At 38.7% G+C, this 72,089-nt stretch overlaps 2 protein-coding genes across 2 annotated transcripts; both read right to left on the bottom strand.

Annotated features, from left to right (window-relative positions):
• Positions 1-22,259: 22,259 nt before the first annotated feature.
• LOC307190234 (high affinity immunoglobulin epsilon receptor subunit beta-like) lies at positions 22,260-30,680 on the bottom strand. Its single transcript, XM_079929295.1, has 7 exons — positions 29,827-30,680; positions 28,351-28,474; positions 27,679-27,813; positions 25,821-25,877; positions 25,139-25,294; positions 24,680-24,778; positions 22,260-23,804 (listed from the first exon to the last, which is right to left on the bottom strand). The coding sequence occupies exons 1-7, from the start codon at positions 29,886-29,888 to the stop codon at positions 23,706-23,708; spliced, it is 732 nt and encodes a 243-aa protein (XP_079785421.1). The 5' UTR covers positions 29,889-30,680; the 3' UTR covers positions 22,260-23,705.
• A 27,473-nt stretch (positions 30,681-58,153) lies between these two features.
• LOC307189869 (oocyte-secreted protein 2-like) lies at positions 58,154-67,435 on the bottom strand (the record flags this gene model as incomplete). The annotated part of the gene is made up of 4 exons (XM_079928359.1): positions 66,760-67,435; positions 61,193-61,371; positions 60,055-60,158; positions 58,154-58,358 (listed from the first exon to the last, which is right to left on the bottom strand). The coding sequence occupies exons 1-4, from the start codon at positions 66,869-66,871 to the stop codon at positions 58,154-58,156; spliced, it is 600 nt and encodes a 199-aa protein (XP_079784485.1). The 5' UTR covers positions 66,872-67,435.
• Between the last annotated feature and the right edge of the window lie 4,654 nt (positions 67,436-72,089).

Below are 72,089 nucleotides of genomic sequence, written 5' to 3' on the forward strand. Positions count from 1 at the left end.
GTGACTTACCCTCTCTGTGCTTCAGCTTCATCGCCTGTAAAATGAGTATAATAATCAAATTTGCCCCTTAGATTTTTGTGAGATTAAATGAGCGCTTAGCGTGGCACCTGGAACCTTGTAGTGGCTTCCACCAGTATTTGCCCTAATTATTGTTAACGATTCTAGTTGTTATAAGTGGCTAACATTGATCCCTGTAGAACCTGTGGGCCAAGCCATTCTTCCAGCCGACTCATCTTTCCACACAGCAGTGGAGCAGGAACCCCTAGGTAGAGTCTCTTGGAGAAAGCAGCAGGAGACATCTTGGACCTGGTCTCGCCACACCCTGGGTTCCGGTTCATTTCTCTGTTTAAACCGTGACAACCAACCCTACGTTGCTGTCCTTTTGTTCAGTGAATGCATGACTAACAAAGGAGGTGACAGCAAGGCGACCATGTGATTTGGGGAGAGGAGGAGATGGCCTTACAAAGAGGCAGGATGTGTTTTATCAGCCAAAATGTTCCCAGACCCCACTCCGTTGAGTCATTCCCCTTTGCTTCAAGGAGTCGCCGGCCTTAAGATTCTATGTTCCTCCTGGCTTTTCCTCACAAGCATAATTCATCTCTCAGTAATATTATATCACGTGTTTATTCTCACAGCGCTAGTCAACAGCATTCCTCACAATCACCACGGTCAGCGGGTCCCCTCAAAATTGAGAAAGACAGGGAAATGAATAATTCAATCATGCTGAAGGCCATCAACTTAATCAAAATTCCCTGTAACAGAAGAAGAAGAGAAAAGAGTCATGGTATTAGTACAGTAATACTAATATAACAGTAATTTCTGATGATGATGAGGTAGGAGTCAGTGCCCAGGTAAGAAAAGCTCTTCCACGTGTCTCAAGTGTACCTGATGCTTAGGAATCAAATGACTGGAGGATCCTGAGAGCATGCAGCTGTTTTAGCACAGTGTGGCGCAGCGTGGCACAGCAGAGCACAGTACAGAACAGCATGCTATTTTCTAGAGAACGTTATACAAAATCATCTACTTTCTAAATTACGTGTAGGAAATACTCCATTTCACAAATATATGCAATACAAAGAAATAATATTAAAGAAGTGGCCTGGGCTTCCCTGGTGGCGCAGTGGTTGAGAGTCCGCCTGCCGATGCAGGGGACACGGGTTCGTGCCCCGGTCCAGGAAGATCCCACATGCCGCGGAGCGTCTGGGTCCATGAGCCATGGCCGTTGAGCCGCGCGTCCGGAGCCTGTGCTCCGCAACAGGAGAGGCCACAACAGTGAGAGGCCCGCGTACCGCAAAAAAAAAAAAAAAAAAAAAAAAAAGTGGTCTGTTGAAGGAGAAAGAAAGAAGATTAAGAAACACGAAAAAGGAGCAAAAATAGAAAAGGAAAGAAAAAGGGGAGAAGAGAAAACTACAGGCTCAGAAAAAGAGGAAAATACAGAAGAAGACACATCAAAAGACGCTAATAGTAACTTCTTGTGTTCTTTTTGTTACCACTAAAGACCTTTAAAATATTTTGTATTTTGATAACTAAGAGCGCCTACAGGGACGCACACCTCCTTAGTAGCCCAGAGGCTGGACACACTTGTATTTTGCTGGCAAAGGTTTGTAAAGGTGAATATGGTTAACATTCTGTTCTGCAGTCATATTTGCATGTTTTGACTCTAGGTTGAAGAATTGTTTATTTTAGAGTCACATAGTATCTCTTGGTGTAGTTACCATAATTCATTTGTTCTTTAGTGACAGGAAAGAATTTATTTCCTCTTTCTCCTCTTCTTTTCTGCTTTTTGTTTGTTTGGGTGTTTTTGCCTGTTTTTTGTTTTTGCTACTCTGAACAATGCTGCAATAAGCATTCTTGCACCATATCCTTATATTATAGGTGATGTAATTGCTGTGGGGATGGCTACCTGGGTTAAAGTTATGTGTATCTTTCATATAAGTGAATGTCTCCTTGCTTTTCAAAAAGGTAGTAACAGTTCACATTTCTACCACTGATATACAATACAGGAGCATCCTTTTCACCATTTCCCTGCCAGTGGTAATTTTTTATATCTCTTTAGTTTTTGCCAATCAAGTGTATGTAAATCCTAGTCCATTGTTAATTTACTTGACACCTCCTACTATTGAATTTGAGCATCACTCTGTCTTTGGCTGTTACATTTGCATTTCTGTTCCTTCCTCATAATCTTCGCCTATTTTTTCATTGTGTTCTTGACTTTTTGTCACTTCTGTTTTCTCTTTGTATATAAAAACATTAAAACGTTGCTGTTGTCTGCTTTAAAAATAGTTTACCAATTCTTTTATCATGCCAGACTTTTAATGTAAATGTATATATTTTTTACCCTTTTTTGCTTTGTAGATCAGATATATCATACATTTCCATCACCTCAGTAAGTCCTCTAGTGTCTCTTCCTAGTCAATCTCCCTACCCCCTCTAGAGGGAACCACTATTCTGATTTCAAACACCATTTGTTAAATTTGCCTGTCAATTTTTGTATCTGAATTTGCTTGTTCAGTATAATGGATTGAATTTCATCCATGTTGCCGCATGCATCAGTATCCTATTGTTTGAATAGTCACAGTTTGTTCAGCCACTGTGTTGCTGATAGACATTTGAATTGTTTCAAGTTTTTAATTGCTATGAATAGATTTCCCAAGAACATTCTTGTGTGTATTTCTGAGACATAAAATAGGTCTATGCTTAATTTTGTTAAAAGCTACCAAATAATTTTCCAAGGTGGTTGAACCATTTTACACTCCCGCCAAAAATGGATAAGAATTTCATTTGCTTCACATTCCTGCCAGCACTTGGTTTTGCCAGTTCTTTTAATTAAAGTCATTCTGGTGTGTGTGCAGTGGTATCTTAATTGTGATTTTAATTTGCATTTCTTTGGTAATTAATAATGTTGAGCACATACTTACATGCCCACTAGCTATTGGTATGTCTTTCTTTGTGAACTGCTTCTTCAGGTCTTACTCATTTATTTTTTGGTCTTTTTATTATTTATTTTCTGGAGTGCTTAATATATTCTGCATATGGGTCCTCTGTCAGATACATGTATTGAGGAGATTATCTCCCATTCTGTGCCTTGCATTTTCACTTACTTTTTTTAAAAAATGGAGATATAGTTGACATATAACATTGTGTAAGTTGAAGGTATACAACATGTTGATTTGATACATTTATATATTACACCTTAGTGTTTGTCAGCCACCACTTGTCACATCACATAATTATCATTTCTTTTTTGTGATGAGAACATTTACAATCTAATCTCTTAACAACATTGGAGTATGTAATACGGTAGTGTTAACAGTAATCACTATGCTGTGATTAGATCTCCAGCACTTATTCATCTCGTAAATGGAAGTTTATACCCTTTGACCAATGTCCCCCCAAATCTCCCACCCACCAGCCCGTGGTAAACACCATTCTACTCTGTTTCTATAAATTTGACTTCTTTGGATTCCATGTATAAGCGATATCATACAGTATTTGTCTTTCAATGTCTGACATATCTCACTCAGCATAATGTTCTCAAGGTCCATCCATGTTGTTGCAAATGGTAGGATTTCTTTCTTTTTCATGGCTGAATAATATTCGTGTGTGTGTGTGTGTATCATATTTTCTTTATGCATTCATCCATCAATGGACAGTTAGGTTGTTTCTATGTCTTGGCTATTGTAAATAATGCTGCAGTGAACATGGGGGTACACTTCTTGAGTTACTGTTTTAGTTAACTTTGGATAAATACCAGAGTGGAATTGCTAGATCATACAGTAGTTCTATTTTTAATTTTTTTTTAGCAACCTCCATACTGTTTTCTATAGTGGTGGCACTAATTTACTTTCCTACTAACAGTGCACAAGGGTTCCCCTTTCTTCACATTCTGGCTAACACTTGTTATTTCTTGTCTTTTTGATAAATAGCCATTCTGCCAGGTGTGAGATGATATCTCATTGTGGTTTTGATTTGCATTTTCCTGATGATTCATGATGCTGAGCATCTTTTCATGTACCTATTGGCCTTTTGTATGTCCTCTGGAAAAAAATATCTATTCAGACCCTCTTCCCATTTTTTAATTGGATTTATTTTTTGCTGTTGAGTTGATTGGCTTTTCAAATATATTTTCTATATTAGATCTGTGTCAGATATATTATTTGCAAATATTTTCTCCTATTCCATAGGTTGACTTTTTATCTTATTGATGGTTTCCTTTTCTGTGCAGAAGCTTTTTAGTTTGATTTTGTTCCACTTGTTTATTTTTGCTTTTGTTGCTTTTGCTTTGGTGTCAAATCCAAAACATCATTACCGAGACCAATGTCAAGGAGATTACCACCGATGTTTTCCTCTAGGAGTTTTATGGTTTTAGACTTAAAGACTTTCATTCAAGTCTTTAATCCATTTTGAGTTTATTTCTGTGTATGGTGTAAGATAGTGGTCCAGTTTTATTCTTTTGCAAGTGACTGTCTGGTTTTTCCCAACACCATTTATTGGAGAGATTGTCCTTTCCTCATTGTATATTCTTGGCTCCTTTGTCATACATTAATTGACCATATACGTGTGGGTTTATTTCTGGGCTCTCTATTCTGTTCCACTGATCCATCTCTCTGATTTTATGCCGATACTGTACTGTTTTGATGACTATAGCTTTGTAATATGGTTTGAAATCAGGAAGTGTAATGCCTTCAGCTTTCTCTTTCTCAAGATTGCTTTGGCTATTTGTAGTCTTTTGTGGTTCCATACAAATTTTAGGATTTTTTTTCTATATTTGTAAAAAATGCCATTGGAATTTTGGTAGGGATTGCATTGACTCTGTTGATTGCTTTGGGTAGTATGGACATTTTAATGATATTAATTCTTCTAATCCATGAGCAGGGGATATCTTTCCATTTCTTCATGTCTTCTTTAATTTCTTTAATCAATGTCATAGTTTTCAGTGTGCCAACCTTTCACCTCCTTGGTTAAATTTATTTCTGTACATTTTATCTTTTTTTGATGCAATTTTAAATGGGATTGTTTCCTTAATTTTTCTTTCTGATAGTTTGTTATTAGTGTATAGAAACACAACTGACTTTTGTTTATTGATTCTATATCCTACAACTTTAGTGAATTTGTTTCTTAGTTTTAACAATTTTTTTTGTGGCGTATTCAGCATTTTCTGTATATAATATCATGTCATCTATAAACATGCAGTTTTATTTCTTCCTTTCTGATTTGGATGCCTCTCTCCTCCCCTCCCCTCCCCTCCCCTCCTCCCCTCTCCTCCCCTCCTCTCCCCCCTTTCCCTCCCCTCCCCTCCCCTTCCCTCCCCTCTCCTCTCCTCTCTTTTCCTTCTTTACTTCTACTTGCTCTGGTTTTTTGGCATAAAACATACACTGTATGACTTCAACCTTCAGTATTAATCTGTAGTTGTTTTATTTACCAATATATAGTCATTTTTATTGGTATGTGCTATAAAATGTGTATTCTGTCATTGTTGGGTAAATATATCTATTAGCTCTAGTTTCTTACTTTTGATGATATCTTAAGCATTAAAGCATACCAAAGTCTAAAGTTCCTCAAACCTTTACCCTCTTCTCAGGTAAAATAAAAGCCCTTAGCAAACACAAATAGCAAAAACATCATTTGCTCCCATTTCTAGTTGTATGTTAATGTTGCCTGGTATTTTATATACTTTATTTTTAATCCTAGTGTATATGATTATTACTGCATTACACAAGCAGTATTTGTTTGTGAGTGTCCACGTATTTATCCCATCCTTTGTTCTTTATTACTTGTTGCATCTCATTGTGCTATCATTTTCCTTCTATTTGGAGTTCATTCTCTATTATTCCTTTAATGTGGGTCTGCAGGAGGCAGACTCAGTTTTTGTATCTCTGAAAATTCTTCATATCACCTTCATTCTTGTAAGATATTTTAATGGGTAACAATCGATTACTGGTTGGCAGTTATTTTATTCAGCATATTGGAGATCTTGTTCTGCTGTCTTCTGGCTTCATTGATGCTTTTGGGAAGTTAGCTGTTGGCTTTTGGTCCATCCAGGTGCTTCAGCTTTCTCCTTTTTGTAATTTTCATATTCTTTGAATTTTTTTTTTAGTTTTAGTTATGATTACTGAGAATTAAGAAATGAAAAGAAACCATGATTTGAAAAATAACTCAGCAAATTGATAAAGTGCACCAAAGCATGGTGTGCAAGACTATTATCTAAGTTCAAGGTTTTAACATAAGGTTTTTCAGAGCCTTATTATTATTCAAGATAAGACCACAGAGAACTGTTTTAATGGCAATTTTATCTTAATTCATGTTTTCCAAAAACAAGACCATTGACTGTCCCTGCAACCCTTGTAGTTTGCAAATCTAGCCAGTTCCTTCCTAGACTACTGTTACTGCCCCCTAAAACCACCTTATGACTAACTCCAGCTGATGAAACCCTATTTATACCCTTCCCTACTTTCCCCTGTTGAGTCTGAGACTCTTTACTCTCCTCTGTTAGCAAATTTAATAAGCTTTTAATTGTCATAGATTTTCCTAGTGGTCTCTGAAGGTGCCAGACAGTCATGGAGGCCCCAGAGAGGTCTAGCCAGACCCCTCACCATTATGGTCCTGGTCCTTTGACTCGTCTAGTGCCTATTTCACTGGATCCCAGTGCGCCTCCCTGTCTGGGGTTTGCACATCCATGCTGGTGAGGTGAGTGTAGCACTTGTCACTGATCAGGGTTTATTGGTCCTAGAACTCTGGTCTCCCAGGACTTTTTCATTGTCTCTTCAGATTTGTTCTTGTTTTCTTTTTCACCTAGTGAAGTTCTGCCAGAACTTTGCCACTAGCCATCCTGTCCACCCATCTGCGTTTTATCTATACTCTTGTACATCTATAAGAATAAGTCATAGGGCAGGAGTCATGATAGATTTTATAATTCTGTCTTCTTAGGCAGCTACAGGGACTAACGAGTGAAAGGTCTCTTTGACCAGTATCGGTTCTAGCACCAACTATCTTTAATTACTCATTAAAATCTTAGAAGACTTTTTTAGTCTTGTCTATGTATGAGAAATTGGCTGTCAGAGAGATTCTTTTTCACAAATTCCACCTGTCAGAGCCAGCTGATTCCTCATGTCGGCAGGCAGGGGTGGATTTCCAGGACTCTCACTATTCCTAATATCTTCTTACTTCCTGGTTAATCATTGACTGCGTCCTTAGAAATTAATTCTGTGTTATATTTCATTGCATGATTTGACTCCCATTCTGAGAATATGGGTTATGTAATAAATTTGTCAGTTTGTTCCACTAACAGATCTGGACTATTTTGCCTTGACAGCTAGTTATCATTCTTTGTCACCTTAGGCAGGAGATTGGTTATTTCGGATACTTCATCAGAGAAAGAGTACACTTGAGCCTTGTTAGATAAGATCTTACTAACACCACCACCATCACTACCACCACATACCTTTACTGACCTAAAGCTGTAGTCCTCGAGAGTTTCTCCAGAAGTAAATGGTCCAAAAGATAGGACAGCTAAAAGACAGGTGGCCCAAGCACCTCAGAATTACCAAGTAAATTGCTTTCACTCAAGACCATTGGAACAAAACTGCCCCCCACCCCACGAACAAATGACAGATGCCATTGATGGTGATGTGCTTACCCTCTTGGCTATTTTCTCCTCTCTGTGTTAGTTCAAGGTTCTAGAATATTGATAAACAACCCTACAAACATGGTACTACCAAGATGGTCTTCTTTGAAAATTAGTATTGGCATATTTCTTCATTCATGCATGCTGACAATAAGGGACAAACTCCTAGAAGACACAAACCACTGAAACTAACTCAAGAAGAAATAGAAAATCTGAATATACCTATAACAAGTAATTTTATAAATTCCCACAAAGAAAAGCCCAAGCCCAGATGACTTCAGTGGTGAATTCTTACGAGCATTTATAGAAAATTTAATACCATTACTTCACAAAATCTCCCAAAAAGTATAAGAAGGAAAGAATATTTCCCAGCTAATTCTGTAAGGTCAGTTTTAACCAGACACAAAAAATCAAAGACATCACAAAAAAGGACAACTATAGACCAATACCCCTTATAAATATAGAGGCAAAAGTCTTTAACAAAATACTAGAAAACTGAATCCAACAACATTTAAAAAGGGTCATGCACCATGACCAAGTGGGATTTATCCCAGGAATGTAAGGTCTATTTAAGATAAAAAAAATAAATCAATGCAATACACCATACCAATAGAATAAAGGACAAAACCCACAAGATCATCTCAATAGGCAGAGAAAAGCATTTGACTAAATTCAACACTCATTATAAAAATGTGCGATACACTAGAAAGAGAGGAGAATGTCCTCAACATGATAAAGTCCATCTGAAAAAAGTCCTCAGCCAACATCCATCATACTTAACGGTGAAAGACTAGATGCTTTCTCCCTAACTACAGGAAAAAGATAAGGATGTCTGCTCTTGCAACTTCAGTTCAACATTGTGCTGGATGTTCTAGCCAGGGCAATAAAGCAGAAAAAGAAATAAAAGCATCCCGAGAGACCTTCAAGATGGCGGAGGAGTAAGACGCGGAGATCACCTTGCTCCCCACAAATACATCAGAAATACATCTACATGTGGAACAACTCCTACAGAACACCTACTGAACGCTGGCAGAAGACCTCAGACCTCCCAAAAGACAAGAAACTCCCCACGGTAGGGCAAAGGAAAAAAAAAAAAACAGAGACAAAAGAATAGGAATGTGACCTGCACCTCTGGGAGGGAGCTGTGAAGGACAAAAAGTTTCCATACACTAGGAAGCCCCTTCACTGGCGGAGACGGGGTGGGGGGGTGGGGGGGTGGGTAGTGGGGGAAGCTTCGGAGCCACAGAGGAGAGCTCAGCAACAGGGGTGCAGAGGGCAAAGCGGGGAGATTCCCGCACAGCGGATCGGTGCCAACCAGCACTCATCAGCCTCAGAGGCTTGTCTGCTCACCTGCTGGGGTGGGCGGGGGCTGGGAGCTGAGGCTCGGGCTTCAGAGGTCAGATCCCAGGGAGAGGACGGGGGTTGGCTGCGTGAACACAGCCTGAAGGGGGCTAGTGCAACACAGCTAGCCGAGAGGTAGTCCGGGAAAAAGTGTGGACCTGCCTAAGAGGCAAGAGACCATTGTTTCGGGGTGCACGGGGAGAGGGGATTCAGAGCACCGCCTAAACAAGCTCCAGAGACAGGCACGAGCCACGGCTATCAGTGTGGACACCACAGACGGGCATGAAACGCTAAGGCTGCTGCTGCAGCCAAGAAGAAGGCTGTGTGCAAGCATAGATCACAATCTACACCTCCCCTACCAGGAGCCTGTGCAGCCCGCCACTTCCAGGGTCCCGTGATCCAGGGACACCTTCCCCGGGAGAATACGGCGTGCCTCAGGCTGTTGCAATGTCACGCCAGCTTCTGCGGCTGCAGGCTCACCCTGCATCCATACCCCTCCCTCCCCCCACCGTGAGTGAGCCAGCTGCTCACGCCTTTAACCCAGTAATCAGCTGCTCCTTTAACCCCGTCCTGTCTGTGGGCGGGGGTGGGGTGGGGGTGGGGGTGGGGAACAGACGCCCTCAGGCAACCTACAGGCAGAGGCAGGGACAAATCCAAAGCTGAACCCCAGGAGCTGTGCAAACAAAGAAGGGAAATTTCTCCCAGCAACCTCAGGAGCAGTGGATTGAATCTCCACAATCAACTTGATGTACCCTGCATCTCTGGAATACCTGAACAGACAACGAGTCATCCCAAAATCGAGGCAGTGGACTTTGGGAGCAACTGTGGACTGCAGTGGACTTGGGGTTTGCATTCTGCATCTAACTGGTTTCTGGTTTCGTGTTTATCTTACTTTAGTATTTAGAGTTTATTATCATTGGTAGATTTCTTTATTGCTTTGGTTGCTCTCTTCCTTTTTATATATATATATATATAGATTTTTTTTCCTTTTTCTCTTTTTGTGAATGTGTATGTGTATGCTTCATTGTGTGATTTTGTCTGTATAGCTTTGCTTTTACCCTTTGTCCTAGGGTTCTGTCCGTCTTTTTTTTTTTTTTAGTATACTTTTTAGCACTTATCATTGGTGGATTTGTTTTTTGGTTTGGTTGCTCTCTTCTTTCTTTTTTTATTACTTATTTTTTAATTTTTAATATTTTTAAATTTTAATTATTTTCTTTCTTTCTTTCTTTTTTCCTTCCTTTTCTTCTGAGCCATGTGGCTGACAGGGTCTTGGTGTTCCGCCCAGGTGTCAGGCCTGTGCCTCTAAGGTGGGTGAGCCGAGTTCAGGACATTGGTCCACCAGAGACCTCCCAGGTCTACATAATATTAAAAGGTGAACGCTCTCCCAGAGATATCCATCTTAACGCTAAGACCCAACTCCACTCAATAACCAGCAGGCTACAGTGCTGGACACCCTATGCCAAACAACTAGCAAGAAGACACACAACCACACCCATTAGCAGACAGGCTGCCTAAAATCATAATAAAGTCACAGACACCCCAAAACATACCACAGGATGTGGTCCTGCCCACTAGAAAGACAAGATCCAGCCTCATCCACCAGAACACAGGCACTAGTCCCCTCCACCAGGAAGCGTACACAACCCACTGAACCAACCTTAGACACTGGGGGCAGACGCCAAAAGAACAGGAACTGCAAAGATGCAGCTTGCAAAAAGGAGACCCCAAACACAGTAAGTCAAGCAAAATGAGAAGACAGAGAAACACACAGCAGATGAAGGAGCAAGGTAAAAACCCACCAGACAAAACAAATGAAGAGGAAACAGGCAGTCTACCTGAAAGAGAATTCAGAGTAATGATCGTAAAGATGATCCAAAATCTTGGAAATAGAATGGAGAAAATACAAGAAACGTTTAACAAGGACCTAGAAGAACTAAAGAGAAAAGAAACAATGATGAACAACACAATAAATGAAATTAAAAATTCTCTAGAAGGGATCAATAGCAGAATAACTGAGGCAGAAGAACGAATAAGTAACCTGGAAGATAAAATAGTGGAAATAACTACCGCAGAGCAGAATAAAGAAAACAGAATGAAAAGAATTGAGGACAGTCTTAGACATCTCTGGGACAACAATTAAATGCACCAACGTTCAAATTATAGGGGTCCCAGAAGGAGAAGAGTAAAAGGGACTGAGAAAATATTTGAGAGATTATAGTTGAAAACTTCCCTAATATGGGAAAAGAAAGAGTTAATCAAGTCCAGGAAGCACAGAGAGTCCCATACAGGATAAATCCAAGGAGAAACACGCCTAGACACATACTAATCAAACTATCAAAAATTAAATCAAAGAAAAAATATTAAAAGCCGCAAGAGAAAAACAACAAATAACATACAAGGGAATCCCCATAAGGTTAGCAGCTGATCTTTCAGCAGAAACTCTGCAAGCCAGAAAGGAGTGGCAGGACATATTGAAACTGATGAAAGGGAAAAACTCCAACCCAGATTACTCTACCCAGCAAGGATCTAATTCGGATTCGATGGAGAAATTAAAACCTTTACAGACAAGCAAAAGCTGAGAGAATTCAGCACCACCAAACAAACTTTACAACAAATGCTAAAGCAACTTCTCTAGGCAGGAAACACAAGGAAATGAAAAGACCTACAATAACAAACCCAAAACAATTAAGAAAATGGTAATAGGAACATACATATCGATAATTACCTTAAATGTAAATGCATTAAATGCTCCAACCAAAAGACACAGACTGGCTGAATGGATACAAAACAAGACCCATATATATGCTGTCTACAAGACACCCACTTCAGACCTAGGGACACATACAGACTGAAAGTGAGGGGATAGAAAAAGATATTCCATGCAAATGGAAACCAAAAGAAAGCTGGAGTAGCAATTCTCATATCAGAAAAAATAGACTTTGAAACAAACACTATTACAAAAGACAAAGAAGGACACTACATAATGATCAAGGGATCAATCCAAGAAGAAGATGTAACAATTGTAAATATTTATGCAGCCAACATAGGAGCACCTCAATACATAGGCAAATGCTAACAGCCATAAAAGGGGAAACTGACAGTAACACAATCATAGTAGGGGACTTTAACACCCCAGTTTCACCAATGGACAGATCATCCAAAATGAAAATAAATAAGGAAACACAAGCTTTAAATGATACATTAAACAAGATGGACTTAATTGATATTTATAGGACATTCCATCCAAAAACAACAGAATGCACTTTCTACTCAAGTGCTCGTGGAACATTCTCCAGTATAGTTCATATCTTGGGTCACAAATCAAGCCTTGGTAAATTTAAGAAAGTTGATCATATCAAGTATCTTTTCTGACTGCAACACTATGAGACCAGATATCAATGACAGGAAAAAATCTGTAAAAAATACAAACATATGGAGGCTAAACAATATGTTACTAAATAACCACGAGATCACTGAAGAAATCAAAGAGGAAATTAAAAAATACCTAGAAACAAATGACAATGAAAACACGATGACCCAAAACCTATAGGATGCAGCAGAAGCAGTTCTAAGAGGGAAATTTATAGCAATACAATCCTACCTCAAGAAACAAGAAGCATCTCAAGTAAACGACCTAACCTTACACCTAAAGCAATTAGAGAAAGAGGAACAAAAAAACCCCAAAGTTAGCAGAAGGAAATGAATCATAAAGGTCAGATCAGAAATAAATGAAAAAGAAATGGAGAAAACAATAACAAAGATCAATAAAACTAAAAGCTGGTTCTTTGAGAAGATAAACAAAATTGATAAACCATTAGCCAAACTCATCAAGAAAAGAGGGAGAAGACTCAAATCAACAGAATTAGAAATGAAAAAGAAGTAACAACTGACACTGCAGAAATAAAAGGATCATGAGAGATTACTACAAGCAGCTCTATGCCAATAAAATGGACAACCTCGAAGAAATGGACAAATTCTTAAAAAAGCACAACCTTCCAAGACTGAACCAGGAAGAAGTAGAAAATATAAACAGACCAATCACAAGCACTGAAATTGAGACTGTGATTAAAAATCTTCCAAAAAACAAAAGCCCAGGACCAGATGGCTTCACAGGAGAACTCTATCAAACATTTAGAGAAGAGCTAACACCTATCCTTCTCAAACTCTTCCAAAATATAACAGAGGGAGGAATACTCCAAAACTCACTCTACGAGGCTACCATCACCCTGATATCAAAACCAGGCAAAGAGGTCACAAAGAAAGAAAACTATAGGACAAAGTCACTGATGAACATAGATGCAAAAATCCTCAACAAATACTAGCAAACAGAATCCAGCAGCACATTAAAAGGATCATAAACCCCGATTAAGTGGGGTTTATCCCAGGAATGCAGGGATTCTTCAATATAGACAAATCAATCAAGGTGATAAACCATATTAACAAACTGAAGGAGAAAAACCATATGATCATCTCAATAGATGCAGAAAAAGCTTTTGACAAAATTCAACACCCATTTATGATAAAAACCCTCCAGAAAGTAGGCATAGAGGGAACTTACTTCAACATTATAAAGACCATATATGACAGACCCACAGCCAACATCACTCTCAATGGTAAAAAATGAAACCATTTCCTCTAAGATCAGGAACAAGACAAGTTTGTCCACCTTCACCACTATTATTCAACATAGTTTTGGAAGTTTTAGCCACAGCAATCAGAGAAGAAAAAGAAATAAAAGGAATTCAAATCAGAAAAGAAGAAGTAAAGCTGTCACTGTTTGCAAATGACATGATACTGTCCATAGACAATCCTAAAGATGCTACCAGAAAACTACTAGAGCTAATCAATGAATTTGGTAAAGTACCAGGATACAAAATTAATGCACAGAAATCTCTTGCATTCCTATGCACTAATGATGAAAAATCTTAAAGAGAAATTAAGGAAACACACCCATTTAGCATTGTAGGAAAAAGAATAAAATACCTAGGAATAAACCTACCTAGGGAGACAAAAGACCTGTATGCAGAAAACTATAAGACACTGATGAAAGAAATTAAAGATGATTCAAACAGATGGAGAGAGATTCCATGGTCTTGGATTGGAAGAATCACCATTGTGAAAATGACTCTACTACCCAAAGCAATCTACACATTCAATGCAATCCCTGTCAAACTACCACTGGCATTTTTCACAGAAGCAGAACAAAGAATTTCACAATTTGTATGGAAACACAAAAGCCCCCGAGTAGTCAAAGCAATCTTGAGAAAGAAAAATGGAGCTGGAAGAGTCAGGCTCCCTGACCTCAGACTATACTACAAAGCTACAGTAATCAAGACAGTATGGTACTGGCACAAAAACAGAAATATAGATCAATGGAACAGGATAGAAATCCCAGAGATGAACCCACACACATATGGTCACCTTACTTTTGATAAAGGAGGCAAGAATATACAATGGAGAAAAGCCACCGTCTTCAATAAGTGTTGCTGGGAAAACTGGACAGCTACATGTAAAAGAATGAAATTAGAGCACTCCCTAACACCATACACAAAAATGAACTCAAAATGGATTAGAAACCTAAAGGTAAGGCCAGACACTGTAAAATTCTTAGAGGAAAATATAGGCAGAACACTCTATGACATAAATAATAGCAAGATCCTTTTTGACCCACCTCCTAGAGAAATGGAAATAAAAACAAAAATAAACAAATGGCACCTAATGAAACTTCAAAGCTTTTGCACAGAAAAGAAACCATAAACAAGATGAAAAGACAACCCTCAGAATGGGAGAAAATATTTGCAAAGAAGCAACTCATAAAGGATTAATCTCCAAAATATACAAGCAGCTCATGCAGCTCAATATCAAAAAAACAACCCAATCCAAAAATGGGCAGAGAAATAGACATTTCTTCAAGGAAGATGTACAGACTGCCAACAAACACATGAAAGGATGCTCAACATCACTAATCATTAGAGAAATGCAAATCAAAGCTACAATGAGATACCACCTCATACCAGTCAGAATGGCCATCATCAAAAAATCTAGAAACAATACTGGAGAGCGTGTGGAGAAAAGGGAACCCTCTTGCACTCTTGGTGGGGAATGTAGATTGATACAGCCACCATGAAGAACAGTATGGAGGTTCCTTTAAAAACTAAAAGTAGAACTATCATATAACCCAGCAATCCCACTACAGGGCATATACCCTGAGAAAACCATAATTCAAGAGTCATGTACCACAATGTTCGTTGCAGCTCTGTTTGCAACAGCCAGGACATGGAAGCAACCTGAGTGTCCATTGCTCTAGAATAGAAAGATGCAAAAGGCTGGGAGTAAAAAGTGTCAAATCACATTTAAGATAAAGGACTTGTATGCGAGTATATAAAGACCTCTCAAAGCGCCATAATCAGAAAGCAAACAATTCAGTCTAAAAGAAGTCAAAAGATTTGAACAGATACGTCACCAAATGATGACATGAAAAGAAGCTCAAAATCATTAGTCACTGGGTAAATACAAATTAAAATCACAGTGTGGTAATACTTCACATCTATTAGCATGGTAAAATTTTAAAGACTGGCCATACCAGGTGCTGGCATTGATGTTGGGAAATGGGATCTTTCATACACTGCTGGTGGAAATGTAAAATGGTACAATCACTTTGGAAACCATCTGGCAGGTTCTTAAATGTCAAACATCTTCCATATGACTCAGCCTTTTCACTGTAAGTGGAAAGGAATTTACCTAAGAGAAATTAAAGCTTGTATCCCTATAAAGACTAGAACATGAATGTTCATAATAGTTTAATTTGTCAGAGCCCAAACTTGGAGGCAGTCCAAATGCCCATCAATAGGCAAACTGATAAACGAATTGTGGGACATCCATACAATGGAATACTACTACCCTGTACACACAAAAACATGGATGAGCACCAAAATAAGTTTGCTGGGTGAAATCCAAATAAAAAAGCCAAAAAAAAAAGCCAAATAAAAAGGGTACGTAATTATTATAAGAGACTGCATATCTTACTACATTATGACTGGAAAAGGAAGAAAGGCAAGAAAGAGAAGGTTGTTTTGCAGAGAAGTTCTCCTTTCTGCAATAATCTATGAGGTCACCTTCTCCTACACTGGAAATGGAATCATCTTCAACACCATCGGTGGTAACATACAGAACCAATATTTAACAATAACCAAGAATAAAAATTTGATATTTAGTGACTAATCTCTGAGATGTAAAAGTTGGGCCCGACATTAGGTATAGCACTATAGATCCACAAATATAGTTGAACACTTTCACAAAGACATGGAAGAAAGACAATATTGAACCTATAGCTTGTAGTTGTACTTCCACACATACTAAACCCCTCAATTTTAGTTTTGGAGAGTCATCTCTGGTGACAGACATCTGCTTCCACCCTAGCACCCTGTTCCATTCTAAATTTCCTTCTTCCTGATAAAAGGGAACATAAATTAATCAGTAGAAAGAAAAGATGAAGGTAGTCAAAAGGTATAAACTTCCAGTTATAAATAAATACCAGGGATGTAATCACAACATGATAAATGCAATGAACACTGCTGAATGTTACATACGAAAGTTGTTACCAGAGCAAATCCTCAGAGTTCTCATCACAAGGAAAAGCTTTTTTTATTTCTTTAATTTTTTATCTATACAAGATGATGGATACTCACTAAACTTATTATGGTACTCATCTCTTGATGTATGTAAGTTGAACTATTACTGTATGTTGTACACTTTAATCTTATACAGGGCTGTATGTCAATTATATCTTAATAAAACTGGAAGAAAAAGAAATCTTCAACTCCAGAGTTTCTGTTAGGATCTTTTTTTATGATTTCTATCTTTGTTCAATAACTCTTTTTGTTCATGAATTGTTTCCCGATTTCTTTAAATTATTTTTCTGTTTTCTAGTACCTCCTTGAATTTCCTCAAAACAGCTATTTTGAATTCTTTATCAGCTAAATCACAAACTTTCATGCCTTTGAATTCAGCTATTAGAGGATTCTTGCCATCTTCTGGTGGTAGCGTATTTCCTTGATTCTTCATGTACCTTGGAGTCTGTGTTGCTGTTTTCTCATTTGAATCAGCAGACACCTCCTCAAATCTCTCCTTGTCTTCTAGAGAGAGATACTGTTTTCTTGGTTCTGCTTATAGCTGGTATTTCCTCCAACCTTGTATGGATACCTGCTCCACACTTCTTACTCCTTGTGGCAAAATTCTGAAACTTGTTTGTCTTCTCTGGTTGTTACAACTCACCAAACTGGCTACTGGAAACCTCCCTTGTGTTTTTTCAGATGGTGGCGCTGCAGCTCAAGGATCAGGGTCTCCCTTGTCCACAGACCCTGACCTGTTTGAGAAGACTGTTTACTGGGGCTCTCTTGCTGCTGCACACAGTGTTGGGGAATGGGTGGGTTTAGCACTTGGGGCATTGGGGTTCCCCACGGGCCAGGTGGGGAACCTCAGATGAGGTTCTCCCAGCAGTGTGAGCGGGCTTCCTGCTGCGTCTAAGAGGCAGTCAGCAGGAACCACGTTCCTTTAATGCCCTTTGATAGTCTTATCTATCTCTTTCCTGATCTCTTCCTCCTCCCAGCTATGGAGGTCCTGCCTTCATACTCAGGGTGCTGCAGGAGAGAAACAGGTTTCTCCAGCAGCATCCCCCACAGCTGTGGTAGCTGGGAACTCCCTCACTGCTCTCTCTTCTTCCTGAGGGGAGAAGTCATCACTGACTACTTCATCCCCGTGCTGTGCCACCTCCAGGAAGGGGCACCACTAGCAAAGTTTCTCTTGCCCTCTTCAATGTGTCCAGTTCTTTTTTTTTTCTCTCTCTCTAATGGAAAGCTGGACTCTCTCCTTGGGAAGGCTGGACTTCTACAAAGTCTCTCTCATCTATGGACGTCTTTCCAAGTCAGCCCTCTTTTGCTTTTCCCCTGCTGGGGCTGAGAGGGGCTGTGGCCAGTTAGCAAACTCCTGCTAGCTCCACAGCCCCTACCAAGCTCAGTCTGCCTAACGTCTGATGCATGGGTGGGTGGGTGAGACTCCTCCTGGGTCCCTTGGTGTATGGTGCTGAATCCCATAACTCCCACAGAGGTACTTCTGTTCATGGATGGATTCAGAATTCGCTGTTTAAAAGCGGGGACCAAAGGAGGGCTGTCTTATGCTGCCATGATGCTGGTGTCACTCCAATGCTCATGTTTTCTATAGCAGGAATGAATGACCAATCCCTTGGAAGGTAAGACTCACTTATTACACACTTCCCATAACTCAGCGAGGTAGTAGAGCCAAGTGGAAATAACATGGATACGAAAGACAAACTGGCCTGGATCTAAACCCCAGTTCTGTGATCTACTGACTAAACAACCATGGGCAACTTGGTTTTATCCTTGTTGTGTAGAGAAGCTTACGGCTTTAAAAAAAGAGATATTTGCTTACCTCAAAAGTTTGTTTTATAGATTAAGATGAAATAACACCAGTTAGGCTTCCAGCAGAAGTCAAGACATAACAGAAGTTCAATTAAATCTTAGCTTTATTCTCTTTCTTACTCTCTCATAAGATTTAGAATTCCAGTTCAGCTTTTTAATTTAATTGTTAATTTCCCATGGTGACTCCCCATCCTAGAGGTATTCTTCCTCTATGTTCTAATACAATCTTCTATTTGCCAAGTGAAACTTTCTCTCTATATATTTGAATATGAACTCCTAAAAGGCAGGATTCACAGCATATTCATAGCTTCCTTCCATAGACTGCCTTCCCTGGTCTCTTCCATTGTCCCATGACCACTTCCTCCAACCAGGAATAGCAAAGGTATTGGTACATCTTGTCAAGGGCCCCTGAGGAGCTGGGATAGGTTCAGGATTAGGCGTCAATATTTATGCATGCAAAAATATGTCCCATACACCAGTCTAAGCACTGGCTACATGATCTATGAACATGCATAGTACATTTGAAGTAATTATAGTTAATATAACCATTTAAGAGATAAGAAAAATGAACGGAGATAAAATTTAAAGGGTTATCCAAGATCATAGAGCTAGTGTCTGATGTGGCTTCTACAATTTGCTTCTGGGTATATTACGTTCCACGTTCACATTCTAAACGATCCCTGCCCCGCAGTGTTGTTCAACACAACCCTATGCAGGGGGTCCCAGATGAAAGTTGTCTGGGAGATGTAAGTTGAGCCCACTTAACTGTTTGTGGAGTGAGCAGAGGTTTTGCAGTGATGGGAAATACTCATGAAACACAGATGGTGACTACCAATGGCCTCTCACACCCTTGTACATATAAATTTACTTCAACACTCTAAACCAGGCTGAAATTATGAATATGGTACCCTGTTTTATTAGAATTTTTTGTAAGTAGAGCCATACCTCATAGAATGGGAATTATTTGGGAATGTTTTTTTCTGAGACAGTTTTTAGAAAGAGACCTTTGATTAGCTTTTGTCAGGAGAGTTTAGAATGAATGTTATTGTCCCAGATGTCTTGCTGGACCATACATCAAATAGCATCAAATAACTCTGATTGCTGTTGCTCTCCCAGTCACACACCTAGTAATTGTGATTACCAACAATCTTAACTATCTAAAAGCAGGGAATATGGAAGCAGGAAGTTCAGCTGGGATTTTTTTGTTGCAAACTGCTCATTTTCAGATGGAAAAACTGAGGTCCTCGAAGGGAAAAGACGGTCCCAAGTTCACATAGCATAACAAATAAATCAGAGTCAGGGCTAACTTGTAAAATGTGACTTATGGTCCAGGTTCCTTTCAACTTTATCCTACCATTTATTGACGAGATGGCTGATGATTCTTTTTACAATCTCTTTTCTGTCTATGGGGCTGTTTATAGATTATCCCATTTGATAAAGCATTGTTTAAAAGGAGGACTCCAGAAACTGTTCTTGGTTCTTAGCATCACTGAACTGATGCTTTGATTCCCAATTATCCTTGATCAGTCCCCCACCCTCATGTACACACACACAGAGAAGAAATCAAGTTAAATGATTCTGATTTATTGAACAAATACCAGTGATTGAGGATACATCAAGGAGGTCATAAGTATACTAACAATACACGATAATACATTGGGGTAAAGTGATTATGAAGCAGGATCTTATGGCTGGATGAATATGTGTGCATGAGGCAGTCTTCATGGAGAAGATAACCTTTAGGTTGACATTTTTAAAAAGATAATTTGGGGCGCTATCTATGTGAAGAGCATGCTGTTTGTGTCCTCAGTGTGTGCCTGAAGTGAGCATGGGATAGAAAGCAGGCAGGGGCAGAACAATCATCAGAATGATCTTGAGGCAAAAAATGTGTGATGTATATAGAAATACAGTCAAAGATGTGGTTAAAACATTAATTGAGTCGGGGAAAGAATGGTGTAAAATATTACACAGCATGAAGATAGACTGGATTCACTTCTAGAGGTCCTGGTGGGCCAGGTTTAGGAGTTTGGATTCGAGTACATATGCCATGAAAGGGATGTGATTGTAGATGATCAAGTATGGTGATACAGCTGTGCAGTGAAAGGGTATATTCTTATGCTGCTGTCAAGTTTGGAGAAACAAAATTTTAATTTCAGAAAAATGAAAGTAGAAAACCTAGGGTCCTGAGGTCAGAAAAACATGACAATTCACTTAAGTCATTGGTTGTGTGGTTAGGTGATCACTTTCATAATCTGGGGAAATTAACATCTACTTATCACTTTTTAATTTTGGCATCCCAAATAAATTAAATGTACTTAATTATTTTAGTAATTAATCTGTGAATACTACCCCCAGCTGATTTTTTTCAGTCCCTCCACAGGACTCTTTTACATAGGCTAAAGGTGTGAACTACTCTTTCCTTCTCTTAAAAATAAAAATATCAACAACAACAAAATCATTTGGCTCAACTTAACTTTTCTTCGTTATCTTCTATTCACAGTCTCCTCTCTTTATGTCTTACATCACATATACCACCATTCTCTCTCTCTAAATACCTCTGCAAATATTTTATTCATTCACTCATCACCATAACCCTGTTTTGAATTTCTCTGCACCTTTTGCATTCATTCACTACTGCTATTTCTTTGCCCAATTTCTACATCTTAACTGGATTTGATTTATCACTGTAGACTTTTCTCTTACCCAAGTCAGCAGATACCGTCTCTGATGATTATTCATTCTCTGTTGTCTAACCTCTCTCTACTTTGGGCTACCTGCTATCTACCGTTTCACAGTGCATTTTTCTGCCTAATTCCCTTATATTCTACCTTAGATATTTTCTCTCCTTTTCCCCTCTGATTACAGGCATGTACAGGTTAACTTGGCTTTATTTCTATCTCAAAATAATTCTCTTAGAATGTCAATCTGCTTCATGTAATAATGATCTCTCTTATAACAACACTAAATCTCTGTTACCAAATTCCATCTTTACCAGCCCTCTACACTGGATACCACCAGGCACTCTTTAGTTGCATTTGTCTTTCTGCTAAAGATGACAGTCTAAAACTGAACCTAATCTGGGTCTGTCTGTACTCCTCACTTATTAATTCATATTTCTCACTTCCTATCATTTCTTTCAACATTACCCGTTGTGCTCTGATCGACTTAAACACATAATGTGTTAATCAACCAGTTGCTTCTCTAACTTTATCCTTTAATTCAACTTGTTAGCAAGAAGACCAAATACTCTTTCTCTCCATGTTTTAGACACAATCATTTCTCTCCATTTCCACTGACTTCATTTTAGCTCATGTCTTCATTCATTTATTCTTCTTTCTAGTTCTTCATTAAGTGATCTCTCCATTACGGTTTCCATCTCCAGATACTGAGTGACTTAATAAAACTCCCTGCTGCTTATTCATCAATCTGCAAACACTACTGAACAATATTGTGTCCGTGAATGTGTTGGTGATTCATGCAACATACAGATTTTTATGAGACTTTTTGCCTTTGAAAAAATATATTATCATTGAGGGGACATAAAATATTTGCATACAGAAGGTTTAATATAGAGTATAAGGGGTGTGTGTATTCGATTCGAAAAACTTATCTTCTAGAGAGAGGAGCAATCAACTAGAAAAACTTAAAGAATCAGGTGAGATTTAAGATAAGCATTACAGAAAGAAGAAATTCAAGCAAGCACAAAAGGGAAGGCAGAACATTTGAAGCTAGGATGTTGACATGAGGGGGTCAAGCACAAAGCATATTAAAGAGAAAGTGAAGTGGGTTTAGAAAGTGGAGACTTTAGGACAGGTTATGGTTACCAGCGGGGAAGGGTGGGGGAGAAGTATAGATTGGGAGTTTGGGATTGACCTGTACACACTGCTATATTTAAAATAGATAACCAACAAGGACCTATTGTAAATAATAATAATAATAACGTATGGAGGACACAATTATTTCAAAGGTAATGACATACTTTTTTTCATATAGAATGGGTTAAATTTTTGTTGTCCTTTAACACAGCTGATTTCACTGAGCAAATGTGGCTTTGTTTTCACTGACTACTCTTGACATATTTGGCTCTTAGGATTAAATTTTTGTTTAAAAAAAGAGTGGAGCCTTTCAGATCAAATGGACTTAAATTTTATATCATTAGCGAGTACTAAGATTTGTAGATTGCTTTATGTATATAAGAATTAATTAATTTATTAATAATTTCTTTCTCTTTTAGAGCACTTTTAATTTATACTGTGTGTGTGTGTGTGTGTGTGTTTCCACACACACTTTTAGCACTGGCAGGTAAATTATTCCTAATATGTTAATTTTACTGATGAGAAAACCCAGATTAAGTAAAAGGTTAAATGATTTGCCACAACTCACTCAACTAATAAGCAATAGGCCTGGGATTCCAATGCAGACTCCCTGCGCTTTATAAGATCAGTGATCCTTCTAACATACCGCGTTGTTTTGTCCATATAAGACCAAACACAAGCAGGAAGCAGCCGTTGCTAACCTGATGCAGCTGCACCAAAATGTTTCATACATACCTGAAGAATCTCTGTTCAAACCGCCATCTGACTGTCCTCCTAACTCTATTCCTAATATATGTCAATTTGGTCTTCTTATCACCTCCAAATTCCCTTCAGAATCATTTCTTTCTCCTTTTCTACCCTACCTCTGTCTTGACCTGGTGATATGCCCTCCCTGAATATTCACCCCTACACTCCATAAATTCACACTGAGTACCCACTATGGATAAAATACTGGGATACACAAAGTGAGAGAGACAGACGTGAAAAACTTTACTTAGTTGGTTCTCAGTTTATGTTTGCTGAGTGGACTTTGCCCTCAAGGTGCTTATAATCCCGTAGGGGTGGGGGGCATCTATCACATACATCTGCAGCTCTTGTAAACTCTAAAAGGGGCTAAGAGACAAATATTACCAAACTGTTCAGTTTAACTCAACGCTCAACCAGCCTTCCTCTTGTTTTCTCTATTTGCACAGTTCTAGGCACAGAGTAAATGCTTATTTTTCTTGTTTTCTGTTGACGTCCCAGAAGGGATGGGTGTGAAACAGCCACAGAAAACAAGAAAAATAGGAGTCTTTCGTATTTACAAATGGAGGGGGATTTAAGTGAATGGAAACAATAAAAATAGAATTTTGTCATCTGGAGAATAAGTCATAATGTAAAGTTGGCAGGTCACAGAAAGAATTGAAAGTTTGCCAGTAGTCCCTTAAACAAAGATCTTGGCTTTCTAGATCCTTTGCTATGAATCAGAATGTTCTGGAATCATGATTCTTACGAATCAGTGGGAGAAGTTGCCTCCCCTCCATCTTCCAACTCACTGTAAATTGGTGCATAGATGTTTACTTCTTCATAAAGACGATCTTCTGGAATCTGATGAGGGAAAAAATCATTCAGTATCAATCACCAAGAATTTCCTGCCACGAGAAGACTTTCTTAAGAGGCATATCTCATCTCCTTTTGCCTTTCTGAATGTCACCATCTGCCATTACACTGTAATTAATACCTCCGTCTCTAACAAACCAAGCCAGATTGCCTGGCCAAGTGGGCTCAGAAGAAATCGTCAGTCATTGAGAAGTTGCTGCGATGATTCTGTGTCTGAACTTTGGTATATCTCTTGTCTTATACCTCTGTCACTGGAGGAAAGTGATCAGAAAAGGCAGCCAGACTTGAATGCTTCAGGCAAGTGGACAGATGGAGAGAGCATGTTTTATCTGGAAGATCTGAGTAAATGTATGTGCATCAGGTATTGGTAATTCTTTTTCATACATCAAAGGTGTAAAATGTGTAAGACAAGTGGAAATGCAGTTGGTAGTCACGGATTAGGGAGGAGACAAGCTTGAGGTTTCAGAGCAAGTGGGAAGGTGAAAGCCAAGAAAAAAGAGAGCAGGAACAAATAGAACAGAACTATTCTGGGAAAGCAACTGAGCCCAGATACCTGAGTGTCTCCACCACTTGCTACCTGTATATTCATCTCTCATGCTCATCAACTTCAAAGCATCTACATTTTCTAAAATGATGAAGATCCGATTTTCCTAAACTTCTCAGTCACAGGAATATACCGTGAGATTTGTGAGTGGAAAGCTTGATTCAAAACTTGAGATTTGGAAATCAAAGTGCTGAAACTTGGAGAAATGGAATGCTGAAACTGGAAGAAATGTTGCAGGAAACCCAGGCCATACTTTTAAGCAACAAAGCTCGAATTCTTTATCTTATTGTTTAGGATTTAATCTCAGGCCTCCGCCTACCTTATTTCCTTCAATTACTTCTCCAATCCCATAGACGGTGAGTGACACAGCACTGCAAAACCCCAGAATGGTGAGAAACAGGATCATTGCCACAATTTCCTGTTGAATAACAACCAACAACAACCAGAAAGACAAGTAGAGTGACAAGGTAGGTGTCCCAGAAGTACATTCCCTTACAGCAACCCTTGTTTTCATGACCGCCCACCCTCAAGACCAGTTCCTATAAGATGACACGTGGGAAAACCAGGAGATGGTTACTCAAAGCAGATGACTCCACCCTTGCAGAATTCAGCTGGGGGGGCAGGGGAAGGAGGCCGGCACATCTCTGGGTATGAGCCTCCAGAACACTGCATTATGTGATTGAGGTTGCAAGAAAGGATTGTGTTCATGGAAAGGAAGAGAAGGCGTCTTACTGAGATTAAGACCCAGAATCTTAGTCTTCCCACAAGAAATACATACAGCGGAAACAGAAGCCACAAAGCAGGGGTCGTCCTCATAAATATCCCGGCAACGGTAGATACCAGCTGAGCTCTTCTTTAGGTTAATGATCAGGATGATGATTCCTATTCCTCCAGCTATGCTGCTGACAGTGTTCGCTCCCAGACTTCCTCGTATCTGATGACAAAGAACAACATTTAGACTTGGTCCTGCACCTGCCACAGTATTCGATAAACCTGTCTGCATTTCAGGGCTGGATATATCCAATAAACTCTGCATTTACTTAAAATATAGGTGAAAAAGGGAAATCTTGAAAATGTACTTGTGTAATAAGGACCTATAACTTTCTTGCTAGGACTGCATTCAGGAAAAGCCAGTGGATACTCATAGCCTCTCCTCAAATAGACTCCTTCATTGGAAACGAGTCATTTATTTGATCGTAGGACTAGAGTATGAGGACAGAGAAGGTGTGAGGTTATTTTTTCAACAAGTGTCAGAGTAGTTACATTTATTGTTTTTAAATGATACAATTGGTATTTTAATGCTTTTATTTTTAGTGATTACATTAAATACAAAGTAGATTGGAAAAATATCACATATCCACATTTGCTCATAAGAGATGACGACGTACCTTTTTCAAGACTCTCAACATTAGATTTTTCTTACCTTCTCAAGGATGGACAAAGACAGAATGCAAACTCACCAGATATGGTGCATGTTTCCTTTCAGACATAACTGACACAAATCCAGAAATAGCAAACTGTTCAAAAGGGAGGAGGAAAAAAAAAGAGCACAGTGAGTCTCTGTTCTTCTCTGTGTCCCTTTCACCCCCGTCCTCCAAATAGAAGGTAAAGTTGTGGGTATTCTATAAAGCTCCCCTTTACTTTTAAATTTTATTATTTTATTTTTTATTTCCTATAGAGAGCTTCTCAAAATTAAATGTACATATGAATTATATGAGAGTCTTGTTAAAATGCAAATTCTTACTCAGTAAGTCCTAGATGAGGCCTGAGATTCTTTATTTCTAGCAGGATCCCAGGTGATGCCAACCCTGACAGTCCATGGGTTACTATTAAATATTGTAAGTTCCAGCAGCCCTGGTATGTGATTATAACACTACTCTAATTTTTTGGTAATCATTTGCTTTCATGAGCAACTTGTGTGTTATAGTTGGTCAACTCCTTTGGGCCAGAAACATGTGTCTGTCTCCAGAGTCTGCCATGTATCGTACAGACATATAGTCATTATGAAAATGCATATGGTGAAAGATCTAGTGAAGATATCAACCAATAGCACAAATTAAAACAAAATTCCAAAGATTCAGATTGTATGATGAGTTGAGAGACATCTAATAAGCTGTTTGAAATGAAAAGACAGTAAGGAAGTTTCAAATAAAATATGGCAAAGGTTCAAGGAGAGTCTTGAACGAGTGACCAGAGACCTAAGTATTTAGCAGAGTGCCAAGCCAATGTGATTAGGGTTAAAATAATATATCCTTGTGAATGAAGTGTTGATCCAAAAAACAGCATGGATTAATTGAAAATAATTATGCAAGTGCAAGAAGCCAGACAGTAGACAGAACATGGTGTATAATTCCATTTATATAAAACTCTAGGAAATGCAAACTAATCTGGAGTGACAAAAAACAAGTGATTGCCTAAGGATGGGAAGATAGGGGTCGAGGAAGGGAAGGGTTACCAAGGGAAACAAGGAAACTTTTGGCAGTTATGAGTATGTTCATTATATGGATGTGGTAAGGTTTTCACGTGTGTATACATGTGTCAAAATTTATCAAATTGTACACCTTAAAATGTGCCATTTATGGCATGTCAGTTATACTTCAATAAAGCTGTATATTTTTGTGAGCTCATTCAGCCATCTAGTTTCTAAATAGTACAATGACTAAAAAGGATGCACTGAGAAAGCACCTAAAAGAGTTTCTAAGGGGCTTCCCTGGTGGCGCAGCGGTTGAGAGTCTGCCTGCCAATGCAGGGGACAGGGGTTCATGCCCCAGTCCAGGAAGATCCCACATGCCGCGGAGTGGCTGGGCCCGTGAGCCATGGCCGCTGAGCTTGCGCGTCCGGAGCTTGTGCTCCACAACGGGAGAAGCCACAACAGTGAGAGGCCCATGTACCGCAAAAAAAAAAAAAGAGTTTCTAGGGCACAGTAGAAGTTCCTCAGATGTCAGTCTTCTTCTCCTCACCTCAGCAATCTCTTCCCCCTCCCTTCACTAAGATAACTTTATTGATGGATAGTGTTAGGGAGATTTTTCTGAAGTTGAGTTCTGAAAGTTTAGTTTCAATTTTTATTAGCTAAATGCCTCTTGGGTAATATGTTTAACTTTTATTAATCCCAGGTTTCTCATCTGATAAACGTGTGTTAGCATATTCAACCCAAAGTGCTTCGTAAACTGCAAATATGTATGTATATTTACATATCTACATATTAGAATATATTCATATATTCTAAATACTAGAATAAACAATTGGTCAGATCTGATCTAAATAAAAGAAAAGCCATGTACAGTGTTATTTCAGAGACAATTGTAGACATATACTCACAAATACTGTTCCCCAGAATGGGTAGCCTGCTTTAAATGATGAAAAAAATTCTTCTTTAAATTCTGAATTATTGAACACGGAGCAGACGATTATTCCAAAATAAAAGCATATCAAACTAATCAGAATTTGTGTTACCTGTAGAAAAATGCATAAGTTTTGTGAAATAAGAAGACGTTTTCCTAAGATTACATCAATTTCCTTATAATCAAGGCAAAATGTAAGAAATTGCTTTGGTGTCTTAGGCAGCCCTGAGAAAGTATCCAAATGCAATATTTTCCACTATCGTCTGGCCACTCGAAGGATTTATGTAGGCATGACTTAAGGCAGGAATAGCCAGTACATTTCTCCTGTGTCTTTATTTACATTCTCATGGTAGACATCAATAATGGCTCTTTCCATCTAAGAGAAGATAAAGATTCTAAATCCTTCACAGGATGATATTAATCACCTGGCAACTGACCAGAGTTGACAGATCCTATTTGCTATTCTTATCCGGGTCTTCATGAGGAAATGCTTCTTTTTACCCAACAGGGTGCGGGTAAGTGTCAAGTTTTCGTCTACCAGGTATTTCACTCCTCTTGAGTCTGAGTGGGGAAACTATGTGGATGCCAACGAATACACTTCCTTAGAGCCAGTCTTTACTCTGGTTGTGATTAGAGGAGGCTCACTCACCCCCAGGAATTCCAGCTCCTTCTTCAAAAGAGTCAGCCACGTTTGGCGTGGTGGGGATGGGGCAGCTTTCTCCAGTAAGTTCTTATCATGGAGAGATACTACTGCAAGTTCAATTTCAGGCACACTATGAAGTTTAAACAGAAATGCAGCCATGAGAAAATTCTCTAACTCCCTGTGCAAAGCTCTCAACTGACAGGGGCATTGTGCTTGTTTATGTTTCAAAACAATCCTGCAATGAAAATCTTCACTGTAAAGTACAAGAAATTCTGAGGCTCAGAGGGTCCAAGTTAGTGGCCAAGATTACTGTCTCATCAATGATTAGATGGAACAAAAGGGAAAAAAAAACAAAAACAAAAAAGCCCCAGGCCAAGTCTTATTCTTTTTTTTTTTTTGCGGTGCGCGGGCCTCTCACTGTTGTGGTCTCTACAGGCTCCGGACACGCAGGCTCAGCGGCCATGGCTCACGGGCGCAGCTGCTCCGCGGCATGTGGGATCTTCCCGGACCGGGGCACGAACCCACGTCCCCTGCATCGGCAGGCGGACCCTCAACCACTGCGCCACCAGGGAAGCCCCCAAGTCTTATTCTTAATCTAGAATTATTACCAGGTTCTTTCTCATTAATCTGTATTGATGCGTACAACTAAAAACAATCCAACAGACATGTTTACCTATGCATCTCTCAGTCTTTTTAACATAGAAATGTATCTGAAAATATTTTGTCAATGACACACTCAATTTCATGTGCATAAAGGAATGGTTTTGAAGGATTTGTTGATCTCTATTCCTGTTTTCATCCTCAGAGGAAGCTAACTGGAAATACTGTGTCTTCAGAGTCTACTCAGTATTTTGCAATGATATTCAATCCAATATTGATTCCCAAAGCTCTGTCTTTAGTTTCTCCTAAAACCTTTAAGAGGAAAGTCTTAACATGTGTTAATTTTTGGTGTTCGAAGGAAAACTAGACTATGCACGTCTCCACCAGCTTTCACTCTGGGAACAGTTCCCCTCTAAACAGTGGGGCAGGATCCCACAGCTTGAGAGTCACAAAGACTAACCAGAAAGAAGCCCGAGGTCATTTCGAAAACCTTCTGTCCCTTAACACACATCAGACACATAGGCAAGAGATCTCTACTGATAGTATGGGTTGGCCAAAAAGTTCATTCGATTTTTTCCCATAACGTCGTACAGAAAATTGGCCAAACCAACACAAACTCCCCTACCCCATACCCAGAATATGCACCTGTTTTGTTAGAAAACTTAAGTTGTTCCCGATTTAAAAGCTAAGTAAAAACCTTCTTCCCCATCAACCAGAGAGAACTAGTGAAAAAGTATAGCAAATAACTTCTTTATACCCTGTATTTTAGTTAAACCTGATGGGTCCATGCCTATGTTCATGATCTGGCATCTCCCCAGCACTGTGACTATCTCTGGTTCACTAAATGACTGGAAATAGAAGAAAATAATAACCTGTACCTACCTGGTGGGCTCTTGTGGGTTTGGGAGAGCAAGATCTGTTCTTCTCCCAATTTCTGTGTCCATTTTTTCATTAACTGAGCTATACGGTTGTGGAGAGCAGTGTTACAATGAGCCTTGGTGGGGTCCCTCTCACAGAGTCTCCGGATGGTCAGTTAAGATGGGTTGACTCATGACACTGATAACTATCTTCATGCTTAAGACATTGGTCAGAAAGATAATTTTCCTGGTTAAGATCAATAGGGCTTTTCTTGTTATAAGGAAGAGCAGAATTGAGTGGGCTACTGAATAGGGATGAGAGTGAAATGGGGAAATTTGAGACTCCTGGAAGATAATTCTGCCTGAAACCAGCAGGATTTACAGAACCTAAAAATGAGTCGGTTTAGTGGGGACTGAGAAGGTGAGAGAGAACCGCAGGACATAAAGAGATTGGCTTCTCTCCTGGTGCTTTCTCTGCTTGTGACCTGGTTCAGCCATTCCTATGCCAGAAGTTCTCCAATTGTCCTTGGAAGACTTGGCTTCACACGTAATCTAAGGCTGAAGCACAGTTTGCAAGTATCAGTGTGTCTTAGTCTCTGAATCTCTGGATTTGTCCTTGACTTCAATATTTATTGTCTTTCTCTTTCTTCCTGTCTTTTGGACAGTGCTTATATATGGCTGTTTGTAGCAGATGGTCTCAGAAACTGGACAGGCAGAGTTCTAAGGCCTGGGAACCATTCCTGATAGTGTGAAAGCTAAGAAGTTTTCACACTGAAGACTCCGTTGTCTACTAAAAGGTTAGGTTGACTCTCTGCTGCCTTGGTTTTTGTGATGGCAAGGATGGGCCTATGGAAACACTGAGGAGCATGAACTTCATAACAAATTCTATGAGTAGGTCTAAGCAGCCTTGGCCTAAGCAGTATGCCTAAATTAGGGTCGGAGCTAAACTGACGTGCTTATTTTAATAGCATATCTAGCTAGACCATAGCAAAATGAATATACAGGTGAGATTCACAGAGTTGGGACTCTTTTGTTTCAGTTTGATTATAGACATAATCTGGAATGGCTCTTCATTAAACTATAAAGATACTACAAAGTTTACCTCTGTGCATCTGTACTGTCTCTCTGGTTTGTGATACAAATTTCTTCTCTTTCTCCAAGAAACGTAAGATGTTTGTGTGAACAGGGGACACTAAAAGATACATTAGCACACCTTTCATAACAAAAATGTATTAACCCACATGCCGTCCTCCCACTGTGTCTTCTAGAATCGGTGGACCTGACCGGTATGTTGTTGGAGTTAATGAAACTCATTCACTTACACATTCCTCCAAAAGGGACTTAATGCTGCATGTCAGGCACTGCTCTTATCTCTGAGCCTGCAGAGGTGAACACCATGGTCCCCGCCTTTGTCTGGCTCACCATCTGGCAGAGTAGAACAAAGATAAATAATGTATTACCAGCATGTCAGAGGCTGCTGGAACACACAGGAGGATGTACAGTTCTACCTCTTAGAGGGTATGTAGAAGTCAAGTAAGAGATTCCCAGAGAAAGTTCACATTTCAGCCAAGACTTCAGATGGTAACCTCAGGAGTTTTCGTTCATTTGCCTCTCCCTCAGTGGAATTAACACCACATCTGCTAAAACAGGGCCTGAAAAAATGCCTGTTTGTGGTGTTTTCTGGGAGTAGTCTATAATAGTTCATTATGTTTGCAGAGAATAATTAGAAATTAAACTTGAGTTGTAGACAGGGGACATTGAGGATGGTCTTTGGTGTTTGGACACAATGCTATTTTGTGAGAATTTTCAACAGAAACTTGCAGCATGCAAATCTGTAACTGAGATGTATCTCGTGATCTTCAACTTGTTTCATATCTCAGTTTTCACCAGCATCTTCTTCTTACCCCCTTCTGAGATGCTTATCATCTCTGTGCCCTCACTTTTGGTCCTTATAGACATACTCTTTCATCTTTCACGATACTAAACATTGAAGCCTACGACAAAATGTCTTTTTTTTTTTTGGTGGGGGCAATATTATCAAGATGAGGTTTAACCATGCCTCTGACTGAAAGGAAGAGATAATGGCACTAACACTTCCCTCCCACAGCTTATATTTCCTCTTGTTGACAGCACATCTGTCCATGCTTTTCACCCAGTCATCATCTGGCTTCCTCTTTCACAAGCAAAGTTTCTTCTCTCAGATATACACTGGGTTTACTTCCCCAAACTCAAAAGAAATTTGCTTTGAGATCCCATGTGAACAATTGTTTTCTCAAACTGAATGCTCAATTCACTTAAACGTGCACGAATTTACATGTTGCAAATTGAAAGTTGCTATGTCTTCGAGGTATTTTCTGATACTCCCAAAGGAATTCCAGTCTCTCTCTCTCTCTCTCTCTCTCTCTCTCTCTCTCTCTCTCTCTCTCTCTCTCATTTCTACATCCCAGAGCCAAGTATGCCTTCAATAAATATGGTTCACAGGTGAGAGAGGCTGAGACTGATACAAGCTCCCAATGTTCCGTGGGAAACGTGGTTATTAAAATGAAGGAAATGAGAAAATATTGTTTATGAAACAAGATGAGTGTTCCTAAAAGGCTTAGAGCTGAGTTCAGACTTGAAGAGAAAACCTCTGTCTCTTCATTTATATGACTTCGGAAATATTCATGTAGACTATCCAAGGGCTTAAAATCTTTTTGATCTCTTTCTAAAATTGGAGTTGAACTGCTGTCTCAGCCTCTAGGCCACTTAACTGCCAAGGTCCAGCCCATGTTAATTCTTTATTAGCTCACACTCCTTCTATTCTCCAAAATGACACTTTTCAACAAGGAAAATTATAGGTGTGAACTGTGTTTGTCCACTTGTGACGAAGAACATCTGCTCAGAGAGGAAAATGATGAGACCTCTAGCATCACAGACAAGGTGTGGACATCAACTGTTCTGTTCTTTATTACGAATCATTAGCATGTTAGCTTTCTTAAACCCATTCTTCCTTTCTACCTATCCTTCTCACATAATTATATCTGAATGTTTGCTCAAATTCATTTTTACTATTTTCAGTATTATTTCACAACTTTTAGTGACTTCCTATTCTTTATTGGCTTATTTTCTAAACATAATTTCATCTTCTAATACCTTACACATGTTGCATAAAGTGCCTGTCCATCCTCATTTTGCTAACCCTGGAGAGTGATGTATCACATGTTTCTTTTCCTGGAGTCCCCTGTGTCACCTCATGCTTCAATCTGGACTGGTTGCCAGTAAACATGCCACTCAGGAATGATCCTAGGACTTCCCATTGCCCTGTTCTATACTGGATTTCCTATTTCCTGACCCCACCTTTGAAGCCAAATCCAGCCTCTGTACCCCGACACGGAATTAAATCTCGGAGACAGAGTTTTGGGTGAAGTAGCAAAGAACAGCTTTATTGCTTTGCCAGGCAGAGGAGGCAACAGCAGGCTAAGGCTCTCAAAACTGTGTGTTCCAACCTGGAGGGGGGTAGTGAGGAGTTCCATCGTAATGGTTCAAAGAGGGTGTGATCAGCCTGTGGACATTCTTCTGATTGGATGGTGGGGAGGTAAGTGGGAGTCAGCATCATCAACCTTCTGGTTCCAACCCATCTGGGGTCTCCGAGCTAGTGGGCAGCACACTGTTAACCTCTACCACCTAGTGCGGGTTTCAGTATCTGCAAAACAGCTCAAAGATATTGTCGTGTGTGTGTGTGTGTGTGTGTGTGTGTGTGTGTGTGTGTGTCCCTTGAGGGGAATCAGGACCCTGCCCCAAGGCTGCACTGTTGTTTCTCTTGACTGCTCCTCCCTTGTCCTGCATCCCCTCCCTTCTAATTAACAACTGCCCAGCTGGAACTCAGGGAAGGTCTTGGAGGCTGAATGAAGTCTATTTCCTAATCAAAGAAATGGGGGACACAGAAAGGCTTTTGTGCTCAGAAGTCCCACAGGGTCCTGTTCCATATCACCTTTTACTCTTTCTTAGTATGCTATTGCATGTTGATAGAATATATTCCCTGGTCACATGCTGAGAAACAGTATCTGGGTGGTTTTTTTTTTTTTGTGGTACGCGGGCCTCTGACTGTTGTGGCCTCTCCCGTTGCGGAGCACAGGCTCCGGACGCACAGGGTCAGCGGCCATGGCTCACGGGCCTAGCCGCTCCGCGGCATGTGGGATCTTCCCGGACCGGGGCACAAATCCGTGTTCCCTGCATCGGCAGGCAGACTCTCAACCACTGCGCCACCAGGGGAGCCCTGGGTGGTATTTTTGAGTCTTTGTTGGCCTGAACATTTCCTTTCTTTAATACCCTTAGACTTAATTGAATTCTAAAGACATATAGAGTTTGAACCAGAAAACGTTTTTTACCCAGAATCATTCACTCCATTTTCTTCCAGCATCTAGATTTCATTTTGAGAATTTCACCCTAATTTTTAATTCCAGATATTTGTATGTGCCATGCATTTTCTCTCTGAAAACTTTTATAATGCCTTTTAATCCATAGAGGTAAGACATACCTAATGTTAAGATTTACTGTAAATCTTATGCATTAATTTTACTGGATGGCCAGTAACCATTTTCAAACTAGAGAGCCATGTGCTTTGTTTTAAAAAATGTTCCCATGGCAGTGAAATAAGTCAGACAAATACTGTATGATACCACTTATATGTGGAATCTAAAAACTACAACAAATTAGTGAGTAAAACAAAAAAGAAGCAGACACAGATGTAGACAACAAACTAGTGGTTACCAGTATGGGGAGGGGGGCAATGCAGTGGGGGGAGAGTGGAAGGTACAAACTGCTGGGTGTAAGACAGGCTCAAGAATGTATTGTACAGCATGGGAAATACAGCCAATATTTTGTAATAACTGTAAGTAACCTTTAAAAATTTTATAAAATATTTAAAACTTTTAAAAAATAAATTTATTTCTTAATTTAATTTTAAAAAGAAACAATTGGAAAAAAATTCCCATGTTTTCTTTTTGGATAAGTTCCTCATAAACTTTTGTTTAATTTTTGTGAACATCTTATTAGGGAGATGGCAGGCATCCAGAATTTGCCTCTTCCATGTTCTTCTTGCATTCAGAATATACCCATCCATCCCAATAGCCTTAATTTGTTTCAGGACTAAGTCCAAAGTCTCATCTAAATATCCTCTGAATCAGATATGGTTGAGACAAGTCATTCTGAGGCAAATGCCTAAATTAATGACTCAGATTCTTCTTTAATCAGTATCAAATTGTTGCCATTTACATAACCCCTTATTTGGTTGGGGTTTTATTTTAAACACTTGACTAAATGCATTATCGTTCAATGAAAATAGGAACAAAATAATTCTACAACTTATAATTTTATTTCCGAATTTTTAGCACAATGACAAAGCACATGGTAGGAACACTATATTTATTGAATGAGTTAATGAATGAGTGATAACCAAACATGGATCAGTCAATCACTTCTCCCATGTCTCCAGCTTACTGGTAAACTTGGAGGAAAATGCCTGGACTCAGTACACAAATTACAGATTGTAAACTCCAAGGTCTTCTCAAACTGCTAATTCATCAGAGACAATAGGTCTTCATAGAGATTTTTCAGAGGATTCTCTTTGGAGAAAGGTTCACCAGGAACATTCAAAGAGCAATAAAAAATGTTATATTTTTTAAATATCAAGGCATCATTCTCTGTCTCTCTCAGTGACCCCTTAAGTGTTCCAGTTGCTCCCTTTAGCATTCTCTGATTTTATTTTTTCCTCTATTGTTTTTTAGCTCTTATATTTTTGTCACAATCAAATTATGAGTAATGTATTTTTTTTTCTTTCTGAGATATTTCTAAAATATCCCCTCCCTAAGCAATGTCAAAATATTGATTTCAGGATTCCAACTATTCTAAACCACACTATACTGCTTTCCTGTCCCCAGCCTACCCAAGATAAAACCTGGGCTTGACAGAAGGACTTTGGTAAGACTCAATGAAGAAAAGATAAGTAGAAGCACATTGCAACCTATAAAATAATCATTTTAAAAATTGGCTTCCCTGGTGGCGCAGTGGTTGAGAGTCCGCCTGCCGATGCAGGGGACACGGGTTGGTGCCACGGTCCGGGAAGATCCCACATGCCGCGGAGTGGCTGCGCCTGTGAGCCATGGCCGCTGAGCTTGCGCATCCGGAGCCTGTGCTCCGCAACGGGAGAGGCCACAACAATGAGAGGCCCGCGTACCGCAAAAAAAAAAAAAAAAAAAAAAATGTGAGGACACAAACTCGCATGAGTAGTATCAGCAAACAGGAGGATTAGGAGTAAGTCAGTAAATAACAGTTCATAAATCATCATGGGGAAAATGGACAAATTTGGAGGAAAATATTAATTTCTCAGTTGACCACAGAAGAGGGAGAACACCTAAACATGAACAAAAAATACTTTGAAAAGGTTATTAAAGAACTTACCTTTTAAAATACCATACTCAAATAAATTTAAAAGTGAAGCCATTCAAAACTTCAATGAGTCATTATTTGAAAATCCCACAGAAAATTGTAAATCTCTCGTTAGTTTCATTATGCAAGATGTGAATAAAATTTTTAAAAAATGTAATCTCTCTGGGGAATGTAACAGTAGTAGTACATAATATGCAGTTTTAATTGCTCATCAAATATTAATTTATGTGATCCTTACACCAACCCTTTAAGACTGATACTACCACTATCCTCATTTCAGTGATGAGAAAATTGAAACACAACGAGGTTATCTAATTTGTCCCTTCATTACAGGGCTACTAAGTGGCAGAACCAAGATTCAAGTGAAGGCAGCATGGTACCTGATGTATATTTTCTCTACATTTTAGATTGTCGAAATATTTTATAATTACACATAATTTTTAAAATTTTATTTATTTATTTTTGGCTGCATTGGGTCTTCGTTGCTGTGCGTGGGCTTTCTCTAATTTTTAAAGGCATACACTTGAGGAAGCTTCTTTGTAAATGCATAAGCCCTGTGGCTGAGAAGACTGACAATCCTTGAGTAATGGGTCATTAGCGAATAAATTGATTGAGAGAAAAACAAGTCCAACTAGTGCAACAGTAGCATTAGCGATGTTCATCCCAAAATTGCTTTCCATCTAAAAAAGAAACAGAAATTTCCATTAATATAGGCAGCACCTACTTCATTCCTTTGGCTGCAGTCATTTAAATAAATAGCCATTGAAAGTGGTTTACACACCCAGCTATAACCTAGGCTGGTCCTGGAAAAACATCAGTAAACAAAGATTCCCCACCCTCATGGAGCTTACGTTCTAGTAGCAAAAACAAAGAAGACAATTACGCATACTAATAGATGAATTATATAGCATTTTTAAAAGCGATTAAGTGCTATGGAATAATGGAAGTAATGAGGACCAGGAAATCCAGAGAGAGGAGTGGAGTTTGTGATGTTAAATAGAAATGACCCCTGGGGAGAGGTGTTAAGGAGCTGAGGGAGTTAGTCCCCCCAGGACATCTGGGGGGCATGTCCTTGCAGTCAGTTCAAAGGCCTGAGGCCAGAGTGTTCCAGGTGTGGTCCAGGGAAGCAAGGGGGTAGGGTGTTGGAGGGGAGTGACCAAAACAAACAGCATTAGAAAATGAAGGTGGAAAATGAACAGAGGGCCAGATCACATAAGGCCCCCGGGTCACACAACGGACTTCTGTTCTTGCTCCAAGGAAAACATAGAGCCACTAGAGGATTTTGAGCAAAGTGGCAACACAATTTGATTTCTATTTTAAAGGGAACACTGATATCTCAAGAGAGTCTAGTTAGAGAGGGCCGAGGGTAGAAGCGAGGAGCCCAGTTAAGAGAGATGGTGGAGATTAGATGAGGTGTTATCAGTAGAAAGATGAGAAAATGTCAAACTCAGATATACGTCGAATGTAGGGCCAACAGGATTGGCTGACAAACTGGATTCAAGATTGTCAAAGGAAGAAGAACCTAAGCCAGTTCTAAGGTTTGAGGCCTGGCAATGTGGAAGGATGGGGTTCCCATCAGCTGACATGAGGACAGTGGATGGAGATGGTTTGAGGAGGAAGATTAGGGGTTGAGTTTTGAACTTTTTAGGACTCTAAGCAATTATGTGTGCCAGTCTGATGTTCAGCAGAGAGATGGAGGCTGGAAGTGTTTATTTCAGGGTTGTGGGCATATAGATGCCTATCACAGCCATGAGAATGGATGACATCACCAGAGGAGTGAAGAGAGTAGGTGACAAAGAACAGAGCTTTGGGGTGCCCCAACATTAAAGTGTTGGAGAGAAGAAAAGGATCTAGGGCTTCCCTGGTGGTGCAGTGGTTGAGAGTCTGCCTGCCGATGCAGGGGACACGGGTTTGTGCCCCGGTCTGGGAAGATCCCACATGCCGCGGAGTGGCTGGGCCCATGAGCCATGGCCGCTGAGCCTGTGCGTCCGGAGCTTGTGCTCCGCAGCGGGAGAGGCCACAACAGAGAGAGGCCGACGTACCGCAAAAAAAAAAAAAAAAGAAAAGTATCTAGGAAAGGAGATTGAGAAGGAGGAAAGAAGAAGACAGGAGGAAAAGCGGCTAATCAAGTTTTCCTGGAATCCAAGTGAAGAAATTATTGGAAGGAGGAGCGAGAGACCAGTGCTGCTAATGGGTCAATTAGATGAAGACTGAGAATTGAGCTCTGTGTTACCAACGTGGAAGTGTTCAGTGATCTTAAAGGGAGCAGTTACAGAAGTGTGATGGGGAAGAAAATGAAGCCTTATTGCAGTGGGTTTAGTTGAAACTGGGTAGATAGGAATTGGAGATAGAGTGTAGAGCATTCTTTTAAGGAGTTTAGCTACAGGAGGGAAAATGAATTGTGACTGTAACTTGCAGCAGAAAATAAGGTCAAAATTTTTTTTCTTAGCAGTTATTGGATGCTTATGGGCTGATTAAAAAGATCTAGTAGGAAGAGAATTGGAGTGATGCACTTGCATGGAGAAAAAGAATCTAGTATTCCAGAAGGGGTGCGGGTTTGAAGAAAATCATAGAGGAATCACCTACGGTAAGAGGTTAGAATGAAAAAAACATATCGGTACAGATCTGGCCCATGAAGTAGTTATAGTGGGGGTCTGAAATATCTCCTCCAATGGCTTGAGTTTCTCGGAATAGGAAGCAAGGGAATCAACAGAGAGTAGAGATGAGAAAAAAGGCATTGGCATTTGAGGATAGAGTAGAAATGTGAATGAGCTAGAAAAGTAGTATAAATGGGCAGGTGGTTGAGTGGGAACACGTAATAGAGACTTACTAAGTGTTTAATGAGCACTAAAAATATAGACTACTTAGCTTTCAGCTGGAGAGTGCCCCCTCAAAATAATTAGAATTAGTTAACTTTAAGAACACACAAATATCAAAAAGCCTTTTTCTAAGCTTCAGATTCATCAGATAATCGTAGTAATCATCCCAGTAATCATATTCACAATCTATATGATTTTCTGAAGATCTACCACCTGAATGCCTTAGGAAAAGAAAATTAATTTTCTTGCACATTAAATGACACTCAGGGTCTCAGCTGGATTCACCAACCTCAACTCTCTTACTGTTAATGGATGACTTATTTCTACTCCTATGACCATAGAAAAAGAAGAACTTCCACTTACCAGTGTTTTTACGGGTTTTTTTCCCAACTACGACAGATAAGGTTCCTGAAACAATAAACTGCTTGAAAATAGGAAGTGAAGCAGATAAAGGAATGTTAAGTCTCAACCATCTTTTCTTGATCTTTCCTTGGTTAGCAGATACCTAGCGGTACTTGTACAAACTTCCTTTTCAAATTCACATTCTAGAACACAAAATTATACTTGACTTTGCTCACCATTTTATACAGATAAAATTTTAAATGAGTCTAAATTTTGAATAAATGTATAAGATTTTCATTTTGTTTTGTTCTTGGCCTTTTACAGGTTTATATAGGTGTGCATACTTTATCATATAATAAATACACATATTCAATGTAATTAATTATCTTTATGCTTATGTTTATATTAAAAGTAAATACTATTTATTTACATACATAAGCATATTTAATACCATTCTCACCCAAGCTCCAGATATGGGTTTGATTTATTGGACTAGGTGTTCTAAAAGACCTTTTATGCATCTAAGTATCTCTCTGGACATACCCACTAATTTTTTTTTGCAAGTTATTTAAAACTTCGTTTTTTTTAAATTTTTGAATTTTATTATTTTTTTTTATACAGCAGGTTTTTATTAGTCATCAGTTTTATACACATCAGTGTATACATGTCAATCCCAATCACCCAATTCATCACACCACCACCACCACCACCCCCCGCCACTTTCGCCCCTTGGTGTCCATACGCTAGTTCTCTACATCTGTGTCTCACTTTCTGCCCTGCAAACCGGTTCATCTACCATTTTTCTAGGTTCCACATATATGTGTTAATATACGATATTTGTTTTTCTCTTTCTGACTTACTTCACTCTGTATGACAGTCTCTAGATCCATCCACGTATCAACAAATGACCCAATTTCGTTCCTTTCTATGGCTGAGTAATAGTCCATTGTATATATGTACCACATCTTCTTTATCCATTCGTCTGTCAGCGGGCATGTAGGTTGCTTCCATGACCTGGCTATTGTAAATAGTGCTGCAATGAACATTGGGGTGCATATGTCTTTTGGAATTATGGTTTTCTCTGGGTATATGCCCAGTAGTGGGATTGCTGGATCAGGTGGTAATTTTATTTTTAGTTTTTTAAGGAACCTCCATACTGTTCTCCATAGTGGCTGTATCAATTTACATTCCCACCAACAGTGCAAGAGGGTTCCCTTTTCTCCACACCCTCTCCAGCATTTGTTGTTTGTAGATTTTCTGATGACGCCTGTTCTAACTGCTGAGAGGTGGTACCTCATTGTAGTTTTGATTTGCATTTCTCTAATAATTAGTGATGTTGAGCAGCTTTTCATGTGCTTCTTGGCCATCTGTATGTCTTCTTTGGAAAATGTCTACTTAGGTCTTCTGCCCATATTTGAATTGGGTTGTTTGCTTTTTAATATTGAGCTGCATGAGCTGTTTATATATTTTGCAGATTAACCCTTTGTCCATTGATTCATTGGCAAATATTTTCTCCCATTCTGAGGGTTGTCTTTTCGTCTTGTTTATGGTTTCCTTTGCTGTGCAAAAGCTTTGAAGTTTCATTACGTCCCATTTGTTCATTTTTGTTTTTATTTCCATTACTCTAGGAGATAGATCAAAAAATATCTTGCTGTGATTTATGTCAAAGAGTGTTCTTCCTATGTTTTCCTCTCAGAGTTTTATAGTGCCCGGTCTTACATTTAGGTTTCTAATCCATTTTGAGTTTATTTTTGTGTATGGTGTTAGGGAGTGTTCTAATTTCATTCTTTTACATGCAGCTGTCCAGTTTTCCCATCACCACTTACTGAAGAGACAGTCTTTTCTCCATTGTATATCCTTGCCTCCTTTGTCATAGATTAGTTGACCACGGGTGCGTGGGTTTATCTCTGGGCTTTCTATCCTGTTCCATTGATCTGTATTTCTGTTTTTATGCCAGTACTATAGTGTCTTGATTACTGTAGCTTTGTAGTATAGTCTGAAGTCACGGAGTCTGATTCCTCCAGCTCCATTTATTTCCCTCAAGACTGCTTTGGCTATTCAGGGTTTTTTGTGTCTCCATACAAATTTTAAGATTTTCTGTTCTAGTTCCGTAAAAAATGCCATTGGTAATTTCATAGGGATTGCATTGAATCTGTAGATTGCTTTAGGTAGTATAGTCATGTTTACAATATTGATTCTTGCAATCCAAGAACATGGTATATCTCTCCATCTGTTGGTATCATCTTTAATTTCTTTCATCAGTGTCTTATAGTTTTCTGCATACAGGTCTTTTGTCTCCCTAGGTAGGTTTATTCTTAGGTACTTTAGTCTTTGTGTTGCCATGGTAAATGGGAGCGTTTCCTTAATTTCTCTTTCAGAATTTTCATCATTAGTGTATAGGAATGAAGAGTTTCCTGTGCATTAATTTTGTATCCTGCAACTTTACCAAATTCATTGATTAGCTCTAGTATTTTCTGGTGGCATCTTTAGGATTCTCTATGTATAGCATCATGTATTCTGCAAACAGTGACAGTTTTAATTCTTCTTTTCTGATTTGGATTCCTCTTATTTCTTTTTCTTCTCTGATTGCCATGGCTAGGACTTCCAAAACTATGTTGAATAATAGTGGTGAGAGTGGACATCCTTGTCTTGTTCCTGATCTTAGAGGAAATGCTTTCAGTTTTTCCCCATTGAGAATGATGTTTGCTGTGGGTTTGTCATATATTGCCTTTATTATGTTGAGGTAGGTTCCCTCTATGCCCACTTTCTGGAGATTTTTTTAATCATAAATGGGTGTTGAATTTTGTCAAAAGCTTTTTCTGCATCTATTGAGATGATCATATGGTTTTTATTCTTCAATTTTTTAATATGGTGTATCACATTGACTGATTTGCGTATATTGAAGAATCCTTGCATCCCCGGGATAAATCCCACTTGATCATGGTGTATGATCTTTTTAATGTGTTGTTCGGTTCTGTTTGCTAGTATTTTGTTGAGAATTTTTGCATCTATATTCATTCAAGTGATATTGGTCTGTAATTTTCTTTTTTTGTAGTATCTTTGTCTGGTTTTGGTATAAGGTTGATGGTGGCCTCATAGAATGAGTTTGGGAGTGTTCCTGCCTCTGCAATTATTTAGAAGAGTTTGAGAAGGATGGGTGTTAGCTCTTCTCTAAATGTTTGATAGAATTCACCTGTGAAACCATCTGGTCCTGGACTTCTGTTTGTTGGAAGATTTTTCATCCCAATTTCATTACTTGTGATTGGTCTGTTCATATTTTCTATTTCTTCTTGGTTCAGTCTTGGAAGATTATACCTTTCTAAGATTTTGTCCATTTCTTCCAGGTTGTCCATTTTATCGGCATAGAGTTGCTTGTAGCAGTCTCTTAGGATGCTTTGTATTTCTGCGGTGTCTGTTGTAAGTTCTCCTTTTTCATTTCTGATTTTATTGATTTGAGTCCTCTTCCTCTTTTGCTTGTTGAGTCTGGCTAATGGATTATCAATTTTGTATATCTTCTCAAAGAACCAGCTCGTAGTTTTATTGATCTTTGCTATTGTTTTCTTTGTTTCTATTTCATTTATTTCTGCTCTGATCTTTATGATTTCTTTCCTTCTGCTAACTTTGGGTTTTGTTTGTTCTTCTTTCTCTAGTTCCTTTAAGTGTGAGGTTAGATTGTTTATTTGAGACTTTTCTTGTTTCTTGAGGTAGGCTTGCATAGCTATAAACTTCCCTCTTAGAACCGCTTTTGCTGCAACCCATAGGTTTTGAATCGTCGTGTTTTCATTGTCATTTGTCTCTAGGTATTTTTGATTTCCTCTTTGATTTCTTCAGTGATCTCTTGGTTATTTAGTAATGTATTGTTTAGCCTCCATGTGTTTGTGTTTTTTACGTCTTTTTCCTGTAATTCATTTCTAATATCATAGCGTTGTGGTCAGAAAAGATGCTTGATATGATTTCAATTTTCTTAAATTTACTGAGGCTTGATTTGTGTCCCAAGATGTGATCTATCCTGGAGAATGTTCCATGTGCACTTGAGAAGAAAGTATAATTTGCTGCTTTGGGATGGAATGTCCTATAAATATCAATTACATCTATCTGGTCTACTGTGTCATTTAAAGCTTGTGTTTCCTTATTAATTTTCTGTTTGGATGATATGTCCATTGGTGTAAGTGAGGTGTTAAAGTCCCCCACTATTATTGTGTTATTGTCGATTTCCTCTTTTAGAGCTGTTAGCAGTTGCCTTATGTATTGAGGTGCTCCTATGTTGCATATATATATATTTATAATTGTTATATCTTCTTCTTGGATCGATCCCTGGATCATTATGTAGTGTCCTTCCTTGTCTCTTGTAACATTCTTTATTTTAAAGTCTATTTTATCTGATATGAGTATTGCTATTCCAGCTTTCTTTTGATTTCCATTTGCATGGGATAACTTTTTCCATCCCCTCACTTTCAGTCTGTATGTGTCCCTAGGTCTGAAGCGGGTCTCTTGTAGACAGCATATATATGGGTCTTTTTCTTGTATCCATTCAGCAAGCCTGTGTCTTTTGCTTGGTGCATTTAATCCATTGACGTTTCAGGTAATTATCAATATGTATGTTCCTATGGCCATTTTCTTAATTGTTTTGGGTTTGTTTTTGTTAGGTCTTCTTTCTTCTCTTGTGTTTCCCACTTAGAGAAGTTCCTTTGGCATTTGTTGTAGAGCTGGTTTGGTGGTGATGAATTCTCTTAGATTTTGCTTGTCTGTAAAGGTTTTGATTTCTCCATCAAATCTGAATTAGATCCTTGCTGGGTTAGAGTAATCTTGGTTGTAGGTTCTTCCCTTTCATCACTTTAAGTATATCATGCCACTCCCTTCTGGCTTGTAGAGTTTCTGCTGAGAAATCAGCTGTTAACCTTATAGGAGTTCCCTTGTATGTTATTTGTCATTTTCCCCTTGCTGCTTTCAATAATTTTTCTTTGTCTTTAAATTTTGCCAGTTTGATTACTGTGTGTCTCGGCATGTTTCTCCTTGGGTTTATCCTGTATGGGACTCTGTGCTTCCTGGACTTGGGTGGCTATTTCCTTTCCCATGTTAGGGAAGTTTTCAACTATAATCTCTTCAAATATTTTCTCGGGTCCTTTCTCTCTCTCTTCTCCTTCTGGGACCCCTATAATGCGAATGTTTTTGTGTTTAATGTTGCCCCAGAGGTCTCTTACACTGTCTTCATTTCTTTTCATTCTTTTTTCTTTATTCTGTTCCGCAGCAGTGAATTCCACCATTCTGTCTTCCAGGTCACTTATCCGTTCTTCTGCCTCAGTTATTCTGTTATTGATTCCTTCTAGTGTAGTTTTCATTTCAGTTATTGTATTGTTCATCTCTGTTTGTTTGTTCTTTAATTCTTCTAGGTCTTTGTTCAACATTTCTTGCATCTTCTCAATCTTTGCCTCCATTCGTTTTCCAAGGTCCTGGATCACCTTCACCATCATTATTCTGAATTCTTTTTCTGGAAGGTTGCCTATCTCCACTTCATTTAGTTGTTTTTCTGGGGTTTTATCTTGTTCCTTCATCTGGTACATAGCCCTCTGCCTTTTCATCTTGTCTTTCTGTGAATGTGGTTTTTGTTCCACAGGCTGCAGGATTGTAGTTCTTCTTGCTTCTGCTGTCTGCCCTCTGGTGGATGCGGCTCTCTAAGGGTGCAAACTTGTGCAAGTTTCCTGATGGGAGGGACTGGTGGTGGGTAGAGCTGGGTGTTGCTCTGGTGGGCAGAGCTCAGTAAAACTTTAATCCGCTTGACTGCTCATGGGTGGGGCTGGGTTCCCTCCCTGTTGATTGTTTGGCCCGAGGCAACCCAACACTGGAGCCTACCTGGGCTCTTTGGTGGGGCTAATGGCAGACTCTGAGAGGGCTCACGCCATGAGTACTTCCCAGAACTTCTGCTGCCAGTGTCCTTGTCCCCACGGTGAGCCACATACACCCCCCGCCTCTGCAGTAGACCCTCCAACACTAGCAGGTAGGTCTGGTGCAGTCTCCTATGGGGTCACTGCTCCTTCCCCTGGGTCCCGATGCACACACTACTTTGTGTGTGCCCTCCAAGAGTGGAGTCTCTGTTTCCCCCAGTCCTGTTGACATCCTGCAATCAAATACCACTAGCCTTCAAGGTCTGATTCTCTAGGAATTCCTCCTCCCATTGCTGGACCCCCAGGTTGGGAAGCCTGACGTGGGGCTCAGAACCTTCCCTCCAGTGGGTGGACATCTGTGGTATAAGTGTTCTCCAGTCTGTGAGTCACCCACCCAGCAGTTACGGGATTTGATTTTACTGTGCTTGAGCCCCTCTTACCATTTCATTGTGGCTTCTCCTTTCTCTTTGGATGTGGGGTATCTTTTTTGGTGAGTTCCAGTGTCCTCCTGTCGATGATTGTCCAGCAGCTAGTTGTGATTCTGGTTTTCTTGCAAGAGGGAGTGAGAGCACGTCCTTCTCCTCCGCCCTCTTGGTTCAGTATACATATCCACTAATTTCTAAGTTATTATTTTGACCTGCTATTAGTTCCATGACTCTAATTTTGATAAATGGAACTCTCTACATGTTCATGGCTCTCTCAAAACTTCATTCTATTCTTTAATTCATAAGTCTCACAATCATTTACCAAGCCACCCCTAAAATTTGAGAGAAAATTTGCCAAAATACATTTCTAGCAGTGGTATCTAAGAAATTACCTACGGTCAGTGAAATTTGAATACTCACAGATATAGCGCTCCATATCTGATAGCCTGTATAAACGATCAAGAAAAATATGTAATTGGATGGATGGGGCAAGTTTTGTAAGGAACCCATAAAAACACCCAGAGACAGAATTATTGCTCCATTCAGGATCTGGATAGCCTGTAAGAAGCAAAAAAAGAGAATGCATAAATGGTCCGATACTAGTGTGCATTGAGAAGAGACCATTTTATTTATTTGTTTTTCTTTGGCTTTATGGTTTTATTACAGGATGTTGACTATAGTTCCCTGTGTTATACAGTGGGACCTTGTTGTTTATCCATTCTATATAATAGTTTGTATCTGCTAATCCCAAACTCCCAATCCAACCCGCCCCTACCGCCCTCCCCCTTGGCAACCACAAATCTATTCTCTAAGTCTGTGAGTCTGTTTCTCTTTCGTAGATAAGTTCATTTGTGTCATGTTTTAGATTCTACATATAAGTGATATCATATGGTATTTGGAGAAGAGATCATTTTAATTTTCCTTAGAAAGGAGATATCAGTGCTTGAAATAGTCAAAAAAACGAAGCCTAAATTAACTGGGCAAAAGCCTACTCTGGGAGGTTTCTGTTCCCTGGATTCCCACCGATTCCAGTGGCAACATTTCATCCTCCCCTTTCCCCCCTACTTCTGCCCATTCTCACAAACTCCTTTCAGAAAGTGGCAGAAGAGTGAAGGAGGTACGGCTGATAACGTAGACTGGGTGGAACTGTCTTCCCAGCATACTTTGGGGCCATAATATGATGAAGACCATTCTCCAGTGTTGATAGGATGTCTCCCACCATGAGATTATGCCTCTGAATTTCTACTCCTCAGGTCTAAAATATGCCCCAGCCTTTTCTTAAAGGAACAACATTATTGATTCAATGATGAGTAACTCGAGACATATTCTTTAAGGTCCAATATTTCTTAAGTCATTATATTATATAGTACTATATGGAAGATACCTTTCTGGATAGCAATACAGCACAATGGAAAAAGTTTGAGAACCATGGAGGAGCCAGTTGCAAATCCAAATCTGACCAGTTACTAGTTGTATGACCTAGTCGTGGGGATCTCAGTTTTCACGTGTGTAAAATGGAAATAATTTTAATTTCATATTAACATTGCAAAGTCCAGGCTCAAAAACTATCCCTTGGGAAATAGGTATATATTTTAGATAGACTATCTAATATGCTAAAATGTATGTAATGTGGGGAGCATTGCTCCTTCATCATCAGAGAATTACTTGGTTCTGTCTCCAGCTTCTTTCCTCACCACTCCCTAGCTCAGAGCTCAGTCCAGCCTTTTTTTTCTTTCAATCCTCCCAAACTCTCAGAAGTCTTGAATCTTCATCAGTACTATTCCCATCTCCCTGAAACACATTTCCCCTCAAGCTCCACCTGAATAATTTCTGCTCTTCTTGCAGCCTGAATCTCAGCGCACAGGTCATACTTTGATAAAGGAAGACTTTTCTGATCCTGGCCAAGTCTGGATGAAGCACCCCTTTTAGACACTCTCAGAATTTTCCCTTGTCATACACTTATCAGTCTGAGCCTCAACTGACTGGATACTTAACTGTATCTCTCTGTCTTCTCAGCGTTGAAATACCAGTCTGTCATGGGGTGGGCACTCAGTTAGTACACGTCAAGTAAATAATAAATAAACTTTTGGTCCAGCCTGATGTAGTCACGTCTTATGGATGATAATAGAAAATATGTTTGCAAGGATTGGAACCCCTCATACAGAGAAACTCCAGAGCAGTTCTGGAGGGAGAAAAATCTATTCTAAGCCCTTTTTTTTTAATTGAAGTATAGTTGATTTACAATGTTGTGTTAGTTTCATGTGAACAGCAAAGTGAGTCAGTTATATACATGTATATAACTATTTTTTTCAGATTCTTTTCCCTTATAGGTTATTACAAAATATTCAGTAGAGTTCCCTGTGCTATACAATAGGTCCTTGTTGGTTATCTATTTATTCTAACCACATTATTTAGTCTGACTTTCTAAAATAACCATAAATATCAGGGAGAATTTTCAGCCTCCAGGTAAAATCAACTGTGTTCTACAATTTGGTCAATTTAGCTTTCTTTCTTTTTTTTTTTTTTGAATGAGAGAAGTGTGGGTTTCCTAAGAACCCCTCAGGCAAGTTCACCCATCTGGCTTTTAGCGTGGTTCAGACATTGTTCTAAGTGTTACTCACTATCACCAATTTACCTCTCACAATATCCATATGAAAGGGGCTACTGTTATGATCCTTTCATTTTACAGACAAGGAAGCTGAACATCAGAGGAGTTAAGTACCTTGCCCAAGGCCACACAGCCAGAAATTTGAGGAGCTAGGGATCAGAAACTGTAATCCGGCTCGAGTATCATTTCTGTCCCTCTGAGCTTGTGCAGAAATTCACTCACCAAATCCCACACCTCAGGTATATGAAGACCATCCCTCATCACTAGAGCTGGCGGCCAAATTTGGGCGCAGCCATTTGGATTTAATATATCTAAGGGGGGTGTATCTGTGTATCCATGCCCACATTCTCCAAAGCAATAACTACGTAATTATGTCTAGCATTTTTTTACTATGGCATCAAAGTAACATCAAATTCTAAGGAGAAGCATCCTCATACTAAATGTTCCAAATCTCTAGTCAACAACCAAACAAAAAAGTCTGCAGACATTCTCAGTGGCCCACGGGGTGGCACCTTTGACAGACAATAAGGAAAGGGGGCTTTCTGTGGAGAGAGAATCTCGAGGATTTATCTTGGAGGCATCAGGCATTGGCCAGATTCTATCCTCTCAAACCCATTTGGTTGCAAGCAGGAGCCACTCCGTAAGGATCACTTATGGTGTCTTTCCTGGAAGACAGCAGCCTCTTTTGGCTCAGGCTTGATGTATCTTTGCCTTAGAGGAGTCAGTGAAAATGTTTTCTTGGTGGCCTGCAGAGCGTGCTAACCACATCTGGGTCTGCGGCCTCTCGAGTTCACTGTGCTCTCCCAAAGGTTGAGTGTCGATTAGGAGACTGGTGTCAGGAGTAACTGTCTTCTGGCTTTGAGATGTTGCTTAATACATCGTTAGGACAAGAAATACAAGCGGAAATATGGGGAGATGGGTGGGAAAGGGTTGAGGAATGGAGGTAGTTATTTGCGCGGTAAGAAGAGACAAAGTCGGATTATAAGAGTCGCGTCTGGAGGAGGGAGGGTGGTTAGGTTCATTATCACATTCAATTCACGCAGTCTTAGAAAGGCTAATTAATTCGCCAACAACATAAAGATGATGCAAATTGTAGTTTAAATGCATTTAATGATTACTACGTACGAGTCACCATTGTAAATGCTTCCCATGTATTCACTCCTTTCTTTCTCGTAATACCTAGCTCTTCTAGGTATAACCATTAACCCAATTTTATATAGAAAGTATGGCATAGAAATGTTAACCAGCTTTCCCAACATCACACGGTAAACAGTCAAGCTGCGTGCAAAACTCAGGTTCTGGGTCAGGTGAAGTGACAGTCAGGCCTGTTCCCCCAGTGGGACTTTAATTACGCCTCCTTTCGCTTTCAGAAGTGTCGCTGTTTAGAAGATAAATGGTACAGTCATCCTAAATAAATAAGGTCCTGAAATAGGTGATGGAAAAATCAGAGGAAAGAGGCAGGGAGTAAGGAAAGAGATAACAGGTGAAGATTCAAACCGCAATCCTTAGAGAGGTCCCAGGCAGGACCTGAGGGGGAGGCCTAGAACTGGGGCGCAGTCCCTGATCCGCATGTCAGGTTGGGAAAGTCTATGAGAAAAAGAAGAGAGTTCACAGCAAACTAGGCGAAGTTCTAGTTCTAGAAACTGGAGCATAAGTGGAGACTTGGTCACAGGAAAGAGAAAGAAGGCCAGATACCATAACCGAGAGACAGCTTGGGAAGGGGGATTGTGAAGTCTGGGGCACCGAATATAAAGTGAGCAGGGGCCCAGCGACCAAGAAAACATAACGTACAGGAGCTCTGTGAACAGGGCTGGCAGCGGAGCCTGGAGCAGGGCCTCTGAAGGAACTATCTGGGAGTGAAAGAAGGGACTGAATACAGAGAAGACCAAATGGAAATCATAAAGAAATAGCTAAAACGATGGCAGGAAAACTATGACCCTCCCCGCCTCATGTTAGCCAGAGCCATTACAAATAGAATATTGAAGAAGAAAGGAAGGGCAAAAAGTGCTGAAAGGGAAGGAAAGGAAGAAATATGAGGAAGTAAATCCCCCAAAAGCAGTTCCTTTCAACATACTTGTTTAAATTTAGAGCTGTAGAAAGAAAGAGCTTAGAAAGGAAGTTGCTTAAATAAGGCTTCAGTTATCTCATTTGTAAATTTCAGATCCTAGACCCCACATCAGGGAACAGTATCAAGGTTAAAGACAGAATGCACGTTGAGGTCTTAGCAACTACAGTCTTCATGTGAACTCAAAATAAATAAATGAAAATGAGAAGCTTCTTCAGTTCTTTAGAGAGAGAATGATTATGAGAAAGTGCTTCCAAAAGAAGATTCGTAGGGATTTCTTCCACTTGCATGCAATATCCCCTAATTACAAGAGGAAATGTTTTCAAGGAGGCGGGCTAGCTTTTGGTGCTGAAATATCATAATAAATAATCAAGTTCAAAATTTGAGTTGCTGATTTCCAAAAGGAAAAAATAAATCTTTATGTGAGTGGAGTCAGCGTTCTAGCTGTTCATTCACAAGGGACCCATCAGACAATTTGAAAACTGATGTATTTCTCAAGACTTACTTGTCTTAATCCAGTTACTAAATAGCAATGCTTGCATTGTTGGTTTTATCCCTATACCCACGCATGCTGATGTATACACATACTTACTAAAATTATGCTCTTCTAAGGTAATACCTTTATATGTCTTAATAAGTATATAAACTCTAGTTGAGAAAAAACCATCAGCCCTAGCATATTTTTTATGTCAGGTTCATTGAAATATAATTTACATGCAATAGATTTTCTCCTTTTTTAAGTGTACAGTCCTGTGAGTTTTGACTGATGTATAAAGAAATGTAGGGCTTCCCTGGTGGCGCAGTGGTTGGGAGTCCGCCTGCCCATGCTAGGGGACGCGGGTTCGTGCCCCAGTCCGGGAAGATCCCACATGCCACGGAGCGGCTGGGCCCGTGAGCCATGGCCGCTGAGCCTGCGCGTCCAGAGCCTGTGCTCCGCAATGGGAGAGGCCACAACAGTGAGAGGCCGTGTACTGCAAAAAAAAAAAGAAAAGAAATGTAAACAGAACCATAATCAAGCTAAGAGCCACTACCAATTCTTGGAATGTTGAACTTTTCTTTTTTTTTTTTTTGCTTTATAATTGAACTCTAACTCCACGATGTCACTAAAACTTACTTCCGAAGAAAAAGAATTCCTACTCTCACCTGCCCCGCTCTCCACTTCTCAAGGAAAACAGGTGTTTTCGAGAAGAAAATAAATCAGCATTTAAGCATATGTATGACTTAATACTAACTCTTTGATGAGTTTTAATTATACCAAGACAGGCTTTGCCTCTAGCAAAACTGCAAGCAATGTGTTGATTACTTGTGTGATTATATTGGGTTTTGTAAGTGTTCTTGGTGTTTATTCCTTCATCACTTACATATAATGAAACAGACAATGAACATATAAACAAAGACTGATACTTCTATGGAGAATCTGGCCAAGCTACCACCTACAGACTTACAAACACAGAATATTTAACAACAGAGACATTCTTGCAATTTTATTCATTGTTTATTTCCATTAAGGACTGGAAATGATTTAAGTGACACCTTAACCAAAATAATTATGTTGAAGCTCTGAAATCTTTGCATATTTGATTTTTAACCCTACCAGCTCTCATCATTTATTGCCCAACTCACAGGAGCCAGCAATACATTTTATATGCATTTTCTTTTCCTGGGTGATGGTGGAAGCATTAGGGGATAGGAAGGTTTCATAAAATATCTGTAGATTGAAATATTGAGCTCCTACTGCCTGGGAGGTTGTTAAGACTCATGGCTGACTTTACCTGAGTGAGAAATAAACCTGTGTCCTTTTAAGCCACTGATATTCGAGGCAGTATTATTGTAGCAGAACCTAATCAACACTGTTTGATGCAGGTGAAGAAACAGGTTTATGCTGCTTTATACAACTGGCACAATGAGACTCAAATCTGAGCTCATTTACTCCTAGATTCCAGCTGTTCCAACACAGTCAAGTTACCCTAAACTATTATTCAAGAACAGGCCAAAGACCGTCATTTCCTCAACTTAAAAGAAAAAAGCACACAAGTTTCCGTGAGAAAATAAGAAAAGAAAAAAGCAGTGTGTGGAAGGGAGAGGAACAAAGGGCATACTCATATATTTTTGAATTAATTATAAAACTGAAGACTTAGTTTAAATTCTTATATAGTTTCCATATATTTCAATGAGAGTGAAAAACATTAAATTGAATTCAGTCAAAAAGTAGATCCCATAGTCATATCCCACCCCTTGCTTTCATTTTCTCAAATGCTATTTAAGGTGGTCTTTGATTAATTATCTAGTTACCTTGACATCTCAGCTTATCATGGGCAATGTCCTAGCCTCAATCTTCTCAATTTTAGTAAAATTATTACTATCCATACAATTGCCTGAGCCAGACACCAGGGTGTCATGCTTGATCGTGATTTATTTCTTACCCTACTTTAAATCCATTTGGAAATTCTTTCTTCCATCTCCAAAGCGTATAGAAAATTGGTCTACATATTTTCTATCTTCTCCACCACAAGCTCCGGCCACGATAACATCATCACTTGCCTTAATGTCAAATTAAATTCTTACAATGCCTCCTAATTACTGCTCTAATCCGTGTTCATAGGGTAATGAGTGATTTTAAAATATAAATCAAATCATGTCACTCCCTGCTTACAACGCCTGCAATAGCTTCTCATTTCACTGAGATAAAAACTATATATTCCTTCTGGTGGCCTTAAGAGGTTCCCCGTAATGATATAAGTTTTTGTGGACATGGACATTCTCTTTCTTCTTTTGGTAAATGATTAATAAATTCATTAAAAGATAATGCATAAAGCCCAGTCACAATTAATGGGTACTTTTAGTTTTTGTGAAGGTAAAGTTAGAAGTTGTATAATTAAAAGTTAACAAAATTTAAGAGTAATTAATGTTTAACCACTGATGTGTTTTCCTCTTAAATAAATTATATTTATATAAATTATATTCCCTGTTGTACTCTCTGAGGAAGAGAGGGAAACTAAACTGAACTCTGATTGAACCCCATGAAACTGACATTTTTATCCATCAAAATAAGCACTTCCAAATGTTTTAAAGTAATACATACAAATAATACAGAGAAAAGAGAAATAACTGAATTCATGATATTTGAGGAAGATGGGAGAGTTTGTGAAATGAAAAATGGGGCTGGAGTTGTTCTAGCTTCTATTATTAAATGTTCACATGAATTTAAGACAAACTGCTTCCCCTTTCTAAGCCTACCTGACATTGCCTATATAATGGAGTGGCAGGATGAGAGGGCCCAGGGCCACCCTGCACACTCTTCATATTTTAGCACAAGAATATTGAAGAAACTTGTTACCTCATGCCCAATAATTTCCTTTGCCTTGAGCAATCACTCACCCTACCCTATATCCTCCCAAATCTGTTGGCATAAAGTAATTTTAGTTCCAGATTCAGAAAAAAGCACTCTCTGTCCAGCTAAACTTCTTAAGTTTTATTGAGGGCTGTGGAGCTGCTTTAATAGCAATTGTTTTCTAGAAACTAAAGTTCAGCAACTTAAAGCGATGGAGGCAGTAGAGTGGAGTGGTTAACGGCAGACAGATCTGGGTCCACATCACCCAGTTTTGTCTTTTTTTTCCAGCTTTTTTAGAGGTATAATTGACAAATACAAATTATATATATTTAAGATGTACAATGTGATGTTTTGATATACTTATCCATTGGGAAATGATTACCATGATCAAGCTAATTATATCTGTCATCTCACATAGTTAACATTTTGTGTGTGTATGTGTTGAGAATATATAAGATCTATTAGCAAATTTCAAGTGTACATTATTATTTATTTTAGTCACCATGCTGTACATTAGGTCTCCAGGCTTTACTTATCTTATAACTGAAAATCACACTTTGACCAACATCTCTCCATTTCTTCCACTCCCCCCGCAACCCTGACCACCACCCTTCTACTCTGTTTCCATGAGTTCAGCTATTTTAGAGTCCACATCTAAGTGAGATCATGCAGCACTTTTCTGACTCTGTCTGGCTTTCTTCACTTAGCATATTATGCTTCAGGTTCATCCATGTTGTCACAGATGGCAGGATTTCCTTCTTTTTATGGCTGAATAATATTCCACTTTCTAAAGATGTAGATATATAGATATATCACATCTTTATCCATTCATCCACTGATGGACAGTTAGATTGTTTCCATATCTTGACTCTTGTGAATAATGCTGCAATAAACTTGGAAGTGCAGATATGTCTTTGATATCCTGTTTTCATTTCCTTTGGTTATATATCTGGAAGTGGGATTGTTGGCTCATATGGTAATTCTATTTTTAATTATTTGAGGAACATTCATACTGTTTTCCATAGTGGCTGAAGCAATTTACATTCTTTCCAATATTGTACTAGGGTTCCCTTTTCTCCACAGCCTACTCAACACTTGTCTTCTTGAGGATAGCCATTCTAACAGGTGTAAGGTGATAGCTCATTGTGATTTTGATTTGCATTTCCCTGATTAGTGATGTTGAACACCTTTTCATGAACCTGTTGGCCATTTGTATGTCTTCTTTTGAGAAAAGTCTGTTCAGATTCTTTGCCCATTTTTATATCTGGTTATTTGGGTTTTTTTGCCGTTGAGTTGCAGGAGCTCCTTAGATCTTTTGGATGTTAATCCCTTATCAGAGGTATGGTTTTTGCAAATACAGTCTCGCCTTCTGTAGTTTGCCTTTTCATCTTGTGGTTTCCTTTATTGTGCAGAAGCTTTTTAGTTTGATGTAGTCTCACTTGTTTACTTTTGTTGCTTGTACATACAGTGCTATAAGCAAAAAATCATTGCCAAAACCAATGTCGTGGGGCTTTCTGCCTGTTTTCTTCTAGAGTTTTAAAGTTTCAGGTCTTCTGTTTAAGTCTTTAATCCATTTGGAGTTGATTTTTGTATATAGTGTAAGGTAAGAATCCAATTTCTTTCTTTTTTTTTTTTGTATGTGGGAATCCAGTTTTCCCAACATCATTTACTGAAGAGACAATTCTTTCCCCATTGTATATTTTGGGCATCTTTATTTTTTTATTTTTATTTTTTTTTAGTAATTTATTTTTGGCTGTGTTGGGTCTTCGTTTCTATGCGAGGGCTTTCTCTAGTTGTGGCAAGTGGGGGCCACTCTTCATCGCGGTGCGTGGGCCTCTGACTATCGCGGCCTCTCTTGTTGCGGAGCACAGGCTCCAGACGCGCAGGCTCAGTAGTTGTGGCTCACGGGCCTAGTTGCTCTGCGGCACGTGGGATCCTCCCAGATCAGGGCTCGAACCCGTGTCCCCTGCATTAGCAGGCAGATTCTCAACCACTGAGCCACCAGGGAAGCCCCTTGGCATCTTTACTGAATATTAGTTAAAGGTATATATGTGGGTTTATACCTGGACTCTCTATTCTGTTCCATTGTTCTTTGTATCCATTTTTATTCTAGTACCATAATGTGTTGATTACTTTAGCTTTGTAATAAAATTTGAGATCAGGACGTGTGATGCCTCCAGCTTTGTTTTTCTTTCTCAAGATTAGCTTAGGCTCTGCAGTCTTTTGTTGTTCCATACAAATTTTGGATTTTTTTTAGGATTGTTTTTTCTTCTTTCTGTGAAAAATACCATTGGAATTTTGATAGGGATTGCATTGAATCTATAGATCACTTTAGGGGTAGGGACATTTTGACAATTCCAATACATGAACATGAGATATTGTTTCATTTATTTGTATCTTCTTCAATTTCTTTCATCCATGTCCTATACTTTTCAGTATACAGATCTTTTCCCTCCTTGGTTAAATTTATTCCTAAGTATTTTATTTATTTTGCTACTATTGTAAATGCAATTTTCTTCATTTCTTTTTCAGATAGTTCATTTTTAGTGTACAGAAACAACTAGTTTTTGTGTGTTGATTTTGTATTCTGCAACTCTACTGAATTTGTTATTAGTTCTAACAGTTCTTTGATGGAATCTTTAGGGTTTTACATATGTTACATCATGTCATCTGCAAACAGAGACAATTTTACTTCTTCCTTTCTGATGGATGCCTTTTGTTTTTCTTGCCTAATTACTCTGGCTAGGACTCTCAGTGTTATATTGGACAGAAGTGGTTAGATCTGACAAAATTCAACAATCTTTCAAGATAAAAACTCAACAATTAGGTATAGAAGGAATGCACCTTCACACAAGCGACAAGCCCACAGTGAACATCATAGACAACGGTTGAAAAGCTGAAAGCTTTCTCTCTAAGATTAGGAACAGATCACCAATAGAGGCCAGTTGTGTGTTGCAGGCAAATTATTTAATCTATGTTTGTTTTCTTATCTGTGAAATTGGTATAGTAATACATAAGTCTTTGGGTTATTAGGATTAAGTAAATTGTTGCAACATGCTTGAAACATTGCCTGACACACATTAAGCCTTACAAAACGATTACCTCTTCGTTGTATATACATATATACCAAAGACAGATGCCCATTATGACAATTTAAATTCATGTAGACAACTTTAAGAAGCATTTTATTGGCAATAAGATAGCAGCACTTTAAATTTTAAAAAAACTAAAAAAAAAATATGTTGGCAAAATTTATTTCCAAAAGAACATAGCATCCAAAATGTACATTCGATAAGCAAGTGACACACAGGGAACTTTACTCAATACTCTGTAATGACCTATATGGGAAAAGAATCTAAAAAAGAGTGGATATATGTATATGTATAACTGATTCACTTTGCTGTACAGCAGAAAGTAACAAAACATTGTAAATCAACTCTACTCCAATAAAAAGTAAATAAAAATTAAAAAGTAAAAAAAATTAAAAGTTTTTATTGAATAACAAATGGCACACTTCAATTTTCATAATTGTTATAAGAACTTTCCCCCAAATCAGGGTGCTCTTTGGTGTATTACATGGGTAGACTCCCCCCTTTAGGGAAAAGAGGATAGCATAATAGCTGGTGATAAATGACCGTCCAGTAGATTGCTCTAAAGTGACAGGATGATTCCATGTCGACCTCTTCAGTTAATTATTTCAAGTGTGAAAGAATCATATCAGAGATAAAGGAAAACCTGACCTCTAATTCCAGTTAAGGAAGTGGTTACTTAGATTCTAGACTATAAATCTGATTTCCTTTTTTTTTTTCCGTACACGGGCGTCTCACTGCTGTGGCCTCTCCCGTTGCGGAGCACAGGCTCCGGACGCGCAGGCTCAGCGGCCATAGCTCACAGGCCCAGCCGCTCCGCGGCATGTGGGATCCTCCTGGACCGGGGCATGAACCCGTGTCCCCTGCATCGGCAGGCAGACTCTCAACCACTGAGCCACCAGGGAAGCCCCTAATTTCCTTCTTTAATAATCAAATATGAAGTATATTCAATTACTTTTAAGACACAACTTTACTAATTAATTAGGAAAACCCACACAAGTTAAACTATCTTCATTATAAAAGGACTTTGGCTTTCCTGGGAGTTAGTATGTTAAATTTTAGTCTCTAGCACATTTACATACCTATCTCTATTTTTCTATTCTTCAAAAAACTGTATTTAGAAAATATTTATTGGAGGTTTGTATCAATTAAATCCTGTTGTCATTGAAGACCTATTTCTGAATCTACTCTATAGAACTAAAAATAAAATTTAATGGGTAATAGGATTATCTGATAGTCAACATTAAATTAATAAGACATATCCCTAATAAATAAAAGTATCTAAAAATTCACCTTCACTGAATCAGGACCTTCACTGAATTAGGGGTTTTAGGGATCAGATACCTAAAGAAAGGTTTATAGCAATTATTTTTGTATAAAACCATTGTTTTTCCAACAAAATTCATGAGCCCAATTTCCAAGTTTCAATTTCTCTGTAAATATGGAGTCAGTTTGACTGGAATTTAATAATCCTAACTCTTCTGCTGTTGTCTCAAAATCAGGAATAAAGGGACTGGGATCCAATTTTATTTCATTATCTGTAGAAACTGGTGTAAGCCACACTGATTTCCTGAAGAGAAGAGAAACAAAAAGCAGATAGGGTTGGCATGCTTGTTACCAGGTCTTTCTGAATCTAAATTTGGGGCCAAGCTATTTTATTTTTTACCACTGTTTAACATCATGATCATTTTCAATATGGTTATTTAGGGGTACCTGCACCCTCTGGATAATAGATGATTTGTAATACTTGTCTTAGTAGAGTACCAAAGCACCCAGTAAAACAGACTTAGACAAATGGATCCTAAGAACAGTAAAAGTTGTCAAAAGCTTAATTACTGGTGACAGAGGTGTGTTGTGTGTGTGTGTTTGTGTGTGTGTGTGTGTGTACAGCAGTAAAGCTCATGGACCAAAAACCTAATCATATACCTTTGTTGGCCTAGTCTTCATTTTTAAGAAAGATAGCTGCAAATAATATAATAATATTACAATCAAAATAGAAATGCCTTGGTTATCACTCTTAATCTGGTAGCCTATGGAGAAGCAATAGCCCCAGGGGATTAGGTTAGAACTTTTTACATTACTCTAAGCACTGGCCAATATATAGGAATGAAAGTGTATGTGTGAGTGAGTGAGTATGTGTGTGTGTGTGTGTGTGTGTGTGTGTGAGTATGTGTGTGTGTGTGTGTGTATGTGTCTCTGTGTGTATCTGTGTGTGTGTGTATGTGAGTATGTGTGTGTGTATGTGTGTGTGTGTGTGTACACAGAATCAACTGTTAATTTCTATTTAGGGGTCAGCTACTCCCCAGAATATCACTGAGTCTCTCAGCCTTGGTCTTTCCTTAAAATAAGTTGAAGGGAAGGTCAAGAGTATTCAACAATGTGGTTGTACTTGATGCCACTGAATTATTCCCTTAAAAATGGTAAATTTTCTCTTATGTATATTTGACAACAATTAAAAATACCAATTCTCCCTCACCCCCCAAAAAGGGACTCTGATGATGTTAAAAGATATTGCACATTGGCTCTGAGCTCAAAATTCTTTTTTCATGTCAGCTATTTCCATATATTAAACAGGGATAAAATTTTTCCTTGTGGTTTTCAGGTGGTTTCTAAGATTTTTCACTCCGATTTATAACACTCAGGGTAAATATTTCAGTGTCATGGTAGAAGTGTATCAGGATATACTGTTCCACTTGGTGTCACAGTTCACGTGGAGTCCTTTTGGGATTCAGCTTCTCGGTTCCACAGAACTGCAAACAAACTGCATTTAATGATAGGCTGATAAGCCTGTCCTTTCCTGTATGTCCATGAGTTAGTATTCAAATGAAGCCTTTCCTTTCCTGTATGTCCATGAGTTAGTATTAAAATGAAGAATTGGTTTTCTCTTAACTTTTTAGTCATTTACTCTAACATGGAATTGAACCATAAAATATATTAGAAAAAGAGTATTACGAAGGAGAAAACACTGAAAGGTAATATCATGTTTGATTCTTCCACTTACTAAGGTGACTGAGGATTTGCTTTAAAGTTCAGTTACTGTAAAATAACCTAGTGACACAAGATTATATAATGTTTTTATTCTAAAATGAATATTTTAAAATTAAAAAGTACTCAACATATTTTTAAATGCTAATTTGGTGTTCATTTGGACTTATGCTTATGAGCGAGTCATGTTATAGTCTCTAACATCTACACTTCTGTAGAAGCACATGGTAAGTAAAGGTGAAACTAACATATTCAGAAGGAGTATGGTCTGTTGGACTCACCTAGAGGCAGAACATTCCAAAGGAATTTTCTGATGGTCACAATGTATATTCCTAGGGTTAAAGTACACCTCTGTTTGAAAAAGGAGAGTATCCTCTGAAACAACCTAGGAGAGCACAAAGGTTAAGTAGAAGATATTTCTAGTAACAAAGGGGGCAGGTACACATTTGAATAGGAAGTAGAAAACATTCAAGGTCTCAGAAATGGCTACTGTCACTTTCAGGTACATACAAAGATCTGACAAACCCACTGGGACAGAAGAGGAGTGTTATCTGTAAGAGTGAACTTAAAGTACCTGGAAAAAAATCTTAGCAGTACATAGGAGCAAACTGAAACTGTCACTCAGAGCTATGTTTATCATGCGTGAACAAAAGGTTTTCAGTAGTTCTTCTGAGAAAGATGATTTGGAGATCAAATAACAGAGTGGTTTAAAACATAAGCTTTGGAGGGGAATCCTCCTGTTTGGGCATCTAAACTACCACCAACTGGCTGTGCATCCCTGGGCAAATTATTAAAGCACCTTCTGAAGTTCTAGCTCCCTCATTTCTAAAATAAAGACAATATCTAATTCATAGGTGACAGTTTTAAATAGGCATTGACCCCAAATACTTTTATAGTATGAATATAAATTGTTTAAATTTGGGGATCTATGAAAAGATAACACCCCAAGATAACAACACAGTTTTAAGATTTGTGCCTGGCAAAATAACTGACAGAGATTTTATTCCAGTAAAAATCTAGTCCCCACAGAGGCACACATCCTGAAAGATGTGTTGAATATATAATACCTTCCCAGAATTGGTGACCTCTCACATTAGGAACATTGAATGGACTTTAAAACTATCTCCTGAGCTTTAGTGAAATACGACAGAAGCCTAAAGACAACTTAAAATCAGTTCACTAACGAGTCTGGAAATCTGCGCTTTAAGCCTTATGCACAAAGAGGACTCAATATTCAGCGACCGAGTACGGAACTGTATTCTCGTCTATCCATAAATTACTCTAACTAGAAGCAAAATTTGTTCTTAAACAACAAAAAACACCAGGACAATAATTTTAGCACCAGGCATAAAATTGTGAAAAAATATCTAGGTTTGTTTTTTGGTTTTGTTTTTTTTAACAGATGATCATTATTCTTACCTTTGTCCTGATCCCACAGTCATGCACAGGGTATATAAAATCATAGGCATATGTTTGTATCCGAGTCACAGGGCAACCCGATCCCAGATATAATTCATCAGCAAATATATACAAATTGCTGCTGTTTGCACATGGGCTTACAGAGACCATCAGCCAGTCCATAGAACAACTTATTTTCACTGCAGAAACAATCATATGAGAAAAGGTCAGATGTGTATTTATCTTAAGCGGGAGCTCAAAGAACATCCAGCTACGCCCTTTGTGATAAAAGATATTCCTTCCTCTGGCAAAGGTTATCACAGCTTAAAGAACAGCATATAGGGGGTTTTCATATTACCACTACTTTCCAAAATATCTGCATAATTATAGCCTCCAATAAGTAAATTTCAGTTCACAGGGAAAAAATTCAATACACAAGAACATCATTATCTTCTAGCCCCCTGCCTCCTCTTAAAGAAATTAGATTCCAAAGAGCATGATATAGTTAGGACTACACAGAAGGGACAGAAGTAAACTGCAGTACATTAGAAGAATGATGTATTCTCTGTAATACTTTTCAAAGAGGGAAAAGGAGGAAAGTTGGTATGGTAGAATTCATATCTAGAGCAACCAGAACCGAAAACAATCATAGCCACAAGAGGAAATAGTCTGCAGAGAGAAAATCTACTGTCTGGGATGGAAGTTTTATGAAAATTTTAACGTAAAACCCATTCTGTCCTTTACACTGAGCATCTTCAGTAAGTCATAATAGTCACTATTTCTAATTGAGTCATTTTCCCTTTGGAAATGAAGTGTACTGGATTCTGACTTAGTGAGCTAGACAGTCATTAACCAGAGGTTCTCAGGGGATGGCCAGAGTTAAATTTCATAGGTCCTTCTGTTGTTCAGAAGGAAAGCAAAGATTTATTAGCTTTAGTATTTAAAGATGCATGGTAAGTAGTCGGGGGTGGGGGGGGTGGTTGTGGAACCTAATAAACTAGATGGTAAAACTTCCAAATTGGAGAAGAACAAAATAGAATGAAGGACAAAAATAAGCAAATTTCAAACAACATAGAAGGAGGCAAAAAAGGAAAAGGTAAAAAGACAAAAAAACAAATCAAAAAAGACAAAAGCAGTAAGATGGTTGCAATAAATTACAAAGTATAGGACTCCCCTGGTGGTGCAGTCTTTAAGAATCCACCTGCCAATGCAGGGGACACGGGTTCAAGCCCTGGTCTGGGAGGATCCTACATGCGGCGGAGCAATTAAGCCCGTGTGCCACAACTACTGAGCCTGCGCTCGAGAGCCAGCGAGCCACAACTACTGAAGCCCGCGTGCCTAGAGCCCATGCTCCGCAGCAAGAGAAGCCCCAGCAATGAGAAGTCCGTGCACCACAGCAAAAAGTAGCCCCCGCTCGCCGCAGCTAGAGAGGGCCCGTGCACAGCAATGAAGACCCAACGCAGCCAAAAATAAATAAAATTTAAATAAATAAATTACAAGTATACTAGCAATAATAATGTAAATGAACAAATGTTCAAATGTAAATGAAACATATTGTTAAAAATATGAACAAAATACTCCAGGCCAAATCACCAACAGAAGAATGATGAAATAAATTGAAATGCATTTATATAATCAAATTCCATACAACGTGGAAAATAAATTATAGTTATACCTATAAACATATAAATCTAAAAACAATTATGAGAAAGAAGCAAGTCACAATATACACCTTATATATCTATTGACACAAATGAGAAATAAAACACTTTTCAAAAGCTTTTTTTCCAAGCAAACAGACTATTCTTAGATATCCAGTATATATCCTATATTTATTAAGGTATTAGAATCATAACCCAAAACATGATTCTTGACCTCATCTGATACAGCCTCTTCATGTTTTACAAAAGCTAGAGTAACAGGGTTTAAAGCTTATCTTATTTTGACATTAATATAAGCAACTGTAATACAACCTATCATCAAAGCTAGAATACTTTGAACATGGATTTTATTTCTTAATTTTCTTTATATTCCCAGTGAAACAGAACACAGATACATATATATATTTGAATCACAGCCCTTGCCGATGGTAGTACCTGCATGCAGGACTTCTAGATGAACAGAAATTGCAGAATTTCTACTTTAAGAAAGGAAGGACAGGAGAGTGACAGCCTGGCTGGTAATCTCCCCTTTAGGAAGACAGAATTCTTGCTGCTGCCCGGACGGGGTTTGAATTCTGCAGACACACCTTTATTAGCTTAAAAGAAACTGGTAGACTGCAATACAATATATTCATGAGTCAGTGAAGGCCACCAAAAGCAAAGATTTACAGTCAGCTTGAATATAAGTTCTGCCAATTAGACTGATTGTACTCGGAGCCTCAGATCAAGATGTAAACCGGGCTGAAATGGTTAAGTTCACTCCAGGGGGCAATTCTACCCGGTAACTGGAACTTAAGCTACAATGGGTTGGGTTGACATTTAAGACAAATTTCCTAGACTCTCATTGGTCTCCTTAGTTACTACATATGTTCTGAATATAGCCACAACCAAAGCATTTGCACATCAATTCTCTTTGGAACCTAACAAAACCCAGAAAGTAAACAAAGGTAGTATCCTCTTGTTCCACAAATAAGTAGTTCAGTCACTGCCGAAGGCTGATCAATGCCTCCAGTCCCCCACCAGCATGTCTTTAAAGGCAGAAGGAAAAAATGAAACAGCAAAGCAGCAATAGGAGTTTGACTCAGGTACGATGATAACTAGCTATCATCTCCTACAGGAAGAATATAAGGTGAGGAGTAAATTGGTAAGGGGTTCCAAGTCTAAAGCCTTACTTAACAGCTGCATTTAGAGGATATCTGGTGAATGAGTACGTGGTCAGAAAAATTATTAGGAGGCAAGATTTTCTTCCTAATGCAATTTAGATAACTTGTCACTGATGCCAGTCTTGATAGTACATTATGTGCCAAACATTATAATTGGAGTTTATATCTCATCTAAAAATTAATTATTGGTACATGTGCTCTAAGACACAAATCATAATCATAATTGACTTTGACCGTATACTCTTCAGAGATTTACTTAGTAAACTCTTCCTCTATGGTAACTATAGAAATGCTAAGAATCAGATAATTTTTCCACAGCAAGAACTCATTAAATTCTTTCCCTATAGATGAATCTTAGTTTAGGAATTGACAACAGGTGGTCATTGGAAGTAATAAACAAGTGTCTTTAAAAATGACCATCTGATATATGTAGCTGAAAGAAACAAAGACACGAATATGAAAAGCTACGTGCACCTCAATGTTCACGGTAGCATTATTTACAATTGCCAAAATAAGGAAGCAACCTAAGCATCCATCAGCAGATGAATGGATATAGAAGATGTGGGGTGTATATATATATATATATATATATATATATACACACACACAGTAGAACACCACTCAGCCAGAAAAAAGAATGAAATCTTGCCATTTGCAGCAACATGGATGGACTTGGAGGGCACTATGCTAAGTGAGATAAGTCAGACAGAGAAAGACAAATACTGCATGATATCATTTATGTGGAAGCCAAAAAATACAATGAACTATAGTGAGTATAACAAAAAAGAAACAGACCCACAGATATAGAGAACAAGTTAGTGATTACTGGTGGGGAGGGGGGCATATAGGGGTGAGCAAGTGGAAGGTACAAACCATTGGGTGTAAGATAGGCTACAAGGATGTATTGTACAATATGGGGAGTATAACCAACATTTTGTAATAACTATAAATGGAGTATAACCTTTTAAAATTATAAAAAAATAAAACTTTTAAAAAATGACCATCTGCCATCAGTAGTTTAGTATCTCAAACTTCTCACGAATAAGCCTAACATGACTGTAAGTCAGCTGGTCATGTGTCAGATAGTCATTTACTATCTTCTTTCCTATGTGACAGTGCTCATTTACATATCCATTGCAAAGTAGTAAATTAAGATCACACAGCGAAAATAGCTAGTCATTCAAATCTTGACGAGGAAAGTTCCCAAACCAGTCACAGAGACCTAGTAGGCCTTGGAGGACATCCAGGATTCTCTTAAACACTTTGGAAAATCTGAATCTTCCCAGCATGAAGAAATAGTTCTACGATTAATGAGCGAGATACCTCCAGCACATTTGAGCCTGGAAGTTCTTGGTTTTTAAGGATACATCATCAAGAAAGTAAGAAAATATAGGGAGATGTTTAAGACAAAAGTAGGCTTTGGAGAAGGCAGGTGTTCTACATCAGTGATTGTAACCTCCAGGTCACCTCTCTCCACGTGTTCAAAATATTGTTCTAACATCAGCTAGATAAGATTACCAGGGAAATCCTTCCTAAATGAATAAAGGTTCCAACAACTGGATTAAGATAGATTCAAAAGGGTAAGTGGATATGGACATACTGGAAGTCCATGCTTCTGGCTTCACTACTTTTTGTTCATACTAGTTTTAGGGTCAAGTTTCAGTTTGACATTCTGAGCTTGTGTCTCAAGTAGCTGAGAAATGGTTTGAGAAAAAGCCTGAGGAACATGCATAGCTGTGCGTACACTAACTGCGGTAGAACCTTCCTTACACCCAAGCATCATGTACCATAGCCAGGCCTGAACACCCTACTCCCCCCTCCCAGATAACTGGAATTCTTCTCCGACTCACAGGTCACTGCCCTTTCTCCACATGTATGGAATTAAATGATTGAAATCACTGAAATGCCAATAATTAACTGCCGCAGGGCGAGCTGCAGTAACCTAGGCATTCTGAAAGATTCATCTTAGGTAAAATGGAAAGATCAGAAACTAAATGTGGTTTTTGTTCAGAAAGGGCTTATAGGCCAAATGGGTAAGAAATTCACATATCATTTCCCCAGAAAAGACCCCACTTCAAGCAGAAGGAAACAGGAACATCAAGTGACTTTTAAAAAAACTTAGAGAACACAAAAAGTAATATTGAAATGCTGCCTTAGACTAGTTGAAATTTAGTCTGGGCTTGAAGCTGGGAAGCATCTGGATAACACAAAAAAAGTGGAGAACACTCCAGGTATAATAGAAAAGATATTGAATCAATTTATAGACAGACCAGACACTGATTTAGCTTTATCCTATTGGCTTTGCAGAACTGCTGATGAATTTAACATGAGTGAAGGCCAGATCGAATTTTAAAAAGAACAAAAGAGCAGTATCATCATCAAGGGGAAATACAAAGGGCCTGGAAGGAGGAAGGTCAGTAAAGATACAATCAAATATCTTACAATACCACCAAGTACTGGTAATTGGCAGTGAGTTCAAAAGGGCAGCCTAAAACATAGAGCCGAGGACTATTTCTGAAGAATCTCTGCAAATGAGGATTCAGATAGAAGATCATAACATAGAAGAAAGAAACATCTCAGACATTTAGGCAGAAAGTTAAAATGTGTCCTCGATATAAAGACTCAAGTCCAGCTGGCCTGAAAGTCCTTCTTTTCTAGCAAATGGTAAGATCAGATCTCTATAGGGGGTAGAGCACCTGCTTGGAAGGATGAATAGCAGTCATTCTGAGGAACCCTGCAAGGAAGCATTCTCTAACTCATTTACCGTTGATGTTCTCAGCGCAAGGCCAAATCAAGGCAGCAAGGAGAATCAAGATTTCTGAAGCCATAGAGACCTCCATGTGAGCGGACCCCCAGCCCAGGACTCCTTGGGACATAGGAAGTGGGAACAGCTTAAGTGATTTTATAATGGCATCCCATGCTCAGCTGCCTTCATTTTGCTACTTCGTTAGATCACCCACGGGGTGGTTTCCACAGTGTCAACCAACTAAAACCTGAGGCTCTCCTGATTACCCCAACTCCGATGCTCAAAGAGGCCCATCAGGTGAAAAGCGCTAATTGATAACTGTGTGTGCCTGAGGCCTGTTAAAATCATCTGAGAAGCTGGCAAGGCACACACTTCCAAAAACACTAAAGCATAGAAAACTCTTTTCACTAGGTAATTTTCAGGTGTCATCTAATATGCTGAATAACCTAAATCGTACATATTTGAAATCAAAAGACTATTATTTCTTAATTTCTACGGGTTTGGCTGTGGAAGAATCAGCAGTAGAGATGATAAAGTGACTTGAATCCCTGAGACAGAGACCTAAAGAAAAACCACCTTTCTTGACCTCAAGAAAATCCACAAATTCATCTCTGTTAATTCTTCCATAAATTGTTCTAGTTACTCTAGTCGGGTCAAGCCTTGAAATTATTTGCTTATAACACAAGATATACACACACACAATATCATAAGGGTAAATATATATATATATATTTGTCCTCATGTCATATACATATGTATATATAATTTTATATATAATCAACATAAATTCATTTTAATAGTTGGAATAAAAGTTCCAGCTAAAGGTTTTTCTTGTTTTTGCTAAAATGTCAATCGTGACATTTTTAGTTTTAAAGTGAACTTGGAAATCAAGTCTCACAGTAAATAAACTTCAAAGAATCAGAGTCGAAGGCCTATCGTTGTTTTTAGTGACATCTGAATGATATTTTCAATGTTACAATCTGCTTTCAAATAAGCACGTGCACAGGGCTTCCCTACATGTCACAAAAAGGACTTTCGTTTCCAACATCACATCCTCTAACAGAGAGTGAAACCCCAGAGCGGGGACTCACACAGTTCCTGCCTCTGGAAGGCCTGGAGAACCCAGTCACCAACTACAAAGACAAAAGAGAGCTGAAGAAAGACAAAGATAAGTCCACGTTATTATTATTTTGTCTTTCATTTTCTTTTTTTAAAAAACTTTCTCCTGATGCTATTAACATTTCTTTCATCTAAAATTCATAAACTTTACATTTAACTTTCAAATCATTCCGATATAGGCATCTAATATTTTTTTCCTAAAGGCACCTGTGTCTACTAGTTAAGAGCTTAATTAGAACCATAGACTAATTTCTCCACTCTCAGTTTATATAAATTTGGGAAAGTTAAGGCTCACGTTCATACTCTGTAAAGAGGAGATAATGATACTACCTACCTTATAAGTTTGTTTTGAATATTAAAAGAGATAAAGGTAAACAGTCTAGCCAAAATTAATAGCGTACAAAAAAAACCATATAACACGTGACTGTTTTCCTCAAACTTGAGCACAGTTAATTCCAAGGTTTTATGCAACGTTCCTGGGACTACTCAAAGCCACGGAATGAGCAAAGTCCATTTTTCTGAAATTCCAATTTTAATTCCAAATTTTGTTGTGAAAGGATAATGGAATTTCAATATAACTTTAATGTAAAATGGATAGAGATAAGGCAGAGATAATATATAAATCTTATTTTTAAGCAATTTCTAACTTAGAGAAATGTTGCAAATATACATAACTTATTTTTTCCTGAACATTTTGGGAATAATTTGCTAATATGATACTCCCTCATTCCTAAATATTTTAGAGTATGTTTCCTGCAAATAAGGACATTCTCCCACTGCAATGATTCTCAATATGTTGTCCTTGGATGCTGTGGGCCCACAGGATCAAAACTATTTTCATAATAATGCTAAGACATAATATGCCCTTTTCACCATGTTGACCTTTGCACAGATGTATAAAAACAATGGGGGTCAAACCACTGCCTAAGCAAGAAAGGCAGCGCCACCAAGCTGTGTTAGTCAACGTTGTATTCTTCACCACCACATACTCACAGTAGAAGCCAGTTTCACTTAAGAATCAAAGCAGTAGGGCTTCCCTGGTGGCGCAGTGGTTGAGAGTCCGCCTGCCGATGCAGGGGACACGGGTTTGTGCCCCGGTCCGCGAAGGTCCCACATGCTGTGGAGCGGCTGGGCCCATGAGCCATGGCCGCTGAGCCTGCGCGTCCAGAGCCTGTGCTCCGTGATGGGAGAGGCCCCAATAGTGAGAGGCCCGTGTACTGCAAAAAAAAAAAAAATCCAAGCAGTAAAAATTACTCATTTTATTAAATGTTGATTGACCCTTGAGTACATGTCTTTTTAATATTCTGCATTATAAAATGGAAAGTATGAATGAAGCCCTTCTGCTGTGTATCAAAGCGTGGAGATTATGCAATTTATTGTTTGATTTGTGAGCTGAACACAACCTTTTTTCATAGAACATCATATTTACCTGCAAGAACGACTGTCAGACAAACACTGACTATTTGCACTTGGGTTTTTGACAGATATTTTTAGAAACAGAATGAAATATTGGCTGTCACTTCAAAGAAAACAACTGACAGTTTTTGTATCCAGAAATAAAATTCAAGTTTACAAGCAAAATTTAGAAAACTTGCATTCCCCACATTCAGAGTGCAGCTGTGAGGTTTTTTTTTGTATTGCATAATGAAACATGTTAACATTTGGAAGTTCTGCATAACTGAGTGAACCAATATTTTCCAAATAACCAATGCATACTGTGATACAAGCATGCGTGTGTAAACGTTTCATTCAAAATACAAGAAAGATCAATGGACTTTAATATAACTGAGTATGAAATGTTCATTGATATATTTTCTGTTTCCACACTGCAACTAACCTTGAAGAACTACCTTTTGTAGAGAATTAGTGGTATCAAACAACAGCCACAATTATTTGAAGAGTATTAAAATACTCCTCCCTTTTCCAAATACATGTTTGTGTGAGGCAAAGTTCTTTTCACATACTTTAACCAAAGTAACATATCACAAAGCCTTAATGTAGAAGGACATATGAGAATCTAGCGGTCTTCTATTAAACTGGACTGGAGACTTGCAAACATGTAAAACAATGTTACTCTTCCATTTTTTGTGAAAATAATTATTTTTTATAAAATGCTTATTACTTATGTTAACACATGACAGGTTTATTGCAGCTATTTAATAAAGATTTAAAATTTTTACTTTAATTTTTAATATGGTAATTTGCATAGAGTAAACCCACATAAACAAATTTCTTTGGAATTCTCAATATCTTAAAGACTATTTGGTGTCAGAGGTCCTGACACCAAAAGTTTGAGTATCATCAAAATCAAAAACTTAATATTAACATCTTTCAAATTTCTCCAGTTGTCTCATTAATGGCCTTTATAGCAAAAAATAATGATAAAATAAAATCCAGTTCAGACTCACATGTTGTGGTGCACATAGCTGTCATATCTCTTTATTCTCCAACATTTCTTCAATCTTTCCTTGATTTTTCATGACCTCGACATTTGTATGTTGTGCATCGCACTCAATTTGTGTTTGATATTTCTTCCTCATTAGGTTTGCAGGATTATCACAGCAGTGGCGTCCGGTTCTTACTGCATCCTATCAAGTGGTACTCAACTTCAGTTTTTCCCATTACTGATGATGCAAATTTGGTCGCTTGATTAAGGTACTTTCCTCCAGGCTTCTTTACTGTAAAGTTCCTCCTTCTCACTTTGTAATTGATTTATATTTTATGGGGAGATACTCTGAAACTGTAAATATCCTGTTCCTCATTAATCTTTCAACTTACTTGCTTATATTAGTATACACTTGTGATTTCCTATTTTATTATGTAGATCATAACTCATTACTATCATTATTTACATTTATGCTCAAATTATTTCAGATTTGACCAGGAGGAGCCCCTTGAAATAGTTCCTATATAATTTTGACATTTCTGCAGCATTCTTTGAGCACTTTCCCCATTTTTGGCACCAAAAGTTGTTCCCGGTTTAACTTGTACTTCTCCTGCCCCAGCCCTGGTGCTAGCTGTTACTCCATGGAACTCTGGTTTAAGTAGAACATGGTGTTTAGGAACTGAGATGTGTGTGCTAGATGTGATCATTGTTATGGAGGGTTGGTATTCCCATGGCCTGTCTGTGGATAAAACTACAAAAACAGACGTATGTTTATACGAATGCTTAGGGAGACACCTGCTCAGGTGGGGATGATTGGCGTCTCTGGCGTTTGAAGCCAATGCTCAACACTCGAGCTCCACGCAGTAGCAACAGGAGGTGGCTATGAAGTTATCACGGGACTAGGGGAAATCATCTTGGGGATCTTATGAAGAACTTCTTATGCCGTGTGGCTGACGGGGTCTTGGTGCTCCGGCCGGGTGTCAGGCCTGAGCTTCTGGAGAGGAGAGTTCAGGACATTGGACCACCAGAGTCCTCCCAGCTCCACGTAATATCAATCGGCGAGAGTTCTCCCAGAGATCTCCATCTCAACGCTAAGACCCAGCTCCGCCCAACGGCCAGCAGACTCCAGCGCTAGTTGCCCCATGCCAAACAGCTAGCAAGATAGGAACACAGCCCCACCCATTAGCAGAGAGGCTGCCTAAAATCATACTAAATTCACAGACACCCCAAAACACGCCACCGGACGCGGCCCTGCCCACCAGAAAGACAAGATCCAGCCCCACCCACCAGAACACAGACGCCAGTCGCCTCCACCAGGAAGCCTACACAGCCCGCTGAACCAACCTCACCCACTGGGGGCAGACACCAAAAACAACAGGAACTACGAACCTGCAGCCTGCGAAAAGGAGACCCCAAACACAGTAAGTTAAACAAAATAAGAAGAGAAACACACAGCAGATGAAGGAGCAAGGTATGTGCACGCTTAGATTTACATGATTTCTATATCTGTTTCTATAACTCGAAAACCATGAGTTCAAATTCACATCTCCTATTTGAATTCAAACCTATATGGTTCATTTCAGGGTTTTTTCTATATTTTGTTCTATATTTTTAATTCCCTTCTCTAATAGTGAGAAGTCTGACTTCCATTATCTTTAATAAATGAGCTTTTCAGAATGTTTGAATGTGTGTAGATAAATAGATAGATAGATGCCTTTGTAGAATTCACACCAAACTGTTGAGAGAGTTTTATCTAGGGGAGAAAAATAGAGGAATTTGAAGGTAAAGAGTAATTTTTTACCATATCTTATCACTTACATGTGGAAGCTAAAACATGACACAA

Source organism: Stenella coeruleoalba (assembly GCF_951394435.1).
Source record: "Stenella coeruleoalba genome assembly, chromosome: 8".
NCBI classification, from domain to species: Eukaryota; Metazoa; Chordata; class Mammalia; order Artiodactyla; family Delphinidae; genus Stenella; species Stenella coeruleoalba.

What these genes read in the sequence shown, in the direction of transcription:
- LOC307190234 (XM_079929295.1), bottom strand. Translation starts at nt 29,888, where the DNA reads ATGGACACAGAAATTGGGAGAAGAACAGATCTTGCTCTCCCAAACCCA. An exon ending in TTGTGGCTTCTGTTTCCGCT is followed by an intron (nt 24,779 to 25,138) that starts GTATGTATTTCT and finishes GTTATTCAACAG; the next exon opens with GAAATTGTGGCAATGATCCT. An exon ending in AAGTAATTGAAGGAAATAAG is followed by an intron (nt 23,805 to 24,679) that starts GTAGGCGGAGGC and finishes TTCCCTCATCAG; the next exon opens with ATTCCAGAAGATCGTCTTTA.